This window comes from Amaranthus tricolor, chromosome 1, assembly GCF_026212465.1.
Source record: "Amaranthus tricolor cultivar Red isolate AtriRed21 chromosome 1, ASM2621246v1, whole genome shotgun sequence".
Lineage (NCBI taxonomy): Eukaryota > Viridiplantae > Streptophyta > Magnoliopsida > Caryophyllales > Amaranthaceae > Amaranthus > Amaranthus tricolor.
In genome coordinates this window covers 10,895,746-10,957,946 of record NC_080047.1, presented here as the reverse complement: position 1 = coordinate 10,957,946, position 62,201 = coordinate 10,895,746, and the positions used below count along the sequence as shown (strand labels likewise).

The 62,201-nt window shown below is 34.1% G+C and overlaps 5 protein-coding genes and 1 pseudogene across 12 annotated transcripts; 4 read left to right on the top strand and 2 right to left on the bottom strand.

Annotated features, from left to right (window-relative positions):
* Positions 1-2,245: 2,245 nt before the first annotated feature.
* Positions 2,246-6,675, bottom strand: LOC130821477 (uncharacterized). 2 transcript variants are annotated; one of them, XM_057687270.1, is made up of 7 exons: positions 4,689-4,812; positions 4,104-4,504; positions 3,761-4,018; positions 3,383-3,658; positions 2,846-3,280; positions 2,460-2,744; positions 2,246-2,379 (listed from the first exon to the last, which is right to left on the bottom strand). In XM_057687270.1, exons 2-7 carry the CDS (start codon positions 4,440-4,442, stop codon positions 2,377-2,379), a joined length of 1,596 nt encoding a protein of 531 aa, XP_057543253.1. In that variant the 5' UTR covers positions 4,443-4,504; positions 4,689-4,812; the 3' UTR covers positions 2,246-2,376. The 2 variants fall into 2 exon arrangements, with proteins under 2 accessions (XP_057543253.1, XP_057543249.1); XM_057687266.1 differs by lacking the exons at positions 2,246-2,379; positions 2,460-2,744; positions 2,846-3,280; positions 3,383-3,658; positions 3,761-4,018 and having other exon boundaries at positions 4,378-4,504; positions 4,689-6,675.
* A 7,946-nt stretch (positions 6,676-14,621) lies between these two features.
* LOC130814694 (glutamate receptor 3.2-like) lies at positions 14,622-21,619 on the top strand. 5 transcript variants are annotated; one of them, XM_057680880.1, is made up of 7 exons: positions 14,622-15,006; positions 15,854-16,192; positions 17,032-18,368; positions 18,463-18,740; positions 19,042-19,073; positions 19,181-19,575; positions 20,492-21,619. In XM_057680880.1, exons 2-7 carry the CDS (start codon positions 15,940-15,942, stop codon positions 20,990-20,992), a joined length of 2,796 nt encoding a protein of 931 aa, XP_057536863.1. In that variant the 5' UTR covers positions 14,622-15,006; positions 15,854-15,939; the 3' UTR covers positions 20,993-21,619. The 5 variants fall into 5 exon arrangements, with proteins under 5 accessions (XP_057536863.1, XP_057536854.1, XP_057536846.1 ...); XM_057680871.1 differs by having other exon boundaries at positions 14,622-15,030; XM_057680863.1 differs by lacking the exon at positions 14,622-15,006 and adding an exon at positions 15,034-15,320.
* A 107-nt stretch (positions 21,620-21,726) lies between these two features.
* Positions 21,727-30,886, top strand: LOC130814722 (RING-H2 finger protein ATL80-like). Its single transcript, XM_057680889.1, has 3 exons — positions 21,727-22,338; positions 26,498-26,627; positions 29,277-30,886. The coding sequence occupies exon 3, from the start codon at positions 29,436-29,438 to the stop codon at positions 30,015-30,017; it is 582 nt and encodes a 193-aa protein (XP_057536872.1). The 5' UTR covers positions 21,727-22,338; positions 26,498-26,627; positions 29,277-29,435; the 3' UTR covers positions 30,018-30,886.
* Positions 30,887-32,314: 1,428 nt separating this feature from the next.
* LOC130822454 (monosaccharide-sensing protein 2) lies at positions 32,315-38,388 on the bottom strand. 3 transcript variants are annotated; one of them, XM_057687662.1, is made up of 7 exons: positions 37,985-38,388; positions 37,762-37,876; positions 37,426-37,550; positions 35,656-36,222; positions 34,167-35,107; positions 33,891-34,078; positions 32,315-32,933 (listed from the first exon to the last, which is right to left on the bottom strand). In XM_057687662.1, exons 3-7 carry the CDS (start codon positions 37,502-37,504, stop codon positions 32,492-32,494), a joined length of 2,217 nt encoding a protein of 738 aa, XP_057543645.1. In that variant the 5' UTR covers positions 37,505-37,550; positions 37,762-37,876; positions 37,985-38,388; the 3' UTR covers positions 32,315-32,491. The 3 variants fall into 3 exon arrangements, with proteins under 3 accessions (XP_057543645.1, XP_057543646.1, XP_057543643.1); XM_057687663.1 differs by having other exon boundaries at positions 37,762-37,781; positions 37,985-38,302; XM_057687660.1 differs by lacking the exon at positions 37,762-37,876 and having other exon boundaries at positions 37,985-38,323.
* Positions 38,389-47,181: 8,793 nt separating this feature from the next.
* Positions 47,182-48,549, top strand: LOC130823275 (uncharacterized; annotated as a pseudogene).
* A 2,240-nt stretch (positions 48,550-50,789) lies between these two features.
* On the top strand, positions 50,790-61,381 carry LOC130823265 (mitochondrial phosphate carrier protein 1, mitochondrial-like). The gene is made up of 6 exons (XM_057687890.1): positions 50,790-51,131; positions 51,782-52,131; positions 52,241-52,284; positions 53,380-53,594; positions 53,688-53,812; positions 60,369-61,381. Exons 1-6 carry the CDS (start codon positions 50,976-50,978, stop codon positions 60,421-60,423), a joined length of 945 nt encoding a protein of 314 aa, XP_057543873.1. The 5' UTR covers positions 50,790-50,975; the 3' UTR covers positions 60,424-61,381.
* The last annotated feature ends 820 nt before the right edge of the window (positions 61,382-62,201 follow it).

Sequence of the window (62,201 nt, the reverse complement as noted above, 5' to 3'; positions counted from 1 at the left end):
ATCGCAACTTAACTTCTAATTTCTAGCATATGACTATTATTATCAATTCTAACCATTTCAACACAATAATATATGCCAAATAGTGTTGTGTGCCAAGTTTCGTGCATAACAAACCAAGTTTGAGTACTTTACGCGCGAAATTCACAAAAACGCTTAAAAACGCATAAAATCGCAACTTAACTTCTAATTTCTAGCATATGACTATTATTATCAATTCTAATCATTTCAACACAATAATATATGCCAAATAGTGTTGTGTGCCAAGTTTCGTGCATAACAAACCATGTTTGACCTACTTTACGCGCGAAATTGACAAATAAAAACGCGAAATTGACAGCATCAAACTAGTGACCAGACCACCATGCACGACACGTGGAGACCAAACCTATGCATCCAGGACCTAGGCTAAAGTGGAAATGGAATCTTGGTACTTGGATCTAGCTATCAAGGTCCTAAAACCATTCTAACAATCCTCGTGGACTCCTAGAAGCTGAGCCGAAGGAGGGCTGGTCGACAGTTTGCTAGATCAGAATTTTGTTTAAGTGTTTGTGGTTGTTTCGTGTTCTTTTCATGATCATTTGTAGTTTTTGACTGTGTCATTAATCAAAGCTTACGCACAACATTAATCCTTGCATAACCAAGGCCTTAATCAGCCCCGGTTTCGCATCAAAACCAAGTTTGAGCTACTTTACGCGCGGAATTGACAAAAATGCTTAAAAACGCATAAAATCGCAACTTAACTTCTAATTTCTAGCATATGACTATTATTATCAATTCTAACCATTTCAACACAATAATATATGCCAAATAGTGTTGTGTGCCAAGTTTCGTGCATAACAAACCAAGTTTGAGTACTTTACGCGCGAAATTCACAAAAATGCTTAAAAACGCATAAAATCGCAACTTAACTTCTAATTTCTAGCATATGACTATTATTATCAATTCTAACCATTTCAACACAATAATATATGCCAAATAGTGTTGTGTGCCAAGTTTCGTGCATAACAAACCATGTTTGACCTACTTTACGCGCGAAATTGACAAATAAAAACGCGAAATTGACAGCATCAAACTAGTGACCAGACCACCTTGCACGACACGTGGAGACCAAACCTATGCATCCAGGACCTAGGCTAAAGTGGAAATGGAATCTTGGTACTTGGATCTAGCTATCAAGGTCCTAAAACCATTCTAACAATCCCCGTGGACTCCTAGAAGCTGAGCCGAAGGAGGGCTGGTCGATAGTTTGCTAGATCAGAATTTTGTTTAAGTGTTTGTGGTTGTTTCATGTTCTTTTCATGATCATTTGACCAAACCTATACAAAACCCATAAAATCGAATTTGTGTACCTTTCTTGCTATCCATTTTGGAAATGTGGCTCTGGATGTAGATCCCATTTGTCCACGCACTCTTTTCATTGTGCTGAAACGCATGGGAAAATTAATACCATTTATATATATATATATATATATATATATATATATATATATATATATATATATATATATATATATATATATATATATATATATATATATATATATATATATATATAACACTTAATTAAATCAAATTTGTAAAATAATTAATATTACGTACGCATTCAACAATGCTTTGAATCTTGTGTTGCGAGGTAGGCTGTTAGGTTTTTGTAATGAGTCGAAGACGTGCACGGTGTTCGTTAAAGGACATATGATCAAAAGTATCCAATGCAAACTACAAACGCAAATTTAAAATCAACAAATTAGAGATTAGGTGACTTTAAAAATCAAAAGATAAGTTCAATTTCAAAAATAAAACTTACTCTTCCCAATATGGAGCTAGAATGAATGTGTGTTTACATGCAAGGGAATTAGTCAAAGCAGTCTCAATGTATGCTCTGACGACATCTGGATCATTTCTACATTTACTACCCGAAATCATCTCCGGACAAAACCATCCAATTTTTATTGGAGGTTCGCAAGAATTTACCTCCTCGTAAACCGCACTAAACTCACAAATAAGAGAATTTTGTTAGTAATTCGGTCATTAAAACAATTAAACAACAATGCCTAACTTGTAAGATAATGAACATCACCTCATGTAGACATGGAAAAGAGCTACGTTCAGCATCTCTCCTCTCAAAAATTGCCCGATGTCACTAGGACCAATAATTACATACGGGTCTTCTGAAAAGCAGTATTGCTCCTTCAGCAGGGGCAACATGATTGGGTCCTCCTCACTTATGCGAGATGCACAATAATGCAGCCATTTGCAATCTTGAGAGAGATCTTTTAGCTCCTCATCAGTCAAAATTGGAGTGCTTGGCATCGACTTTGACCCAGTCGACACCTTTGCTGAGGAACCGACCTCTCTACAAGATCCCTTTGGACTCTTTTACTATTTCAATTTATAAAATTAAATTAGTGTGAGCATGCAATTAAAAAAATAAAAATAAATAAGGTACAAATGATTCTTACCATGTTAGTGAATCGGACCCAAGCATATGGCCATGTGACGAAACTACCTAGGGCGTTTGATAGTTTCTCAAGGCTCCATGCTGGCATTGGAATTGGGAGTGAGAAATCTTCAAACCCCTTTACAATAGTCTCCACGGCCACACTGATGTGGCCACTTGTAACAGGCACTGAATGCACTGTTTGGCCCTCTTTATTTGGCTGTGTCATACCATATGCAACCTCAGTTAAGTCGCCATCACTAGCAACACCTAACTGAGGTAGCAAAAGAGAACAAGGAGTCGCCTCCTGAAAATTGTGTCGTTTAGTATAATAAGCATCATAATAAAATTTTAATTACGCGTTGCAATTTAAATTAATAAGTGCTTATATATTTAAAAACTATGTACCTGTAGCACTGGCACCGGAGTTGGCTCCGGATTTTGAGCAACGGGGGTATTAGTAAAGAGCTGGGGTGCTACGGGGGTAATGGACTCGGGTGTTGGCTCGACCAAAGCGTTAGAATCCCCATGTTGACTTCCCTGATCCTCGACAATCAGGTTTGCCAAGTCCACAATGGGTGTACCCATCTTTTGCAACACGGTGGCCAACTTCGCGAGAACGTCCTTCGTAATCTCCGCTCGGAGGGTTGCTGCTTCTTCCCGCAGTGCTGTTCGGGATTGAGTAGCAACACACTCTTTGCCGAATGCCTTCTGTAACCCCACGCGGACGCCTCCTTTTCCGACTACCCGCCCACTGTGGTCTTTCCCTAAGACCATATGCAATGCGTCAACATTGCCTTTTGGGATGAACTCCCCCGTAGGTTCTTTTTCCTTCCAGCCCATCTGTTCAAATAAAAAGTGACATATATAGTAATTAGTATAAGTACATCAAAGCCAAAGAATACAAAACAAATGAAGAATATACTTAATAATTTCAAAACTCACCACAGCATCAGCAACCTTCTTCGTTCCCGGATCATTAATGGTAAATTTACCACTTGCATCTCGGGAATGAAGCCCGCAATACCAATCACGCACCCGATCTCCAGCAAGAGTATGTACGGATGCGGAGGTAGTCGTAGATGAGGGTGTGGATGAACTTTGATTGGGGTATAAACCCGCATCCACCCACTCTTTTCGGACCTCATCGTACGTTTTCTGGCCTAAGCGATGGTAAAACTTCCTTTTGCTTGCAGAATTTGAAGCTTTACCACGCTTTTCCTAATTAATCAATAGAAATCGAATGTCATGTATTAGTTTAATGACTGAATCAAAAGAAGTAAATTCAAATTGGTAAACTATAATATAATATGAAATACTTACAACTTCTATGGGAGTTGTTCTTTTGGCAACAAAGGCCTCCCAATCCCTCTTCGATATGTGACCCCATATTTCGTAGGGCATCTTCGAAGGTGCTTGCTCTCCACCTTCGTTTCCCGTTTTGACCTTTTTGGTCGTACGGGCACGGGTCTTCGTAATCCAGCCAGTTACTAGCTTGGATTTGAAATCTCTGAATCTTTCAGCAACAGCTGAAAGAAATACATTCTTCTTGTCCTCATCGCTCTCGATGTGGAAAAGATTCTACAAAAAAAATTTATATTTGTTACTATCAATTAAATTAATTTTAAAATGAAACTAAATGAGTAAAAATAGTAAAGTTGCTTACCACAGTATCATTCCATAGAGAGTTTTTCAAACCCTCTGGAACCTCGTTCCATGCGTGCAATATGGAAATCTTGCGGATACATAGGCCCACTTGTTTTCCATATTGCCTACGCCATTTTCCGCAGGGTTGACCCAATGCATTGTATTCCAAATGCATTGGTTCCGTGACTTTGAGGTTTTTCGTAGGACCTCGCCCTTTTCTTTTCTTACTGGTAGTGGGAGCATCCATTGGTGGGGCGTCTTCAGTCTCAAAATCATTGTCTAGAGGTGGAGCGTCTTCAGCCATACGCTCGAATCTCACAATTTTGGTCCTCTTCACTGTCGTAACTACGATGCTCATTATCCGAGGTCTCAATCTCGGGGACAATTTCGTCTCTGAATAGATGCATTATATATCAGTACCTGAAAGAGTATGAATAGAAATATATTAGAACATAAGCTAAGTAATATTAAGAATATGACTATGATTTACAATTCTAATCCGTACGTTCAACACAATAATATATAACAAATAAGTGTTCTGTGCAAAGTTTCATGCAAAACAAACCAAGTGCCAAAAAAACTTTTAAAAGCTTTAAATTCATACCTTGTGAATCACTTAATTCAAATGTATTCCTTCCGTGTGATCTACACGCATATAACCAACATCTACATCATCTACATCATCTTGATCCACTGATATTGGATTGATAAAGGGAGGGGAGTCTTCAAAAGCTTCATATTCTTCCTCATCCTCAACATCACCTATACCAAGAATGCTTCTTTTTCCCGGTACAACAATAGACCATTTTTTATCAGACAGGTCTACAATGTAGAATACTTGCTTGGCTTGTGTGGCTAGTATGAATGACTCCTCACTATCACGCAAACGAGCTAAGTCTACAAGAGTGAATCCACAAGGGTCGTCATTTTTTATGCATCGTCGATTATTATCTACCCACTTACATTTGAAAAGACCAATATTGAAAGTAGAGTAGTCAAGCTCCCATATTTCATGTACCCGCCCGTAGTATACCAATTTAGCATCAACCGGCGCTTGATCCTTCGCACTCGCGTAAAATGTAGATGACGCCAAAATAGAAACCCCACTATTCTGTAGATACGATGACTTCTTGTCTTGACCCTCAGTCCAAAATGTGAAGCCATTGACATCGTAACCCTCATATTTGTTGACATCATCACAATGACCAAAAGCTAACCACTTAACAATTTCGGATACACCCTTGAGTTCTTCGCATATTACTCGATTATGAAACCAATTAATAAACGTCTTGTTATGCAACTGCATCAATGCCCTATCCCCTTTAGAAGGATGTTTTGCGCGCAATATATCAAAATGCTCACTCAAAAAAGGATGAACTTCCGGAATATGATGCAACACATACAAGTGTGCTTGTAGAAGGCTTTCTCGAGGAGGTGTGACCGATTTGGAGCCAATTGTTCCTTTTCCCTCAAGCCTTCCTTCATGTCTAGAGGTAGGAAGTCCAATAGGCTTTGCCATGGCCAAATACTCGGCTATAAAGTTACTAATCTCATCGCTCACAGTGCCTTGAATCATACTCCCCTCGGGTTGTGCTGGATTCCTCACCTTGTTTTGTAAAACACCCATGTGTCTTTCAAAAGGATAACACCACCTTAAAAAAACTGGACCCAAAAGTTTGATCTCACGAACGAGATGGACAATAAGATGAACCATTATGTCAAAGAAAGAAGGTGGAAAATACATCTCAAACTTGCATAAAGTTACAATCACGTCGAGTTGAAGTGCATCAAGTTTAAAGGGATCAAGAACTTTACTACAAATTGTGTTGAAGTACGAACATAGCTTGGTAATAGCATATCTCACATGTTTTGGCAGTATTCCACGGATTGCAATTGGTAAGAACACTTGCATCATTACATGGCAATCGTGAGATTTCATGCTTCCCAACTTCAGCTCACCATTTAGGCTAACAAATCTCTTCATGTTGGATGAGTACCCAGACGGAACCTTAATGCCATACAAACACTCACAAAATGTCCGCTTCTCTGCTTTGGACAATGTGTAGCAAGCTGGAGGCAAATAAACTTTGTCATTAAGCATCTTCTTCTTACTGCCACCAACTTCATCATCAGCTCTATTTCTTTTCTTACTCACCTTAACATGTGCCCACAACTCCGGACGAAGACCCTTACATTCAAACCAATCTCGCACGGCCCTAACATCTTTTGTCTTACCCGGAATGTTCATGAGAGTCCCGAGTATGGCATCGCATACATTTTTCTCTATATGCATAACGTCAAGACAATGCCTAACCTGTAGATCTCTCCAATATGGAAGGTTCCAAAAGATTGATTCTTTTTTCCATAATCGGCCTTCACCTCCTTGCACTTGCCCCGTTTTACCAAATACAGTCTCAACTCCCTTAACTTGTTCATAAACCTCATAACCGGTCAACGGTCGACGAGCTACACGGTCCTCAACCTCCCCATTGAACAACTTCTTCTTCTTACGATATTGGTGGTCTCGTGGGAGGAACTTTCGATGGTGCATGAATACGTGTTTGCACTTAGGAATCCACGTGGATTCCATGTCATCGATACATATCGGGCATGCTTTCTTCCCTTTGTTCTTATACCCCGATAAGTTGCCATATGCCGGAAAATCATTAACGGTGCATAAAAGCATTGCACGCAAGGTGAACTCCTCATTAGCATATGCATCAAACACTGAAACGCCTTCATCCCACATCTTTCTCAAATCCTCAACGAGAGGTGCAAGATACACATCTATGTCATTGCCAGGTTGTTTAGGACCCGAGATAAGAAGCGAAAGCATTATGTACTTACGCTTCATACACAACCAAGGTGGCAAATTATAGATCACTAAAAGTACCGGCCAAGTACTATGTTGAGAACTAAGATTGCCGAACGGGTTCATTCCATCCGTACACAGTCCGAGCCTTAAATTACGAACCTCATCCCCAAAAGTCTTATGCAACCTATCAATACTCTTCCACTCCGGAGAATCAGATGGATGTGTGAGCAAGTGACCTTTCTTCACCCTATCTGCATGCCACCTCAAATTTAACGCATCTTTCTTTATAGAAAACAAGCGCTTGAATCTAGGTATTATTGGAAGATACCACAATACCTTAGCCGGGGGCCCTTTAGCATCCCGAGCCCCTTTACGCTTGTAGCGCGATAACCCACACCTAGGACACTCTTCTAAGTTCTCGTTTTCATTCCGATACAACACACAATCATTCGGACACGCATGAATCTTCTGGTACTCTAAGCCGAAAGGACACATGAGCTTTTTGGCATAATATGTCGACTTTGGAAGTTCATTTCCCTCAGGAAGCAACTCACCTAACGCTTCTAATAACATTGTGAAACTAGCGTCACTCCAATTGAACTTTGACTTAATGTTGAAAATTGTCAACACTGCTGTTAGTTTGGTGAACTTTGTACATCCAGGGTACAAAGGCTTTTGAGAAGCCTCTGTCAACAAGTCAAAAACACGAGGACGTTTTCCTAACTCATCCTCGACTCCCTCCATCATCTCATCAACACGATCCACATCCTCATCGACATTCTCTTCATCTGTCTCATACCCATCAACATGATCTACTACATCCTCATTGACATCGGCCACATTATTGACGTCCTCAACAACACTTTTCTCTTTGTAAACTCCCTCCTCACCATGCCAAACCCAAACATGATATTGAGGCCTAAACCCACGTCGAAGTATGTGCTCCCTAAGGATATCAACACTATCTACCTTTGATACATTGCCACAACTGACACATGGTCAATAAAAACCAACTCCCCCCGTCCTAACTTGATGTTCAACCGCAATACTACAAAATTCTAATACGCCATCAATAAATTCCGACGATTCAATGCTTCCATACATCCAAGAACGATCGTTTGTCATCCTAATTAGTGTGATTAATTGATTCAAAACAAAATTAATACACAACTTTTAAACATATATACTTATTTATAATAAACATATTTACTAAATATGCTAATAATTAATTAACAAACCACAAACCACAATATAAATAATAAACAACAAACCACATTCCTAAAAACATATTTACTCTAACTTTTCCAAGTGAAAATCAAGATGGTGAGAAGCTCACTAACTTAACCTTAAACAAATCACAATACATTTCATAGTCTACTTATCATTAACAAAGTTCAAGTTGCACTAATATATCGTTCATTCCCTCGACCCTTTTAATTCTACGATGATCACAAGTGGGTAGTTCTCTAACACAACTATAACCAATTTACAATACATGCCATAGTCTATCTAGTAAGTAGTATCTATCATCTAAACGTAATTCACAATACATGCCATATATATACATATATATATATACATATATATATATATACATATATATATATATATATATATATATATATATATATATATATATCTATATATATATATATATATATATATATATATATATATATCTATATATATATATATCTATATATATATATATATATATATATATATATATATATATATATATAGATATATATATATAGATATATATATATATATAGATATATATATATATATATATATATATATATATATATATATATATATATATATATGTATATATATATATATATATATATATATATATATATCTATATATATATATATATATATATATATATATATATATATATATATATATATATGTATATATATATATATGTATATATATATATATGTATATATATATATATGTATATATATATGTATATATATATATATATGTATATATATATATATATGTATATATATATATATATATATATATATATATATATATATATATATATATATATATATATATATATATATATATATATATTGTTTTCATCAAGATTGGATAAATGATATTTTATATGTAATCCTATCTCTAAAATAAGATGACCATATCATACAGATCATTTAGCCCATATCATACATATCATACTGACCATACCTATCTCTAAACGATATTTTCATTTCTTTGTTTTGATCATGATCTACATTAGAACAAAGCAACAAGAACAGAAGGGTTTTGACATTAAATGCGACCAGCAACAAGAACAAAGCAATGCGACCAGCAACAAGAACAGTAAGCAACAATGAGATATTTCAATGCTTATTGAAATTAAAAAGAGAAATACTACCCTAATTCGTGAGTTTTGAAGATGAACAAGCAAATGCCTTTGGTTTCAAACAACGGTTTTGAAGAATGCGCACACAGTAGAACAAGCAAACGTTTGTTCTGGGTTCGTTTGTGAATGAAAATGAAGATGAACACGTACAGTAAGCAAATGATGAGCAGCAAATACGTTTTTTTCCACTAGTGCTTATTCATAAATTATATAGATTTTTTCTCATTTGGTGAGTCGTTAACCATTAAAATATTAAAATCCCCATAACACAGTAGAAGGTTCAAAACAATGTGGTTTTTTTGGTCTTCAAATTGTCATTTTTGTTCTCTACTGTTTTAATATTTTTATTTTTTTTTGATAAATGTTGTAGATTAGGTAATAAAAATATCACAACAATTTGAGTTTTTAGGCATAAAAGTTGGAGATTTAGGTGCTTTAATGGTTAATAATTTATTAACGAGAAAAATTCAATGTTATTTGTGAATAAGGTTATTGTGCAAACCAATATAAAACTACAGAGCTACCATAAGAATAAAAAAAATGTGTATTATGTAGACATTTTGAAAACTAGAGAATTACCCCAAGGAATAGTTAATGTGAGTTGAATCTATAATGAGATTTGGAATATAAAAAATTTCCAATTTACATCTTAATATCATTAAGTACGGCAGATGAATATAATTTCACGGATTTCGCATAACATTTGCCCTAGTTGGGGCAAGTCTGTGGACGTGTATGAATCTTGTAGATAGTAAGTGAGTATGGCTATGAAAAGCCTAAATTGCTATGGGTAGTAGATATGTAGTGGGTGTGAGGTTTTACCTACCTTGACCCATACACACCTATCCAGTCCACTCGTGTCTTATTTATAATATACTATTTTATAATACTTGTACCTAATATATAATTAATATTTATTTAATTGGCAAAAAATTTAAAATGACTTTTTTTTTTCAAAAATAGTCTAGTTTAAAGTATTTTATATTTTTGAGCTATAAATTTATAAGGAAAATTTATGTACAATAATCCAACCTATTCACAATTTTCCTACAATAATTCTAACTATCGATTAACCATGAGTAATCCCATCTATTGTTTCATTTAACTCGAAATGTTGTCGGATCACCTACTACCGATTTATATTAGCTATAATTTAATTTCTTTTTTTTCTTACCTTTTTACTTAAGTTAATGATTAACATTTACTTCAATCTCCAACACCTTTTCGCTTCTTCTTCCTAACATTCATTCTCTCCGTCCTACCAAACCCACCATTGAAGAGGGCTTCCATTGAAGCTTATTTATACTTTAGCAAGAACACCATGTTTACATCTAGGGGTTTCCCTTGCAATTGAACTCCTACTTGAAGAATAATTGGAATAGGTAATGCTCTTCATGTCAGGAAAAAGAAATCAGATAGAAGAGGATTTAAGGAAAAAGGAAAAAAAATTAAAAGATAAACAATGAACTTACTACTGCAACAATGGAGATATGGAGTATTTAAGGAGGAAGAAGATAGAAGGGAATAACAGTCAAAAATGACCTGCTGCAAACGGTCAAGATAAAGCAAACAACACCACAAGTTAAATGAAACAATAGATAAGATTATTCATGATTAATCGATAATTTGAATTATTGTAAGAAAATCGTAAATAGGTTGGATTATTCTGGATAAATTTTCTAATGAATTATGCATTGTTAAATTTTATTTATCATATTAACATTTCATATTTTAAATAAAATTAGATATGTAGAAATAGATTTATAAAGATTGATGATGGTATAGGTGTATATAACACAAAAAATGATTGCATGAGAGGCGAATTTAATGTGTTTGTAATTGTAATGGTATAACTAGTTGGTCATAGTGGGTGAGAATGAATTTAAATATATATCCAGATAGACAGACGTGGATATAAAAATTCCACTTATTCCTCCTATTGTGGGCCTTGGATAATGGGGCAAGGGTGAAGTATGAAAATTTTATGTGGATATGAGAATGGGGAAGGAGATATTCGCACCCACTCACCCATCTGTTTTTCCATCTCTAAATATCATTTTTCCACTTCCGTTGGTACTAGTCTATACTCCACCATGTTACTAGAGTTGTGCAATCGGATTCGGTAGGGACCCTATTATGAGTCTAGAATCCAACCCGTTTAAAAAGCGCTACACTGAAAATCATTAGATAATTAGCAAATCGACTTGTAAATTAGAAAACTATTTAGTGGGGACGATTATAAAAATTGGCTAATTTAAAAGCAACACATAATTTAAATCCAAAATGTAGTATTGATAAAAATTATTCCAAAACATTATAGAAGTACAAGCTTAAAATGCCAAACCTTTATAACATTTTGATAAATCGTCATGGGCTTATGTGGACAAATCAACGGCCATCAAAGAGCTCGTATGTTCAAGCTCACTTAAGGGAAAGTTGACTACGTACAAACTCAATGATGTTCTTTCCCAATATCATATGGGCAAGAGAATTAGTCCATCAAACTTCTATGCTAGATTACTAGTTAACATTTCACTAAATCACCAATTTGTAATCGCATTTAGACATTTTCTCAACATTTATTCTTCTCATAGAAAAAATAACGAGTTAGATTAGACCGAGTCAAACGCTCGTAACCTGGCTCAATCCATCAAGATTGTTGTAGAACTCAACTCAACAGTACATCTGAGTGCAGGGTCCCTTAATGACTGATTATTTACAAGCCTGTTACTCCTAAAATGAAAGTGTGGTCCTGCTCAACTTTCTTTGGTTTTATTGGATTCCATAAAAGAAGTATAGGAAACCTTGAAAGAATGGAAATAATGTTCCAAACACTTCCAAAAGCAATGGAATACATCTTGTATACGTGGTTTACATTATTTTAATATACATTAATTTTAAAAGATACTTTTAATAATATATTTTTCTACTTGATAAATATAATCATATACAATTATTGAGAAATAGAAATATACGGTATTTTTAAATTGATGCACGCTAAAATAGTATGAATTAAGTCATACAAGAGTTTTATATCTTTTATAAATTATATTTTAACTTAAATAGCAAGTAAAAGTCTTGTACTTTTATAATTTTGTCTAACATTAAAATTGTGTGCATATTTTCATTTAAAGAGTATAATCAAGTGATTTAAATAGAAATAAGAAAATATTATTTTACACATTATTTTCTCATTGTGATTACAAATTGGTTAAAACATAAAAAATGATCTCATACATTAATAAATCGTGACCGGGTAAATTTAGTGACATTAAATTCAAACCATTATCATATAACAGTCCAGTAACATCTATTACTCTCTAATAAAATATAAATATTACTCAATTACATAATTCTCTCATTATATATTAACTTAATTACATTATAAGTTTTACAGAATATTCATTTAATTACACTAACGTTTGTAACGATAATAGCGGAAGAAACGCTTACTGCTTAACTATATTTTGAGGATTACTGTATAACTTACTTTAACATAAATAATCATAATAATAAGTCTAAAATTGATGTTTAGCCCTTTACATTTAAATAAGTTTCCCAAAGATCCATACACTTAACACAATTAATAACACATCTCAAAAAAAAAAAATCACTAATAACAGAACCGTTTTGGACATTTTTTGAGGCTTTGAGCAAAACTAAAATAATACTCCCTCTGTTTTCATATGTTCTTCTCAAATAGAATTCACGAATATTAGTGTCAAACTTTGATTATGATTTCTCATCATTCTATATGAAAAAACATATTCATGTAGAATCTTGATAGATTCGTCTCAATATATACTTTTTAAATATCAATTCTTTTAGAATTTTTGAAAACTCATAATTAAAATTTTATATGGTTAGAACTAGACCTGGGAAAATTTGATCCGACCCGAAAATGAACCCGGGACCCGACCCGACAAAACCCGAACCCGACCGACCCGAAAGCAACTTAATCCGAAACATGACCGACCCGATAATTACCCGACCGAAAATGACCCGACCGGAAACCGACCCGTTTTGACAGATTTAATATCAATTTTTAGAGTAATTTCAATGTTAGAATTCATTTCAAAGTATCTCAACATATTGAGTATATCACTTGAACCCTAAAACTCATCAATAGATCTCAAAAAACACGTATTTAACGTCTTTTTAGCCATTGTAATTATTTTTCTTTAAAAACAGGACGTTATAATCATCTTAATTGAATACATGTATCTTGTTAAATCAGTCAAATGAGTTTTTAATTCTTCTACATTTCAGTAAGCAAATCAATATAATTTATACGAACGTTTCGCGCGTTTGAATGAGCTTTTCAAAAAACGAATGTCGCTACCCTAAATTATAAAACGCGTATCTTATAAGACGAAATAAGTACTTAGTTAGTTGTATATCTTTCCAACATGAAAATTGTGAAGATAATTTTAACGTCATTTTTATCTAACGTTACAATTATAATAAACAAAATAACTTTTATAAAGCGCGTATCTTACAAGTCTTTCAAAATAATTATTAATTCCCCTATTTTTCTTGCACTTAAATGAACCTGACATACCAACTATTTTTTGAAAATCGTACATGTAATTTCTCTAATGATTTTTTTTAGACATTTTAATGATTTTTTTTATGTTGAATTAGTCGATTGGATATTCTAATGTTTTATGGTAACCCGTTGGGTCAATCCGAACCTACCCGAAACCCAGAGTGATCCGACCTGAAACTGACTGATCCGAAACTGACCCGACCCGAAAATGACCCGACCGAAATCGATCCGACCCAAAACCCGACCGACCGACCGTTTTTCCAGGTCTAGTTAGAACACACTAAATTTCTGGTCATTTTGATTTTGTATTTTAAGTCGATATTTCTCTTAAACATCCTAAAATTAAACATTTGATTTTTTTTATAAATTTTATTTAAAATAAAAACAAATATATATTTTTAGCAATTGATAAGAATTTTTTCAAAGTAATCATTGACCACATAAGTCCATCCAAAATCAACTTAAATCGAACAATCGTTTCATAAATAATCTGTCTAAAAGTAATCTAACTAGTAGAGGTGTTCATTCGGGTTAACGAGTAAATTTTAGGTTAGGTGTTTCAGGTGAGTTTAAAAATTAAGTCTTATATCCATAATGATTTTATAAAATTTTAAATTATTTTGAAAGCGAATCAAATCAAATTCATTTACCAAATTACGTAAATATTAAATCATCTGATTTGTTTTGAACACCTCTACTAACTTTAAATTCGCAGCCTAAATGTTTTGACATGTGTATAAGCAAGTGTGATATGAGATGATTACTCAAGTCTCAAGTGGAGTATGTTAGAAAAAGAAAAAGAAAGAAAATGAGTTGAATATTTGGATGATGACTAATGTCATATGTGCTCTCATCTGTCCACATGACTTACAAGTCAGTGAGTCACAATGTATTTTTCATGTTAATACTTCAAGAACAACAAACAAATAAGTAGCTCTCATACTAACTTGGTCTCACCCAATAAATTGATCTTTCAACCCAAAACAATTTGTATCCCCCTCTCATAATCTCTACAAGATTTGAAGCTTATCTTACTCTTTAACCACTATGATTTTGTTAAATGCTGAATTTTTCTCATATTTTTTTAATGGAAAGAAAACAAATCAACTTGCAATCAGAAAGTTGCTATCTTTTTCTGATTTGGAAATTTCCCACTTATGAGAGTTAAATGGTGGGTTCTTGCTTTGCCTCTGTTGTAAGCCTTTCTCTTTGTCTTCTTATTCATATTTTTATTATTATTATATTATTTAATTATTATAACTCCCCTCAAATTTCATAAAATATTAGTAAACCCTTAATTATTTAATGGTATGTTACTATGTTTTTGTCCCAATTTTACCCAACTGTCTCTTCCATTGTTTTTTTACAACAATTAATTATTTAGGCTGTTTTTTTCAATAAATCATGTTCCATGAGTCAATTTCCAATTTTTAATTAATGGGTAGGTAGCAAATTTTGCGGCTGACCAGATATATAATAACCCAGGTGATACAGTATCTTTTTCTGTTAATGAAGTTATAATAGTTCAAGAATTTTTATTTTCTGGGTTTCTTCAAGTTAAAAATTTAGTCGTAATCATAATCTGGATATAATGTGTACGATGATGATGAAGCTTCAACCTTTCATGTCACCTTTATATTTTCTGATTTATTTTATTAAATTTGAACTTAGAATGGTCATTTTCTTGCTTTTCTGGGTTAAGCATATTTAGGTCTAGGAAGTCTAATGTTAGACAATTTTTTATTGTATTTTTGAAATCTATCTTTGTGTAAGTATTCCACTAAGCTTCAAATGGGGTTTTTCTGCTTTAATCATCCATTTTCATGTTCTTGGTTGCCCTAATTTTTTCCTTTCATTAGATTCCTTGTTAAAATTTTTATAAAAAAAATTTTTTATAAAAAAATTACTTTTATACATAGTGTCCTTTGTTGGGGGAGTGAGGGAATCAAGTTCGATGCTTTCTTGGGCATTTCTTAATTTTGTATTCTTATTCTGTTTCTGGATTGTAATGACTGAAGGAAGAAGAAAGCTGATTCCAATGGATGAGTGTAATTTATAACTGAGGCTGATTCCGGTGAAGTTCAGTTTTGTGTCTAATTTCACTATGAAGCTGGTTCATATTGTGCCATGGTTGGGAATTCTTCATATCATGATGCTCTTTGAAGGCACATCTGGGTTGGATAATATAAACCTTGGTGCTATCTTTACTCTTGGCACCATAAATGGCAAGGTTTCGAAGGTTGCGTTGGAAGCTGCTGTCGATGACATAAATTCCGATCCTAGGATACTTAAGGGTTATAACCTGTCTCTCCAAATTCATGATTCCAATTACAATGGATTCCTCAGCATCATGGGAGGTAAAATTCTACAAGAACTTTGAAGTTGTAGTTACATTTTGTTTGGTGTCGTTATCAAATGGTGGAAATGGTGATGAGAATAACTGTAATTTTAGAAGGAAAATCTTTTGATGAGTTTATTGGTTAGTTGGTTATGCTTGTTCTACTTCAATCATCTTATTTTTTCCGCGTAATTTATTCCAATACATTGTCATTTGGTGAGGTTTTATTGGATGGTAATGGAAAATATTGAAAAAAAAATTTGGGGATCGAAGTTTCATCACCATAGGAATGGTATGGTACATTTCATGCTACAAATCATCTCATTATCACTATTTAGTACTAACAACCAAACATCTTGTTATAGTTTAATTTAGTATATAGCCTATGTGTGGCTGTGCCACCTACTATTCTTGCTTAGTTGCTTTGCGCATTTAGAATTTAGGCTTCCCCTTTCCTTGTTCTCTAATTAGCGGAATTTTCAAATTTTGGATGGAAGATGATGTAGTTCTATCTTGGACTCGGATACCGATGTTGGATACTGGTACGTGTTCAAGTGTCAGATACGTCTAAATATTCAATTTTAAGCCTAAAAGAATTGTAAGTGTCATACTAATGTCTGGGGATTAAGGATCGGACGGGTCCGTAAAGCAAAATGGAGAGTCCGAGTAACATAGATGTAGGTACTTGAATTAGGAGGGAATCTACGACATCTTTTGAGGTGAAAATAAGAAAACTAGGATGTGTATGTACCACCCTGGATTTCCATAATGCTTCTACTTCCTCTGTCCCTACTGCTGTGTTGAACAAAATTTAACAATATATAAGGTAATAACTGTTGTACCATTTATTGATCGCAGCATTGCAGTTTATGGAGACAGATACTGTTGCTATTATAGGCCCTCAGACATCCATCATGGCTCATGTACTTTCTCACCTAGCAAATGAACTCCATGTTCCAATGTTGTCATTCACCGCGCTTGATCCTACATTATCACCGATCCAATACCCTTACTTTTTCCAAACAGCCCCTAATGATCAGTTTCAGATGGCTTCCATTGCAGATATGGTAAGCTACTTTCGTTGGACCCAAGTCATAGCTATCTTCACTGATGAGGAACAGAGTCGTAATGGGATCACTGCATTGGGGGACAAGCTAACCGAGAAGCGTGCCAAGATCTCTTACAAGGCTGTGCTTCCCCCTGATATAAGAGGAAATGAGAGTGTAGTGAAACAGGAATTAGAAAAGGTGAAATTGATGGAATCTAGGGTGCTTGTTGTGCATACTTTGTCGACTTATGGGCCAATAATTTTTAAGCTTGCTGAGCAGCTTGGCATGATTGGTGACGGGTATGTTTGGATAGCTACTGCATGGTTGCCCTCCATCTTAGATTTTAACCAAAGTTTAGATACCTATCAAATGACCCAGGGGGTAATCACTCTTCGGCACCATACTCCTGACTCATCAAGAAAAAGGGCATTCATCTCAAGGTGGCCTAAATTGAGCAAAGGCGCATTTGGGTTAAATGTATATGGGTTGTATGCCTATGACACCGCTTGGCTGATCGCTCATGCAATTGATGCATATCTACGTCAAGGCAACAATATTTCCTTTTCAAATGATCCGGTTTTATCTTCTATTGGAGGAGGAAGTATGAATTTAAGTGCTTTGAGCGTCTTTGACGGAGGAACTGAGTTGCTTAAGAGAATACTGGAAACCAATATGACTGGTCTGACGGGCCCAATCTGGTACGATTCAGACAGAAATTTTATAGACCCTTCTTTTGATGTCATCAATATTGTTGGTACCCAAATGAGGCGAATTGGATACTGGTCAAACTACTCTGGCTTATCTGTTATAGAACCAGAGATTCTTCGTAAAAGACCTCAGAATCGTGCAAGTGCAAGCCAGAAGCTAAACAATGTTATATGGCCTGGAGGAACAAAGAACACACCTCGTGGATGGGCATTCCCACGTGATGGAAGAAAATTGAAAATCGGGGTTCCTCATAGGGCGAGCTTTCTTCAATTTGTTTATCAAGACAATCAAACTCATGCTATTCGTGGGTATTGCATTGATGTTTTCGAAGCTGCTGTAAAGTTGCTTCCTTATGCAGTTCCATATGAATTCATATTATTTGGAGACGGGCGTAAAAATCCCAACTATGCGGAACTTGTAAGAAGGATCACTACGGGTGTACGTGTTAACATTTTTATGTCATACTTGATGTTAGTGAATCAGCGAAAGCTTATGATGGTGCAATTTACTGATACTGAATTTGACATTGCAGGAATTCGATGCTGTGGTCGGGGAGATAGCAATTGTGACCAACCGAACGATGATTGTAGACTTCACACAGCCATATGCAGATTCAGGACTAGTAGTAGTTGCCCCTGTTAAAAAGATGAGCTCTAGTGCTTGGGCATTCTTGAGGCCTTTTACACCCCTCATGTGGGCTGTTACAGCTGTATTTTTTCTCATAGTGGGCGCAGTTATTTGGATCCTAGAACATAGATTAAATGACGAATTTCGCGGGCCTCCCAGAAAACAGATTATGACAATTCTATGGTAAGGTTATAATGCACGGATCATATAGAAGATAGGTAGAGCCGTAGAGGCGTTCATTTGGGTCATCGGGTTGATTTCGGGTTAGGTGTTTCGGGTCGGTTTGAAATCGGGTTTTTTGTTCATATCGTTTTTTGCATAATTGTAAATTATTTTTGATGTCGGGTCAAATTGGGTTTGGTTGCAAGATCAGGTTAATTTTGGATCATCGAGTCTGTTTGAACACCACTAGGTACTTGTGACAGTTGCAATATATGCTTTTCTCTTGTGATGGCTCACATGTTCTTTTCTTTCAAAATTTCAGGTTCAGTTTCTCAACCCTATTTTTTGCACATAGTAAGTCCATTTTATAGTCTTTATGTTTTAATTTTTGAGTTTTTACATCAATTTAAGATTTGTTTGTCCTAATTTTATGAATTTTTCTATTTACTTTGAACTTGTAGGAGAAAATACCGTGAGCACTCTTGGTCGGGTGGTTCTCGTCATATGGCTGTTTGTCGTTCTGATCATTCAGTCGAGCTATACAGCTAGTTTGACATCTTTTCTGACTGTCCAACAGCTAACATCTTCAATCAAAGGAATTGACTCTTTGATTACTGGAAATCAGCAAATAGGATTCCAAATAGGCTCATATGCAGAAAACTATCTCAACGAAGAACTTAACATTCCCAAATCAAGGCTCAAGCCTCTTGAATCTGCGGAAGACTATGCCAATGCTCTTAGTACAGGAAGAGTAGCTGCGGTGGTCGATGAACAGCCATATATCGACCTTTTTCTTTCGAACTACTGTCAGTTTGCAATTGCGGGTCAGGAATTCACTAAAAGTGGCTGGGGGTTTGTAAGTATCTCTAACCGGGATGTTTATATAGTTAACTGTTTTTCTTTCATCAATAAGTGCCCCGGAATATCTGTCCTTAATAGTCACTTCAAATTAGCATCAGGCTATGTTCTACTGTATTCTCATTTTGCACCATTCTCTCTTTCCGGTGGCGGAGCAAAAATTGACAAATTTTTTTAATAACCTTGTACAATTTTTAAAATTATGATATTTTCCTTACAATTTTGTCTTTAAACACTTAACATATGCAACATAATTTAATATTGAGGCCCCTAATTTTTTGGTGCCCTGTGCAGTTGAACATGTTGAACATGCTTAGAACCTCTCCAGTCTCTTTCTTTTGTATATCTGGGGCTGTTCATGTAATTAATCGGGATGTTCATGTAGTTAACTTAAACGTAAATTGTACTAATAAGGGTCAATCCGAAACAAACTCTTTGTTAGTGTTATCACTAACTAGGGTATAGTTGCGTTCACCTGACCGCTCCCAATCCCATGAGCCACTTAATGGCATTGGAGTATTGTATTGTTATTGCTGTTAACTACTTAACTGTATGTTGAGGCGGAAAACTTTCATTTAGTGATCACAAGAAAAACATTCTGGCCAATCGGGTTTCTAGGAAAACATAACTAACTGTGAAAGAGTAAATCCAATTGCCTTAAGTGTTTAGGAATTAAGGCAAAGGGCTCCGACCTCCGAGTAGTAAATTGTTTGTTTTAAAGCTTGTTTGCTGGACTTTGATTATAAAATCGGAATACAAAATCACTTGGAAAAAATAAAACTTCGATAAGTTGAGGCTATTTTCTATGAACTCATTTATCTGAAGCGGGTATGTGTTGCGTTTTTCTGTTGCATTTCATATTATTAGCTTTGATTTCAACTATTTAGTTAACGCTGCCACCGTTTGTTCATCAGGCATTTAAGAGAGATTCTCCCTTAGCCCTAGACATGTCAACGGCTCTCCTCCTGCTATCTGAGAATGGCAGCCTACAAAACATAACCGACCATTGGCTCAACAAAAAGAAATCCTGTCGATCAAATCAGTCGGTAAATGACTCCGAACAGCTTAAACTAGACAACTTCATTGGCCTTTTTCTTATATGTGGTGTGGCTTGTCTCCTTGCTCTTATTATATACTTCGGCATGATGCTGTACAAGTTCCACCAACACTTGCCGGAACAGTCAGAACCGTCAAGCCAGAGCAACTCCCGTTCTGTACGCCTTAAGACATTCTTGTCGTTTGCTGATAGGAAAGAAGATTTGTCGCAGAGAAGGCTTAAGAGAAAACGCATGTCTGCGTCGATGCCAGGTTACGGTAGTGATCACATGGTCGAGGTTGAATCTGGTGGGAAATCATCGAAAACTGACGAGTTTATGAGTTATCGAGAGAATAGTCAAGATCATTGGAATCGGTGAGAGCTTCAAAGTGAATTCTTTTTTCGTGTGATTATCGACAAAATCTAGTACTTTGCTTTAGGAAGATAGTATATGTTCAACCATGCAGCTATTTAGGAATTCATGAATGTATACAGAGATTAAGATCTGCAACTGGACTTATGACCATCATGTTTATAAAATGATGGGCAAACCACTTCTTGTGTAAATGGAATTTAGAATGAAGATTAGATGAAGTCCCATTTGGTGAATGATTAGAAGCTACTAGTGACATTATTAACCTAATTTTTGTGGTGATGATAAAATTATTTGAAATAAGAACATTATATCTGGGATATTATAAGATTCGTACTTATTCATGTTTTTGAAGAATCAACTATTCTTTGTTTTTGCTAATGCTTGATTATAAGATATTACGGCCCTTTATTTCATATTAATAATGTGGCTTTTTTTTTCTAGTTAGTTCATTTGCTAAAGACTTGACGATTAACGACACTAATGAAATAAACTAATAAAATCGCAAAATACAAAACAACAGGCAAGCGACGAGTCATCACCAGAAAAGCCAACTCGGCTTTCTCTCAAAGCCGACTCGGCTTTGGGTTCTATCCCAAAAAATCACCGCAGTAACAAGCAATGTCTCGTCATTTATGGGGCGACAAATCGGCGTATTTTGCATTTTTCTTTTAAGGCATATTTTTGGACTTAGATTTATTATATAATGTCTCACCACGATACTTAATATGTACTATATATATAATCTAAGTCTTTATATATTCAAAATATGCGGGTAATTTTTCGTGCCCATAACTGATAAAAAATTCGGTAAATATTAAAGAACACACTTGCGAACGCGAACAGAGCATTACTCGTTAAAACACATACCGATCAAAGATGCTCATTTGAGCGCACCTACCAAAACAAGATGAGAAGTCATTTCAATTTTTATAAACTTCTACTAAGAAAATGAGAGCTGCATTGTCTAAAGAGATTGATATGTCACATCGTGTATGGAATTCGAGACTGGCGGCGTAGTTGGCTGCTGCATTGATAGATGTTGTAGATGGATTAAGGAAGGGAATACCGGGTGATAAAATTGTGGAGCGAACGCCGGCACCGTTGATTCCTGGGACGGGAAGGGTAAAGAAGGCGGCCATTTATGGAGGAGCGTTCGCGACTCCGGGTGTACGGATCATGGGATTGGATCGTGTGCGGTGACAGCAGTATTTGATGGATTGGATAAGGGAAGAGAACGATGGATGCTTTTTGGAATTACTGAAGGCCACTGCTGTTATTCAAAAACTTGATTGAGTGGGTGCCAGAGTTGTTAGCACTGTTCCTGAATGATAGGAAGTATGTCTTTTTAGGTATTTTTTCCTATCCTTGTTTTAAATTAATTTAATAAAATGACAAAAATGTCTTTAGACTTAAAAATTTTAAAATTTCTATAAAACACTTTAAACTCACTCAATAATATTTTTATCACTTCAAAAAACACAAAATCTACACATAAAATTAATCGGAGCTAAAATGCGACTGAACCTAGATGGAGTCGTTAACAAAAACTCGAGGTAATTTCTATTTTAATGTAATTCAAAATTAAAAAAAAAATTATGAGTCGTACAAAAAGTGCGACTGAATCTAGGAGGAGTCGCGCAAAAAGTGCGACTGAACCTAGGAACAGTCGCACAAAAAGTGCGACTAAACCTAGGTCCAGTCGCACTTTTTGTGCGACTCGTAATTTTTTTTTTTTAATTTTGAAATTCCTTTTGTTTATTTAATTTATTTTTTAAGTTATTATTATTTAATAAATGTTGTAATAAATTATTTTATTTTAATATATTATTATATTATGATAATATTATTATAATAATTAATTTTGAATTTAAATAATTTATTTAAATGTTTAATTATTTTTTAATATAATAATAATATATTAATTAAAATTTAGTTGTTAATTATTTATTAATATAATAATTGTTAATAAAATTATAATGAAAAATTTAATAAATAATAATAACTTAAAAAATAATTATAATAAATAAAAAGAATTAATTTTTCAAAAAAAAAAAATTTTTTTAATTTCCAGAACTCCCATTCGCACAAAAAGTGCGACTTGACTTAGGAGGAGTCGCACAAAAAGTGCAACTAGACCTAGGTCGAGTCGCACTTTAGTCGCACTTTTTGTGCGACTCTCCCTAGGTCTGGTCGCACATTTTGTGCGACTGGAGGGGAATTTTTTTTTTTTTTGAAAAATTTCGAATCGATTAATTACTTACCGAATCGTTATCATGCTTGTTTTGGTTCGCCATTGTTATTCGATGTATATTTTTAGCTTGTTTAAGTTAACATAGTGTTTTTAGAGAGTTTTAGAGAGACGTTATATTTTTTGAGTTCGAAAATTATGCAGGAGCAATCTTGGAAATTCATTATATATAGGATGGCGATAAAATAAAAAGGCGGCTATATTTAGTAATACCGATGCTTTTTTGTTTTCAGCTGTGTTTTTTATTAAAGTTTTGTATTTTTGGATCAGTGTTGACATTTGAATTGTGATTTTGTATTTGGTGTAGGAATCAGAAATTTACTTAAATTTATTGGATAAGCTTTATGCTCATCTCCATTACATTGTACCTGAATTTTTTCTCCTGCGGGGAAGATCCGTAGGGTTGTAGTACTGTTAACTTTTAACGTGTCGCAAAATTAAAACCTTTTCGAGACCCAATCATTGACATGAGATGAAACAAATAAATATCGGGATGACAAATTATACTGTTTAGCGTGAATCCACTAGCAAAATATAACCACGAGATAAGAACCGCAAATGAAGTTCCTCTAGTGTAGTCCACCAACAATGTCTTGTGAGACCTCGTATACTAGTACGATATTTAAGAACAATTCTTAAGCTAATTTTGTGTGTATTCAACTCTTGTATTTGACCTCACTTATAATCTGTTAAGACAATATACGTAAATTTTCTTAGTCTTAAATATTGAAAAAATCTAAGAAAAATCACATATACATTTCCATATTAAACCTCACGGTAATACTCCACTTAAAGTGAATGTGTGCATCTATTATCTTATACATTGCATACGATTAGTATACCAAAACCTTAAAGTGGTGTTATTACTATGCAAGGTAACTTAATGTGCTACTAAAGAGAGACCACAGAAAAAGCCTTCAAAAGCACTTAATTTTTCGGTTATAAGAGAATCAATACTCTCTTAATAGCACATATTAAGAACAAAATGTTTAGGGAGTTACACAATTAAATTAACAAATTAATATACCCATTATATTATATTGAGGATTATGACTAATATCTAGTCTTACTAGATGAGTCACATTAACCTAGACTTATATATGTCCAAACACACAAAATGGTCTCACACATTGATAAGTGTGACCCAATAGGTTTAGTAACATCAAGCTCGTACCATTATCAAATAACAGTTCAGTGACGTTTATTGGTCTCTAGTAAAACATAAACGTTACTCAATGTAGACTAAATTAACATCTCGTTGTATACTGACTTAATTACGTTAAACGACTTACAAAATATTCACTTGATTATTGAACATTTCTAACAAGATCTCCCGTTGATTCCCCAAATTTGATTGGAGCGTTTATGGTTAAGTATTTTGAAAGGAGAGGCTATTAACCTCACTCAAGGATCACAAGTTAAGGTTTAAGTGAGAGTTTATGTTGTGTCAATGTATAGGAATCAAATATGCATGTATGTGATGAATGACGATAATGAAGTAATAATCAGGACAGTATTTAAGGTGGTTCACCAATTTTGGGCTACATCCACTATCTAGCGTAGGATTTTATTAATGTGTTTAAAGGAGAAAATACAAACTTGAAGGAATTACAATGGAGATTAGTGTAAGGGAAGAGAGGAGCTAATAGGGAGTAATTTATATAAGCAAGAAGGGTACTCTTAGATGAGACTTTGGTGCACATAATACCCTAGCATACAAGTGTGCGTTTATAGAGAAGCAACAAGTGCAATGGGGGCAGCAGCTTTGTAGATTAAACAGCAGGCAGCAGATGCAAATAAAAGAACAGAAGCTACCAGCTGATCTGTTTTGGCTGCCAGCTGATCTGTTATGCTTCTTCTCTTATTTAAATTTCCTTTTCCATGTATCCCACGGTCTCCTATACCTCTTACCTTAGTCCTAGCCCTTTAATGCTTGCAATCCAAACCTTCACATGTCAAACTTACACTACCAATAGTACAATGTACTATTTGATTCCCATACAAACCAATCACAAATAAGTGATGTGTCCTCTTCTAACTTACACTAACTAAAATGATTAAGACTCTTAATCATTGTCCTAATTACTTGGTGAACATAAGTCACCCATAATCTTTAACATATTTTCCCTGACTTTTCTTGCAAATTGTTATGAATAAGACTTCCTATAATTGTTGTTGGGATTAAGACTTTGGCATTGTTGCTACTGGTGTTACTAAATCAGTCTTGCTTAAGTGTGATGTGAAACATTGAACACCATAAAACCATATTGTAGATGCTCACTTCACTTCACCTTGAATGGTTTCCTTGGCATAGAAATATAATAAAATGAATAAATGAGGTGAAACAAGCCAGCATACATAGGAAATTGAGGGACTTCATTTAATATAGACTTGTAGGGTATTTAAAGCCTGTTTCATTTGAACGTTGACGTATCTTTTGTGTGCCTTATTGTTTATAGGCTATAGCCCATGCTTTATCCATTTTAGTAGCTTGTTTATAGAGATGATGCATATAAGAAAAGATAAGCTGAAGATGACCTTGATAAGAGGAGTGAAAAATAATATGAAAAATTGGTTCTTGAAGGAGAACGACTAGATAGGAATGAAGGGAGGAGGGGAATATATGTAGATGAATAAGATGATCATGGTAATTGGTTTTCTTAGTTGCATATCATTATTTAGATAGGGGTGAATAAAGTATAGTTTTTATTAGTGACCATTTTCCATGTTGATTTGTTTAGATTCGTATAGCTTACCGCATATTGTTGGGATTAGTAGCTTTGTTGTTATGAGATATTGTGTGGATGTGCTGTTTAGTTCTACTGCCCTGGGGATACTTTGAGGGCAAATTGAGAGACTGGGAAGTTAACTTGTTGATAAGAAGACAGTGCACAAATTTGATAAAACCGGCTATGGGTTCTTTAGTATGTCAATATGTGGCACCCTGGTATTTTGTTGATTTTTGTAAACTGAAAAGGATATGTGGTTAGTTTTCTAGTATGTAGGCATGTCTTTTTTTATATGTTGCTTAATGGATCAGTTCCATATATAGTTTCAACATAGCGTACTTGCTTCTTGTTAATTCTTGCATTAGTGTGAAGTGGCTTTCTTTAGTCCGAAAGTTTGTAGAAATCTTGAAGGGATTTTAATGTGAAAAGAATTTCTTGCTTCTCAATAGTTACCGGTGAAGTTTGTATTTCTTGGACTGAGATAACTCAAATATGATTTATAATACAATAATTTTTCTTTTTTCAATACAGATGCATGAGAACCTTTTATAAATTAATGTACCACATCCATCCAGGCAAGTGCAATCCTTTTGATGAAGCCAACACTGTTTGGAGCAGGGAGCAGATTTTTTTTTTATGAGAATGTACTGATGTTCTACTGGTATGTTAAAATGACTTTTTTCTTTCTTTTGTATATACCTTTATTTATTCTGCTTTAACTTATGTGAAAGAGAACTTAAGTCACCTGCTAGAACTGTCACCATGATATTGGTATTCATCAAATCCTTTATTTGTAACTGAGAAGATAATATTCTAAAGAATATCTCCCATACAATGTTACACTTACATTTTGTTTGAATAGAGGAAATTGGATAGAAGGAGGGATTTGGAAGGTAATTCATTTGTTTGGATAGCAATTTGAAGGGGAGGGATTTGGAAGGAAAAGATTTGAAGAGATCAATAAGTCTCTTTATTTTGTTAATAATAAAATCTCTTCTATTGTGGAATTCAGAAAGACATAGAAGGAAAATATTATTTCTCTTTTCCTTTCCTTTCCCTCCTAAACAAGCAACCAAGGGAGACTTCCCCAGTTATTCTCTCCCCTTCCTTTTAGTTTCCTCCCTTCCCCTTCCCTTCCTTTCCTTTTCATCCTAAATTGTTATCCAAATTAAGTGTCAAGCCTCCATATTTGATTTCTAGATGTGCTGTATACTTATATGGTTAAAGTTTGTTTTTATTTTTCCACCTTTACAAATCGTAGGAAGAAAATTTACTAGGAACAATATAGAATGGAAAATATCTTCTAACTCATTGCTTATTACTATGCCAACTGGCTTAGGCTTGGGAAGAATAACCACCATTGCCACCATCACCAGTTCACTATCTGTCAATCTATCACATTCGGCTCCGTTAATGGGGCTTATGCAGCCTTACCACTGACCACTTGAGAGTTAATAGTTGTGAGTATGTTACTCGGATTCTTCATTTTGCTTCACGTACCCGTGTCAGATCTTGATGCTTGGACATTAGTATGGCACTTAGACACTTCATTTTAGGAGTAAAAATTGAATATTTAGATGTATCCGACACTTAGACACGTACTAGTATCCAGCATCAGTTGCTGAGTCCAAGTAACATTTGTGACTAATGGGAGATGTCATTTTCAAAATACTGCTTAAGAATCATTCAATTGAAATAGACATACTGCTGGATGGAACTTAGGTAGATGTTGGAAAAATGGATGGTGTGCAATGGAGAATAAAAACATTGGTTATAAAAATGAATAAGATTCCTTTATATATCACCTTTTCTACTCATGGAGTGTGCCTTCTCTGATTAGATTAGGACAAGCCACTACCAAAAAAGTTCCTTTAAATTATTGACATTTCTGTACATCAACTGTATACTTTTTTGGATATAATTATTGAAGAAGCAAAAAGAAGAAATGTAACTCTGCTTATTAACTTGCTTCAGTCAATTTGTGTGCTTCTGCTGATTATCTGATTTAGGCTCAAGTATGTGTTTCAGTCTAAGATGCTTGCCACCATAGTGTAAAAATGTGGTAATAGTCGTGATCGCGGTAAGGGAACGATCATGCGGGCATTGTAATGCCTAAATATCGATCGAATCATAAGATATTGCTTGATACGACCCAAAACGCAGTTTTTTACGCCTTTACAATTCAGTAAATGTTGGTTCGTTTGTTTTGGAAACCTTTACAATGCACCCGATGCGATGCGATACGTGTTTTTACACTATGCTTGCCCCTGAACAAGTAATCTATTGGTTCCTTTCCTCCTGCTAGTGCCAGATTCATTATTATATTATCAATTACAAATGTTTTAAGATATTATGAATTATTAGTGATAGTGGAAAGAACACATGTTCCACATTCTGTTAACCAGTATCCTTATTTGAGGTTAGTGTTATGGCTTATGGTCCAGTAATTCAATTCACAAGTTAGTGCCCAAAATCTGGTTAAAGAATTGCTTAAGGAGTCATTTTTCTAAATTTTGTCGTTAAGGGACTGTGCAGAATACCTCAAACTAAAAGAGTTGTGCTAGATATGTTCTGTGACACGGAATTTTACAACTTTGTAGTGTCTTTTTCCTGAAATAGAGTTTGCAAGTTACAATTTAATACTTCTAGTATTAACTAGTTAAGCATAAGTGTTCTGCTTTAAATGGGAACATATTGTGACCTGATTCTGAGATTGCTTTGTCTGCCATATATCTAAGATTACCAAGTGTGTTGATTTAGTTTTTTCAGAAAGAAGCTAATCTCTTGACTTATATTCTGCACAGTTGCTTCGTTATCTTGGTGGTGTTTGATTCATGATGTCTCGGAATCACTCTGGCTTGATATAAGAGCGAGTGCCCAAATTGCTTTAGGCATAACATAATAGAAAAATATTCTCGAGAGCTAGCATAATACAAAATCAAGGCCGCGTCTTATTTTATCAGCCGCGTTATAAAGGTTTTCTAATTTAGTGAATTTTTATCACCCGTGTTGTCAAGGTAAAAAAATGCATTTTAAGCCATATAAGGGAAATCTCAAAATTTTGTCAGATATTTGGTGGTACGAAAGCCGCATCACCGTGTCGTTACCACAATTGTTATTGTGACAGCATCTTTTCACTAGATATCAAGTCCTGCCGGAATAAGCTAATGCTAAAGTACTATTTTCACAAAATAATGAAAGTGAAAGGAGTTTCTTTTTGGGAGGGAGTGAGGAAAACAATTGCTGTCTTGTTATTGGCTGACAGAAAATTTTTTATTTATATATTGCTAATCTGGTATTTCTATAAAAGCTATGCAGGTTGGAGTCTTTGGCATCCTTGACAGAAAAACTCTTTGAACACTCCTATACCCTGCCTACACCCCTTACCTGCACACTCCTATACACCCTACAGGCCTACTCCCAGTCCCAAGTAAAGATAAAAAAAAAAACAAATAAAGAAGGGAATATCATGCCTGATAGTCTTAGAATTCTTTCGGCTGTTAACTCATCAGTGACTGCCGATAATGGAGGACTAACATCAACCCAATCAGATTATGTCATCATCCTGGCTGCGCTCTTTTGTGCTCTTATCTGTTCAATCGGTCTCATTATGGCAGCTCGTTGTGTTTGTCTCCACCACCCTCTCAATCTTTTCACGACAGGCTCAGCCCTTCAGACCTCAGCACCCTCTCCACCAGGTCTTAGCAAGAAGACCCTCCAACTACTGCCAACAACCAAGTACATTTTTGAAGCAAGTGGTAGTAACAAACAGACTGAATGTGCCATCTGTTTGACGGATTTTGGTGATGGAGATATGATGAGAATTCTTCCGCGATGTAACCATGCATTTCATGTAACATGCATTGACACTTGGCTTGGCTCCCACTCATCATGTCCATCTTGTAGACAGTTAGTTCTGGTAGTTGGTCAATGTTGTCACTGTGGTGGATTCTCGACTCATCGAGGCTTCCATGGCACTCCTTCTGAGGTACGTGTGAGAGAGATTGATATGATGTGCCGACAAGACAATGTGCGTGCATTTCTACCTTAGAAATATAGCAAGGGACTTTTGTGTTTTCTTATCTTTTTCTCGTTCTGGTTACTATATCCATTATGTTCATTTAGTCATAATATTAAGCTTTTAATAAAAGAATGAATCAGAAGCAGTTTAGTTTTCATACTGGTGTATTTGATTACGACATTCTTATAGAAGTATATTTACGGGTTTTTCGCTCTATATTTGTTACTTTTGCTTTGGACTAGTAAAACAAATTCACTAATAAAATGTTGCTGAGAACTTCATTTATCAGTATATACTGTCTATGAACTTTTGATGCACTCATCTATTGCTGTACGCCTGTACGGCTGTACTTGTCCGGGACCCTTTTATGCTGTTCAGTGTTAGAAAACTAGATTTCAAGAACTATGGTGTTGACACCAATGGTAGACAACTTGCTCGAGTTATCTGCTTTTGAAGAACCTAGTTCCACTCACAAAGGCATATTCCACGGTCTCTGTTCATTCCAGAAGATGACTTGCTCGATTTTTCACAAATCGCAACCGAAGAAACAAGTTCCAGGTACTAAGGCATAATTCATGTCAACTTCTCTGTTCACTTTGGAGTTGTTTGCTGTCTAAGATGTGCCATTACTGAAAGCAGCTTTTTATGTGACTTTTTATTCACTTTAGCTTTTTGTCATTTATTAGTTGCTTTAGACTGAACTTGCTAATTAACAATATATTTGCCCTTGATTAGTTAGGTCACTTTCAGAAGCACCAATCATGTTTCATGATATTTTAAGCCCATGTCATTTGAGCGTAATGCTATGTTGATTCTATTGTTCTTCTATGCACTTCCACTTTTTTGTTTACTTGTTTACTTAATAGTGTATATGACTAAAGAATATATATAGTATATACCAGTTAGTGGGAGCCCCCTTAAGCCCGTATCTTATGCTTTACTTATTTGGTTCAGAGGTCAGACTTATTGCTGGTGGCCGCTTGCTCACTGTAACACTAACAGATGCTGTAGTGGTGGTCCTGAAACTGTTTTGATATCTATTTCAGTAATCCGCAAGTATGGGAAGTATTAAAGAAACAGAGAGCTGTACACGAATAGTGGAAGTCTGGTTGACAGTTCTGTATTGTGGACAAAAAAGTATACCTATCGTCTTCATTCAATTCTGCTTCATCTTTCCTGCTCTTGAAGTTTAATCTTTAGCTAATGTACTTGAAGATGAATTGACATAATGGTTGTTATGACTATGTTATAGCGGTTAGAGTATATAACATATCATGGGGCATCAACCATCAGCTTAAGCTTTTGGGTGAGTTGGTTCCTTGATATGGTATTAAAGCCAACGTGACAAGAGGTCACGAGTTTGAATCTCAACCATCCCTCATTTAAAGTGGAATATTAAGCACCAGGTATGATGAGAGTTTGTGCTGCGTCCACACTTCTAGCCCAAAAGCTCTCGTGTGAGGGGTCTAGGCAAGAACTACTAATTTTATTGGAGCAATATCATGTATTTTTCATTTTAGTCTGGATATTGATAGGAATTTGTAATTCTTATTTTGTTGATCTTACGTGTCTCGGCCAAATATTCAATGAGTTTAAGTTTTTATTTGACTCCACTTGTAGCTAATTTGACTCGCTATTGACCCGACCTAATTTCATTCGAATCCCTTAGGTTAAATGAAAGTACAATTATTGAATGTGTGTTTTTATTTGACTCCATGTGTATAGGATATGACTCACAAGTAACATGATCTCTATCAATTTGATAAGTAACTGACACAAACTAACTTCAATCTAGCTCATAGTTGACTGGAATTCAATCCTTTGTTTAGTTAAAGGCTAATCAAAAATATAACCGACTTATTTGAATCTAGTGAGTGTAAGGTTTGATTAAACCCCACTTGTATTTGGACTTGAGTCCTGGCTCACAATTAATTCGATCTATATATATTTGATAAGCAATTGACTCAACCTAATTTTAATTCAATTCGTAGTTGACTAGAAACCAATCCTTTAATTTATTAGTTGAAGGTTAACCAAAAGTATAAATAGCCTATATAAACTGCGTTGACTTAATTAAATATAAACTCAACCTGAATTGGACTAAAACTAGCCGGATTAGGTATTTACTCGGTGAAGATGCAATGTCGAGAGGACCTTAAGTCAAACCTTTAAGTTGATCCGACCCGGCTGAAAATGAAATAATATCAAAAAAGACCCAATACCTAATCAAATTTACAGCCCTAGCCATGTTCCAAATTGGAGTTTAAACAGATCATGTTTTTTACTGTTTTTTACAGCCCGAGATAATGATGCTGTGACACTGCTTAGTAGAAAGCTTAATCTTCTGAATGGTCAAATACAGAACCATTATGGAAATAATGTCTGGAATTTTACATCAAAATGTTCAGAAAAATTGTAACCAAAGGGGCTACAATAGATACTCTATATACAATAAATGTCCACAAATAGAAGAAGGAAACCACCCTTACCCTATAAAAACCGCATCAGTTTTTGTCATCAGAAGCTTGTCTTGCTCCGAGAGCAAAGAATTCCGTAATCACCTCAAGGGGCATACCTTTAGTCTCCGGAACCTTTAGAAAGATAAAAACCCATGAAATTACACTGATAACGGCATAAAAACCAAACACACCGGAAAGTCCAACAGCTTGGAGCATCACAGGGAGTGTGTCGGTGACTATAATATCACAGATCCAAAAGGTAAGTGCGCAAATGGCAATGCAAACACCACGAATTTTGGTCGGGAATATCTCCGCACACAGAATGTTAGGGATCGGACCAAATCCCATTACAAAGAAGCAGAAGTAGAGAACTACGGAGACGGTAGAAATCACTGCCTGCGCATTCGCATTCATTTTTATGACATTTCCGAGTATTAAAGCAACGAGAGAAATGAATAATACAGGGATAGTTGTCAGCAGCAAAGACCTGCACAGAAGAATAAGCATGTCACACAAAAAAAGAGGCTTTGTTCAAAAATTAAGACGTTAATATGATTTGGAGCTGAGCTAAGCTAGGGCTCAAGCTCCTTTTTATGCTTACTTGAATCAAAATCAGAAAATTTGGAGCAATTATATAGAATTTTAAATAAGGAAAAAATTAATGAACAAAATGACACCGGTTGCACTGGCTCGAAGCTTGGCTTCGGATCAATTCAGATTGATCTTCAGCCAATTTCTACCAAGTCAGTCCTAAGCCCCCCGAGCTGGCTTGGCTTAGAAAGGAAAGGGCAGGAAGAAGCAATTACAATAAGATGAGTGTTGCTTCTAGCGAAGATGACAATAAGATGAGTACATATCTTTGGGCATCCTCAAAACATTTTTTTTGTGAATATAGTCATGGTAGGCCGAGGGAAGGGGAGGGTTAGGTGAGAATCAAACCCAGGACCTTTTCTAGGGATATTGGTACTTGCTTCAGCTGAGACAAGACCTGATTCTCATGGCATCCTCAATACTATGAAAATTGCATTCGCTACCAATCGTTCATGTTTGGACGTTTCTTATCGTCAATCACATGATTCGCTAATCTACTATCGTGAATCAAAAAGTTATGGTCGTTTTGGTGTATATTTGGGACATCTTGAGCGAATAACAATCAAAAGGCGAATTAGTTGGCAAATTATGCTACGGTCATGAGATGGGAGGACCGGGATGTCGCGTGCATGTGCTAGACTAATTTATAACACGGAAAAACCTAAAGTGACAATAGCAAAAACATAGTTTGCCAAATAGGTCAACAGAGGTGACCATGCATTCAATAAGGATCATTGCCAAGTAAATTGAAGAAGCACTATCATCAAACATTCAAAAGAACAAGCCATTCAACAAAGAAGGTGTGTGGTGTTATAGCGAAATAAAGAAATCCTCCAAAAGGAAACGTAGTTACCTCCTTCCAGCAATATCCATAAGCCTCATTGCAACAGCAATAGCAGGAAGCATCAAAAGGGTTGTAAGTGCACTGATGAGCAACGAAGCCGAAGAAGCCCCAATACCTATGTGTGAAAGAAGAACACCAACCCCTGCGTGCTCCAAAATTTGAGGGATGAAATAGAGAACCCCATTTATCCCACAGAACTGCATCAAGTAAGAAAAGCATCATTATGCGATAATCATTTGGCAAAATCATAAATAACAAGCAAACATAAAGTGTAGCTTCTTTTACCTGCTGAAGAATTTGAATTCCGACACCAACAACCAACGCACGCCTAACACCAGGTTCTTTAAGCTCTCTCCAAATAGACTCTTTTGCAGACGCCTGCGAAGGGTGAACCATCGCTGGCCCAATAGGACGCTGGTCCAAGATCTCCATCGAATAAAGGGCAGGTTGACTCACTAGTGCAGCTGCCTTAACATACTCGGTCTCACCGACAACATCCCCACCAGGAAGAGACATTAACGATCCTCGTTTAGATCCAGCATCCCCCTCTTGGTGTAAATAAAGTCTTTTAAAGCCTCCTTCCTTCTTTCCGTCAGGACCTTCTCTCTCACTCCATTTCCAAGCGAGCTGCCAACCACCACCAATACCACTAGCTTCACTTCCTTGTATTAGACCACTCGGCTTCATGCTGAACATGCTACCCGAGGCAGGAGCAACCATGGCTTTATCTATACCTGTGGCCTGACGAGATATAAGTGGACTTCGTAAATTCTCATCATCATCGCCATCGTCCGCATAATCATCATCACCAGCATAATCATCATCATCATCCACATGAACATTTTCCTCGTCCCATTCTTCATTTCTTGGCTCTTTCCCACCCATACTAAACATACTACCAAACGTTGGGAAAATGACACTTCGCATGCTTCCTTGTTCAGGAAGCTTCTCATGTACACTACCAAAAAGTGTGACAAGCGGGTCCATTAAGGGAACACTAGGACTCTGAAGGCTTCCCTGACGAGATGCAAGGCCTAGCATACTCTGGCCAGTGACGGGTCGAGCAACCCAGGAACGGCCTACTTCAGATCCATATAACTTAATCTGATCTTTGACAACCATTGGATCATGATCCTCGGTTAAGCCGGAATCTGGCTCAATTAAGTATTCCTCTATAGATGTGTCCCCTCCAACTCCAAGACCCTCAACAAGCAGAGCCATTTCAGCTGTTCATCCAAAAGAAAATGTAACAAGACATCAGACTGCTTTAGCTTCGCATTTCATGTAAAAAACTATGTTACTCGGACTCTTCATTTTGCTTCACGTACCCGTGTCTGATCTTTGATGCTCGAACATCGGTATGACACTTAGACGCTTCATTTTAGGTATAAAATTGAATATTTAGACGTATCCGACACTTGGACATGTACCAGTATCCAAAATAAGTACTCGAGTCCAGGTAACATAGGTAAAAAATTATAAACTCCAATTAGAGTGATTGTCCAATTTCTTTTGGCATGTCTCAAATTGACTATCATACGTATACGTAATCAGTCTGCTGTTAAGTGTTAAGGGATAACTTTACAAAGCTCTCTATTGATATCTATTCCTACCCCTGCACTGCAAAACGTATGTTTAATCTCTTCAACCAGGACAGCTAACATGAAAAATAGAGAATATATTGGTCTATGTAAATGCCAGAAGTTTTATAAGCGACCCAAATTGATCGTGAAAAGTTTTCAAATGGAATTATAAAAGTAGCAGAAAAACTAACCAGAGACATCTTCCCTGCCCCGCAATCGTTGAAGAACCTTTTTAGCCTCGTTCATTCGTCCTTTACTAACAAGCCACCGAGGAGACTCGGGTAAGAAGAATATAGTTAATCCAAAATAAATTATCGATGGAACCAAAAGAATCCCAAGCATCAATCTCCAACTGGGATTTTCCATTAACGACATCACAAAAACCATACAGTACGCAACAAACATTCCACCAGAACCAGTGAACTGAGGGAGTGTGTTCAACAAACCCCTTATTTCAGTTGGCGCTGTCTCAGATATATAAAGGGGAACCAATGTAACGGCCAAACCACTCCCAAATCCATCTAGCAGCCGACCCAAAAGTAAAACATAAACATTGGGAGACCACAACATTACTAATGCACTAATAAAGAAACAAATAGAAGAGATTATCATCATAGGCCGACGGCCAATATTATCTGAAATTGGCCCAGAGCATGTTGTGATAAGAGTGGCTCCAATAAGTGACATGGCTACAATTAAGCCTTCCATTGTTGGTGCAGTCTCCAAGTCAAATTCTTTCTTAATATATAACACAGCTCCTGGAACACACAAAAACTTCTTAGTAACCCTTGTCTCTAAATCTGTACTGTAACACAGCACAAAATTCGTATTCAACATTGTATATATCGAGTGTATCATGTCCCTTATTTCAATGAGGTTAAAGATTTATAGTTTTTTTGTTTTGGATTATAATAATCTATAGTAAATGGCTTAATTCTTATTTATGATAATGAAAAATTACAGATGATGTTTGTTACAAAGAGTCAATCGGAAACTAACATCTTTGTTATCACTAAGGGCATGCTTGTATTATGGGTAAATATTTAAGGGGAAAATAGAAGTCAAACTATACAAATGAAGGTAAGTAGAGGTGAACTTAAAAAGAGAGATAAATGATAAAGAATAAAATGGTATTAGAAAGACGAACAAAAAGAAAGATGATCAATCTTATTTTGAAGGAGAATGACAGAAAATTCTTCACTCTATCCCACTAGCATAAATATTTACCCAAAATGAGGAGACTAATTCATTTATTTCCTCTCCTTCATCATTTTATAACTATTTTCTTACCTTCAATAGCAACAATGTTCACTTGATTTTCTACTTCAATAATTTTGTTTTCTTAGTTTGACTTTTAAATCCCCATAAATGTTTACTCTCAATACAAGCATGACATAACAAGGATATGGTTGCCTACATCTAACACCCAAAATCCCGCTTATGTGGAAGCCAAATTTATGGCGTTGGGGCCATGGAATGTTTGTGTATTAATGGAGTTTCAAAATTGGCCATCTTAGGCAAAATTTTCATGATTTTCTTCCAAAACAATGCCAAAACAATGCCAAAACAATTCTAAAACAAACAAGTGTACTCAATTGTAACATAGAATTCAAATAACAAAACATCCAACAAATCTGTGGTAAATCAATTAATTAAAAAAAAAAAGGCAAATGAATATTCATTTAATTTTTCTACTCATTCTTCTCAAATCTCACACCTATTCTACACATTTCATCTCTTTCCATGAGTTTTCAGTGTAAATTGACAAAACTAGAACTAAATAAAAAAAATAAATTAAAAAAACCCTTTACACAAATACTCCATTTTTATCAGCTACTTGTCCTTCCAATTCCAGATAGTCAATTTAAGTTGAAAAACAATCTAACAGGTTAATAAAACAATATAAATTGATTAATTAGCAAAAAAATAAATAAATAAAATAAAATTATTTAGCAAATTACCAGCAATAGTAGCATTATCCCATCCTTGAAGTAAATTCCCAACTGTTGCAGCAATTGCAACTAATACAGCTCCACTCATTATTATTTACCCTAATCACTTGATCACCTTTTTTTTCTTAAACAAACTGTAAAAAAAAAAACCCATAATCAAAAAATTAAACTTTAATTAAGATAATTCATCAAGAACATATCAAAACATTTATACACACAAAATCCCAGAAAACTCAAAATTAGATTTAAAAAAAAATTTTTAAAAACAGAGTAGTAAAAATCCACATGCAAAAACAAATTAAAAACAAAAATAATCAAAACCCAGATGAAAAATTGGAAACTTACATGAAATTATTGGAACCCAGCTTCAAGAAAAATCGACGATTTGCAATGAGAAGAAGACAGTATTTTTAGAAAATTGTAACCATTGCCAATGTGCAATTTGGCCAAAAAAGCTTGGCTAGTAAAAAAAAAAGGAAGAATTTTTAACTTATTGAATCAGAATATGAATAAAATAATTGAGCAGGAAAAATTAAGAAAATGAGAGAAAATGATGTCAGCAGCATACCTTTTAGCAACCGACTGAGGCGACTGTATATGACACTTGCCTTCTTCTTCTTCTTCCTTCTTCCCAACTCAGCAACTTTCCTTAATCTCTAAAATAGGAGTGTTTAGAGGTGGTGATTATTATTAAACCCAACAAATTAAGGATTTAAGTAATGATTAACAAAATCTTTATAGAGGTTTTGGTCAAGTAAACTAAAATGTTGATATAATATGATATGATGTAGAAGTATATTATGTGCTTCACTTTAGCGCCATACGCTTATACCATTGATGGGTTCATGAGAATAGTTGATATTGAGTCCATATATGATCATGTTGTAATGATAGGTACTTTGATTGTGCGGAATATTTGTCCTCGCTCAGTTTTACTCGCTATATAAGAATTTTGCATAAAAGTTAAGAAATTGATATTTATGGTAAAAGACCGTTATAATCTCTAAAGAGGTATATAAAGTTGATGAGGAATAATGGGTAAGGAAAAAATGAGCAAAAATAGACATTTTCATAGTTGTTTACCAGAAGTAGCAATGAAGTAAATATTTAAGACGATTAAATAAAAAAATATGACAAGTATTGGTTGTTTTGTCTTTTTGTTGGGTAGAGTATTTGTAAAAGATAAAAATGATATGGGTATAATTTTGTAGATTTTATGTAGTGGATACGAGTATTAATTTGGTCGATACTAATATCTGATGTGCATATTATAATAAGTAATAAGTATCGATATATCTATAATGGTTAAGTTATAAATACAAGAAGTTTCTCGCATAATAATTTCAAAAACTTTTAAAAGTATGTAAAAAAATATATAATAAACTCAAATTGAAAATTAAGAGGTGTAAGTTTTATTTATATTTTCATATTTTTTTTATCTCAATTTTTTATGGGATATCTTAAATTTTAATAGTTACCTTGAAAATTTTGCTCCCACTTGTCATTGTACTATATATGTTTCCCAATTAAATGTGCTATGGAATATTATATAGTCATGCCATGTATATTGTTTATTTATTAAAGATATATCAGACTTTTTGAGTTCAAGTTATTCTATTTTTAAACTTTATCAGTCAATAATCAAAACTTTTTATTTAAATTAATTCCTTCGTAAAAGAAACTCTAAAATAACTTTTAGTCTATTTAAGCTCATATCTTTCATTAATTTGTAATTTGTAACTATTTTTATAGTTTTAATATTTACACTTTTATGTAAATCTTAATTAACATACCATATAGAAAAACCTTAATAATTCAGTTAGGCACTTTTGAAAACATTTAATCAATAAATTATGTTTGGGAACAAATATTTCATTTTAAATTATGGATTTTAATTATGAAATTATAAATAAAAAATTTGAGAATGACAACGTTTGGGTAGTCATTTTCAAATTCTCAACTTTAATTATTTTAAAAACCATGGTGGAATTTGATCCAATTCAAATTTGAAAATTTTTTATTGCCAAACAACAAATTTGAGCCAATTTCAAATTTTCAAATAAAATTATTATTCCCAAACATGACATAACATTAAAAATATTAAAATAATATAATATACAGTATTAATTCACTGACCGCAACCTCTTTCATTAAGGTATGATATGGTTGTTTTATTTTTCTACATATAGTTTTATTTTTCTACATATATCCTAAACATTCAGCAAGATATAATATTAGATATGATGATGATAACCGTTCTCATATATACTTCACTCCATGTTAATAAACATAACAAAGATAAAACAAATAGAAGTATGCCCATCAACATATATATACATGCATATGCATATGCATATGCAATTATGAATGGCCAAATAAAAAGTAATACTCTATGCAAATGCCAGAAATTTTTTATTATTGATAATATATATAGTAGGAGTAATTATTTGCAAAGTAGACAACTTTGTAAAAGGTTGATTATACTTTAGAATAAAATGTCGTTAATTCTTTATTTATTAGAAATACTTCGTATGCTTTTGGATTATTGGTGGAGATGTGACCACCCAACTGAAGACTTTAAAAAGCAAAAGATTCCAATGATTGAATTTGAAATTAGTTTTTATTAGTTATTAGGATTATTTTCTCTCAAAACGTGATATTTTTCATGATTTAATTTAATTTATATGTCTAATTTATTCAAATTAAGTGTCCAACAATGAGTTTTATTCCTTATTGCTTAATTTATAAAGGAGGGTTAATAGTTAAAAAATAATAATAGGTTTATTTTCAATAATAATACCCAATAATTAAATTATTATATACAGTTTTGCATATCAAAAATAATTATACTACAGATTATAACATCATATTTGAATTATCTGTTGTTTATGACAATAGGCTCCTTCCTTGATTATCAAATATGGACAGTAACTTTGAAGATTGTTTGCGACTCTCAAGTCATTAAGAAACTTGAAACAAGATTATATTTATATGCAAATTTTTCTTTTGTGATATTTCTTTTACAACAGAATAAAGTGAAACTTACAAGTTGATACAAACAATTAATCTCTTTTTAAACTTAATACAAAGCATACAAACTAAATAATTATGTGTTTAGAAGAGAATTTAGAGAAATAAGGAATATAATATATTATGCATGCTTTCATCTTATTCTTCCATGTCTGATAATTATAATTAAAATACAAAATCGTACATACAAAGTAATAACATTACTTCGCAAAAACATGCATCCACCAATAAAAAAAACATCAAAACTCAGTATCTCAAAGAATAGCAGAATGATCGAAGGGGCATTTAAAGTGCTCGAAAGAGTGCCCTCTCTAGTTCCTTTCTTGAGCTTGTTTCTTCATTTTGTACTTTGCTTTGTAACTTCAAGCAATTGGACAAGCTTATGTGTTCTACAAAAATAGTGTAAGGACTTGGGAATATTAATATCTTAAGACATTCTAAATCTTTTAATAAAAAAAACTTTTTTTGCGATAAACTTATTTTAGCGACTTTTTTTTTTTTGTATTAGTAATAAACCAATTTTATTTTTGCTATATTAGATTGAAGTGTTTTTTTCAGAATAGTTTAAATGAATAAAAATTTAGTGAAAATAAAGTTGCAAAAATGAGATTATATTGTTTATTATGAATTTATGTTTGATATTTAAGAATAAGAGATAATATAAAAGTTAAAACAAAAAATCTAGATTAGTATGATGATCTAGCATGACTATATTTTTAAAGACAAAAAGAAGTTTGTGGTAGTATGATGACATAAGAAAGAAATAAAATTGGGGGCCATTTGAAAATTGAAATCAACCAAGCCACTCAAGTTTTCTTTTACTTGGAAGTATTTGAATCATCTTGTTTATGGCAAATCTATTGCTATTAATCTAAATTAAACTCTTGTGTTATCAAATTAGGCTACTCACGCAAGCACAAAATATGAGCTTGTCTTTTTTATTCGGATATATATTAGAAATATAACGTAAATATACAATATAAATTACAAGGTATAAATTTCTATTTCGTTGTGTGTAAGTCAATGGACTCCTTGTTATATGATCACGATGTTGTATAAAGTTCTCCATATACCACTAACATATCAATTCTGATACTGATTTCAATTATTTGAAATTAAGAACTATAGTTTTTGGTATTATTAGTAATATAATGAAATACTATACGAATTACACCTGAACAAATTTATATCCTCCATTATGACCGATCTTCTTGTATGTTGTTCACCAAAATAAAGTTTACCTTGAAGATATGTTTGCAATAATGTATGTCACTTGGAAACTTGTTAGTTATTGTAGGGGTATGAAAACTTTTCTATTGCGATATTTCTCCTGTAAAGGTGCTTGAGATTTGAAAATAAAATTCACAATGAAATAAAAACAATAACACTAATCTTCTAGTACAAAATAGAATAGAATGAAACAACTCTGTATTGTGTAGATTATGAAATGAGAAAATACACAATAAGTTTATAACTTTGTGAGTATTTCATGCAAAGAAGAGAAAACGAAAAAAGGGGTATTCTAGACAAGAGAATGATCAGAAACAACATTTATGTTCCAAGTGTTTTCTCTACATGCAACCCTCTCTATTTTATAATAGAGGATGTATAGTTTAATACCATATAATCGAATTCCGATCATTAGGAATGATAAAAATAACCATCCAAACTATCGAAATTGATCAAAAACAAAAACTCAACCAAAAACAAACGAGTCGTCGTTTCTAACGACGAGTCGTTGTCTTAAGCGTTGAGCCGCGATTTCGGCGTTATCAATAAAGTCGAATCGACTTTGTTCTATGCCTCTAAATTGAACACTAGAGAGGAAGCGATGAGCTGGCTCTTATCAAATTTTCGTTTTCTTTACAAATGATTGAGCTAAAATGATATATTGCTATGGATTTTAATCAATTAACTCATCTGACTACTTGAAGATGATGTACACGCAAAACAAATAACACAAAGTTAAAACTATGACACATAATAAAAATCATGTCCATTTCTATTCATAAGTTTATCGTAATTTAAATGATAATTATGACCACTTGAAACGACCATACTTCAAATTTATATAAGAGTAATACATATATCAATAGATATATGAGATCATAAATTTGAACTAAATCGCATAAGACTTCTAAATTTATGAAACTCGAAAGTCGAAATTACAGAACAACAATATGTCAATATACTTACCTTTTCTTATTTTGTTAAGTTCTATCATACAACGTACCAAATTTCTAATATTAATATGTGATATTTATATGATGATACTCGTTTAGATTGTATATATGAAGTTCAAATTTTTCCATTGAATGTAATAATGGATTTACAATACCAAATCTATTTTAATTTAAGCCTATTTTTAGTATGCCTAAGGGAAAATTTTCAAAATTCCCTTTTATTTGGTACTTGAATAGAGTAGGTTTTCCATTTAGTATTTTGGATATAGTTTTACTATGAACTTCTCCATAAATCGTGAAAGTTCTTAAAATATAAAATCAAATTCATTTTACATTGCAAAAATATAGTTTTGATCACGGTCAAAGAATATATTTTGTAGTCTATTTGGGGTTTTATTGTTGTCTCGACCTATCAGTCTCAAATATGATGATATGGCCTTGTTTTTGCAATATACATCTACAAATTCTACCAAAGTCTTTCTTTGCTCTTGATCCATCCCCTGCCATTGCTATATCTCCGACATCTCTCCATAATCCTCTGTCGTTAGTGAGCCACTAAGCCATAACAAACATTGCACACCTGATTTACCTTTTGATGATCACGATATTCAACAATCTGATAAGCCAAGTGGCAAGTACAAATTAGAAAGCCCATCAAATATAATTAAGCAAATATAAAACATCAAGAAATCACGAAACAGTAAGATTGTAAACTAAACACAAGCATTAGAAAGCAAATATATAGTGATGTGAACTAAAGAGTGGAACTAGAAACAAATGAAAAGCAAATAAAAAAAAAGACAAGAATAATCTTTTACAAAATAGGTTGCAATCCCACATCGCTACTTGAAACAAAAACAGGCTCACTACTCTATATAAATGCTTCCCCATATGATAAAACGTGTTACTAACAGCTACTTGGTCAAAATTTTAGTCAAGAGATATGTTAGTAGCAGCGACATATCCCTTGACTTGGTTTGACTTTTGTTGATTTTTTTCTTTGATTTAAACTAACCGTTATAAAATTAAAAAATACTTGTTATGAAGTTGAAAATAGTTGTTGTTATTGTGTTCTATAAATAACTCTATCATCTTCCTACTTCATTGTATCCAAACTCCATCATTCTTGTTCTAGTTAATCGATTTTGAAGGTAACATAAAGTATTATGTTAGTATTATTCTCCATTTATAAATGTTAATATTATTTTTGAATGTTTACTTATGTTACTATATCATATGTGTTCCGTAGATGTCACAGGAGCATTCTATTGAAGAGCTTTGTGATTGTGGTTATGAAGTTGAGATTATTACAAAATGGAGCGACGTCGATCCTAGCCGTGATTTTGTTGCTTGTCCTTTCTACTTGAATGAAGGATTCGAATGCTCGTACTTTAGATGGGTTGCTCCGAAGGGTACCAAATCGCTTGAAAAAGAAAAACAAGAGCTTAAAGATGAGGTATTTAATCTCAAGAGACAAATAGATGATATGGAACATAGGAAAGAAGAGACTGAAAGAATTATGAGAAAGTTAAAGAAGTAATATTAGTTAACGGCGGTGGTTTAACTTAACGAATGAACTATGTAATTTGATATGGATTCTTTGAACATGAATGAAATTGTGTTGAATTTTCAAGAGGCATTTTCCCTATTTGAATATGATTGTCTGTTTGTTTTTGATTAAATTCATACTGCATTCTTGGCGGAATGATTCACCGCTGAAAACTCTAAGTATCTAACATCATTTCATTCATAATAAACATGTGATAATACGATAAAAATATATACATCTACATATATATTACAAATTATACACAAAAGTCCAAATGTTACAAATATTGAATATGTACAGATGTTCAATATATACAAAATGTCACTAATGTTCAATATATACAAACAGTATACTAATGTTAATCCTCCTCCTGTACCCTGTCTAACTGTGACGGTTTACGACTCCTCGTACGATAGTAAGAGGCCGTCGCATGACGCTCAGGTAGGGAAGGTGATTGATACTGTGATGATCCAACACCCTGTGAGGACCCGGCACCATAGTCGGGGCACGTTAAGTCTACCTCCTCAAGATGAACGTCGGCATGATGAGGAGATGACCCCTGCTCGTCCATAGTAGTGTCGGGCACAACGACTTCTAGAATGAAGTGCTAAAACTGTGTCCCTAGGAGTATGCCTTGGGCAATCTCCTGTACAGGCTCCTCTTAGGTGGAGCTGATGAAAGATGTAATGCCCTGTGCCTGCATTAAGACTGAAGTATTAATGAAATGTATAACATGTAAGTTCTATGGATAATAACCAACGTTGAAGAATACTTACAAACTGTGTCATCGTCGATGCTGCGGGAGCGTACTGGGCTGCCGCGATGATACCTCGTGGTGTCATCCATTGACGAGTGATGGAGAGGAACCACGGCATGTAATCCGCCGAAGTAGGTGCGCCTATAGCCTCGATCGGCGCACCTTGGGCCAGGAGCTCCAGCCTGTGATCCCAACGAGCTATATGGCGCCAGTTGATCTCCAACCAGTTCTTGGGCTCCCGATCCTTGCGTGAGCTGTGATGGAGATCCGCCACTGTGTCATAAGGCAGCGGGATGCCCTGTAACATCCCAAATTGGTGCAGTACGCGCTCAAGGAGATGCACTTTGACTATGTCGAAGCATATCAAAGGTACAGAGGCTCTCCACGCCCCTGACAAGATCCCTGAGTGCTGAGGCAATGCACCGTATGCCTCAGCGGGGTAAGGGTCCCATCGAAACTACACGTGAAAATGCAATTAATAAATTACTCAATGTGATAGTTACAAGACTAGTTGTAGTGAAGTTTTTACCTGGTCAGCTCGAAGTAGATCGAATTGATCGCGGTAGAACCCCACGGCCGATCCTGTATGGGTCCTTGTATGTCTATCAAAGGACTACTACGATCTATACGGCACATGTGGGGGTGGAAGAATTGGTGGCGCAAATACACCACGTCCCACACTCCTCATCGGTCGTCCAATGAGAATGTGCTCCCACGCCCAAAGCTATGAATTACAGATATAAGTAAGTAAACGAAACACAAAAACAAATTAAGAAATAAAGCGTTAACATGTAAGTTAGTATTATTTGGAAAATAATCAGGGGCCCAGCGATCTCCTTCACGTTCTTCCGTGAAGCTTCACACAGTCTTCTGTACAGATAAGCCAGGTCTGCGGAACCCCAGCTGTAACCAGAGATGACCTCCCATGACGCATCAAGCAACGTCAAGTACCAAAGCTGTACCATGTTGCCAGTTTTGTCGGTGAACAAGACAGCACCAATCAGATATAAGAGATACGCCTTAGCGTATCTCTCAACGGTAGCCTCATCAGCACCTTCAGGGAGGTGCAACAAGTTTTGCACAAGCCATGTTACGTGCAACTTATGGAATGACATAGTTAAATATTACAAGGAAGCACGGCAAGAGAACCCCAATGAGATACGTGAAAGGTCCCAAAAGTCCATGCAACTACGTTGGGATCACATCAACTCTACGGTTTCGAGATGGGTGGATATTTATAGGTATGAGCTACGCCACAAAAAGAGTGGAGACTCAACTTTAAATGTTGAAAGTCGTGCGTATGTAGCTTTCCAAAAAGCAAATAAAAATAAGCCATTCCAATTGATGCATTGTTTTGAAATTATGAGAACATTTCCTAAATAAAACCTTGAAATATTTCAACTCTCTTCTGAAAGTGAAGGAAGTAACAAAAATGCATGCCCTGATACACCATACGAGGAAGCGATGGGTGCTACACCAACTAGACCTGATGGGATAAAGAAGACAAGCGCAAAGGTAAAGAAGCTGCTACCTCTTTAATGTCATCTGTAAACCATGAATCTTTCAATTCTTCTTTTCTAGAAGTCTCAACCCGTAGGATAGATCTAAGAGAGCGCATGCTTGACGTGATAAAGGAACGAGGCGAAGAAAGAAGAAAGCAGAAGGAGGATGCGACAAAAATGAGGATGTTAAGTGTGTTAATGGCTAAACCTATGCTTGATGATGTTGAAGCGGAGATGTATCGAAAGTTGAGAGAGGAGTTCAACAATAAGTTTCTTCGAGCTTAAAACGACTAATGAGTCAATGTAATATTTCTTTTAATTATGCTAAGTAGTAAGTGTAATATTTCTTTTAATTATGTTAAGTAGTCAGTGTAATATTTCTTTTAATTATGTATGCCATTTAGTAATTTCAATCGTATCTTATCTTCTGAACCCAATATTGTCACTGCAAGAATCTTATCTTCTGAACTGAATAATATCACTAAAAGAATCTTATCTTCCACCTTACCTTATCCCTAGATTTCGAAAAGTGTGCATTTCGAAATCTTATCTTCTACCTTACCTTATCCTTACATTTTGAAAAGTGTAGATTTCAAAATCTTATCTTCAAACATTATATGATTGCATTATTGAAATACATTGCCTATAAATTGTACACTTTTATTCATATACCATCATCATCATAAAACTATTTTACTTCATCAGAAAACTATATTATTAGTAATGGAATTGAACTATAATTCTAGTTCTTCAAGTTCAAGTGAGGATGAAGTCAATGAGTATTTGTTAATGGATTTCATCGAAGAAAATCGTGAAGTGCAAGCAGTGGAGGATGCAATAAGATACTTTGTTAACTCCACTGCAGAAAGAGATAGAAGTCATGGTCTACGTCAGCGAAAAAAGAGAACTTACGTTCTTAGAGATCGGGAATCGGCAAATGAACGTTTAGTTGCTGATTACTTTTGTAACCAACCATTATACGATGAGCGCCAATTTTGGTGTAGGTTTCGCATGAGGAAACACGTATTCATTTGCATTGTGGATACCTTAAGTGTCCATGATCGTTTCTTCCGGCAACATCCAGATGCATGTAAGTGACAAGGTGCTACAGCTTTTTAAAAGTGCACAGCTGCTATAAGAATGTTAGCATATGGATATGCAGCTGATCAAATCGACGAGTATTTAAAACTTGGTGCTACTACATCCAAGGAGTGTCTTGCTCATTTTGTTGATGGTGTGATAGCACTTTCAGCAACTTACCTTCGGAAGCCGACACTTGACGATCTCCAACATCTCCTTAGAGAAGGGGAAGATAGAAGTTTTCCTGGTATGATTGGAAGCATCGACTGCATGCATTGGGAATGGAAATATTGTCCCGCTGGTTGGAAAGGAATGTATCAAGGAAGATCTAGAACGACGACTGTAATTTTGGAAGCCGTTGCTTCAAGGGATTTATGGATTTGGCATGCTTTTTTTGGTACACCTGGTTCTTGCAACGACATCAATGTACTCCAACGCTCTCCTGTTTTTGATACTATTCTTAATGGTCGAGCTTCGCAAGTACAATTCAATGTAAACGGAAATACCTACAATAAAGGGTATTATCTAACTGATGGTATTTATCCCAAATGGGCAACCTTTATTGATGGCATAACTGCTCCTCATACCCATAAACAAAAGTTGTTCACTCAAAACCAAGAAAGTGCACGAAAGGATGTTTAACGCGCCTTTGGTGTACTACAAGCTCGATTTGCAATTATTCGAAAACCAGCTTTGGCATGGAGTGCGACTATGTTATGGAAGATCATGATGGCATGCATCATTATACATAATATGATTGTAGAAGACCAGCGCAACACTTGCACAAATTATAAAGACCCCCAAGAACAACCTGAAAATGTACCGGGATCTTCAAGCGGTAATGCTATAACATTTTCTGTCACGCCAGGGCGATATGACGAATACAACTTTGCGACACTATTAGCTACAAGAGAAGAGATTCGTGATAGACAATCACATTTTTCTTTGAAGAATGATTTGATCGACCACTTGTGGCAAAAGTTCAGAAGCTCGTATTCTGACTAATCCGTATTTTAAAATCTCTACGTAATTCAAGTTCATGGCATGTTTCCTAATTTCGTTTTAAAATTAAAATGGTTTTATCAATTTTTTATATCTTGTTTGATAATATCTTTTAATGTCTTAATTTATTAGTAATTATCGTTACATTTTATTATTGATAACTAATTGATAATGTCAATTTTTCATTTATTGTTTATAATTAGTAATCAATTAATTATCGATATATTTTATAATTGAAAACCCATAGATTAATTAACATCACCAAATTAATATTATAAAATTAATATAATAAATTAAAAAATATGAAAATATTAAAAATTTATATGATGGGGTATGTATAAAGTCGAAAAGAGAAAAAAATAAGAGGATATAAGAGGATATTTAAATGTTGGGAAAATTTAAAGAGGAAAACGATGAAAATAGTAAAACATAATGTGGATGAAGGAGATGATGATGTGTCAAATGGAGAAAGAAAGATAAATATTTAAGAAGATATACCATTGTACATGCTCTTACACCCTAAAATAACAGGAGTCAGGAAACAACTTAGAAGACCTTGGTGCTTAAAACTTACAAATATCAGCTGGTCTTGGACGATATGGCCTCATAATGAGACCGTCAATTTGGGCCGGCCCAATTCACGCGTGTAACAACCTGGGCATTTTTTTTCATTTTCCAGGCATTTTTCAATTTTGATCTTAAAGGTATCAATTTTGACCTTAAATGTATCAATTTTCAAAATTGATAACTTTAAGGTCAAAATTGATAAATGCCCAATAAATTGAAATATTGTTACACGTGCAAATTGGGTCCGCCCAAATTGACAGTCTTATAATGAGACCATCTCGTCCAAGTTTTTGTGTACAAATATATGAAATGAGTCTATTAGGATCATACTGGCCCAACTTCAATACTACTTATTTAGAAAAATTGGAAAAAAATAAGCTTATTATTAAAAAAATCCTAAAATAAGCTTTGAGAAATTTTAATTCTCAAAATAAGCATCTTCGTATTCGATCCCAAGGTCAGGTATGTTCATTGTTACTAATAACGAATAAAAAAACTGATTAAATAAAGTCAAAGTTTTTTGTTCGTTGTTAACAACGAATAAAAGGGAAACAATGTCATAGCGTTGGAAGGAAAAAAAATTAAACAACGAACAAACTTGTTTTACTTTTTTTGTTTAACGCTATGACATTGTCTACTTTTGTTCGCTGTTAGTAACAACAAACAAAAAATTATGTCCTTTTTTGACCGTTTTTTTGTTCGCTGTTAGTAACAATGGAGATATCTGACCTCAGCTTTGGCATAAAGATGTTTATTTTTAAAACTAAAACTTTTCAAAGCTTAATTTTAGAATTTTTTTATAATAACTTTTATTTTTTCAATTTTTCACTTATTTATTATAATTTATAACAATAAAAAACTTCTGACATGTTAACAAATCCAACACAAAAGTAATGAGACAATTTCACTATGAGACCATCTATATTAGAATGTCTTAATATATACGTACAATCTTAAAGTAATCACTTATAATCTTAAAGAAATCAACCGCAAATCCACAATCTTAAAATGACTAATTATAGTATTAAAGTAATCGAACTTATCACGTTTTATGGATTGAAAGTAATCACTTGTAACCTTAATGATCACTTACAGTATTAAAATGATTACTTTTTCAGTCTTAAAGTGATTACTTAGTATATTAAAGTGATTATTCACAATCTTAAAGTGATCAATTTTTATAATCTTATAATTATAATAATCACTTTATACTTGGTCACTTACAATTTTAACCTTGAAGTAATCATTCACAATCTTAAAATGATCAATTAAAGAAATAAGTTGATTGTACAAGTCCGTATCATGGTGAGATGATCTCATGTAAGACTCATTGTAAATCCAAATATATTAGTTTTTACAAATTCTGATTTAAGACGGTTTTACCGTGAGACAATTTTTAAATTGGGCTAAATAGACAAGTAAATTAATTAAATCCACTTTTGTACTTAAAATACTCACTTTTAGATGCTTAATCTTTAACACATAATTTGGATATAAATTTGACATTTTGAATATTAAAAGTGCTCACTTTGATTGTTAAAAAGAGCCACTTTACATGTAAAAATATACTCACTTGTTTCATAATAACTTAATTTATCATAATAACTTAACATTTGACCTCATTCCAAATTCCACCTAAAAAGTTTGTAGAACTATTCTAAATAAAAGACTAAAACCTTATGTTTTAGAACTTGTAACGTGGAAGAAACACAAGCAACGAAATTTTCACAACATTGGCCTACTCGCATTTATATACCCCATTCTCCAACGTTCTTTCATTCAAAATCTATGACGTACACCTAAAAACGAACTTTTCCCTTTTTGCCTATTTGGGTTTTTTCCTCCCAAGAATTTGGGTTTTGTTTTTGGTCAAAAGAAACAAAATCAACATGAAAATTATAGAAAGAATGAGAGGTGTTAATGGTAGATTTTGTGAGGAATTTACACCTGGGTATTATGGCCTTTGCACTCTTGGCGGAATGCTTAGTGCTGGAACTACGCATTTACTTATTACTCCTCTTGATGTTCTCAAAGTTAATATGCAGGTAATTGTTTGTTTCTTTTTGTTTTTTCCTTATACCCTACTTAAATCCTTTGCAAGATTGCTGTATTGCACCTTTTTTTCTTTCTTTTTTGATTCTTTATTTGGGTTTTCTCAATAATTTTATGGGTATTTTTTTCTTTTATTTGTGCAAGGTTTGAATCTTTATGTGTCGGGTTCTTGGTTTGATCCTTGTTTTGGTTGTTATGTAATTATACATTTTAGTTTCGTATAGCTAAATCAGATTGTAAAATAGGGATGTTCTTTATTGAACCTAATCTTTGATTATTTAGCAATTATATATGTTTTTTTTGGTAGCTTCATTCATTGTCAACATCCACTTGCTCATTAACCAACATTTGGTTCAAATTGGTAATTGAGGTCGGGTTACTTTTCTCTATGCATTAGCTTCACTTGTTCATTTACAGGGTAGGCCGAGGGAAGGGGAGAGCTAGGTGATAATCAAACCCAAGATCTTTGATGGGGAGACAAGATATAAATCTTAGCTTTACTTATTATGACTGCTTGTAAATATAATTGTTCATTGTATTTGTCAACATTTAATTTACCCATAATCCAAAATTGTTCTAATAGGTAATAAGTGTGGGTTATCTTTATTGTTATTATTCAATTTCTCCTTGTTTGAATTAGTAGGTGAATCCCATCAAATATGCAAGCATTTCATCTGGTTTCTCCACAATATGGAGTGAACATGGTGCGTCTGGCCTTTGGAGAGGCTGGTCAGGGAAGTTCTTTGGATATGGGATTCAGGGTGGTTGCAAGTTTGGTTTATACGAGTACTTTAAGAAACAATACTCTGATATGTTGGTAGGGCACAGCAAGAGCATGATATTCTTTCTGAGTAGTGCATCTGCTCAAGTATTTGCCGATGTAGCTCTATGCCCTTTCGAATCTATTAAAGTCCGCGTGCAAACTCAATCGGACTTTGGCAAGGGTTTAGTTGATGGATTTCCTAAAGTGTACAGAGCTGAAGGCTTCTCTGGGTATTTTTCACAAAACTTAATAATAGCTTTATTACAATACCCGAGGTTTGTGTTCTTGTACTCTCTCTGTTCGCTTTATGTTTGCTGATACTTGGTTTCTGTAATGCAGATTTTACAAGGGCCTTGTTCCACTTTGGGGACGTAATCTTCCATGTAATAATGCTTAACTTGCATCCCTGAAATAATCATTTACATACTTTCTTGTTTGTCAATGTTGCAGTTCTTTATCCATTTGGTGAGTCATATGCCGTTGTTGGGTATCTGTAACTTCCTTAACGTTGAAGTTTGTGATCTGTTTACATGGTTGCATACTAAGCTAAAAATTCATTTTGGACAACAATGAACATGTTTTGAATGGGCTATCAAACACATTATTCTTGTATGGCTGATCAAATACTGATTTTCCTCTTAATTTGTATTTCTTCTCTTTATTAAACATTATTCTCTATACATGGTAAAATTGACGCTTTCAACATATTAAGCTCATCACCAATCATGTATTTATCATAATGGAATGTCAATGTTGCATTTTACTTTTGAGTTGTGCTCTGTGAATTGTAGTAGTGCATTCACCTCTTTATAAAGCAACAATAGAACTATCTCAGCATTCAAGTTGTGCCCAATATAGATTTTAGAATCAGACCATTTTTATAGACATTACCTTTTAAGATTTTATAAGTAGAGCCGCTAGAATGAGGGAAACGGATAGTTTATTTTCGCCTTGGTACTTCCTTATCAATGATAGAAATAATAAATTTGTAGTAGTTGATGGGTTATGTGTGAATGTATGAAACTTGGAGCTTAGAACAATATTTTCAGATACATAAATTCGAATTTGCTCTCTACTCCAAAAAATATTTTCCAATGAAACTCGCAAAGTCGCAATACCTCATTAAAGAGTTTGGTCTGATTCTGTAAAGTCAAGTTGGGTGAACTAGTAGGAGCTTGGATCCTTGCTTTTCTTTTCTTGTCAGATCTTAATCTTTGTCTTTTGTAGAAATATTGGAGAATAACTAATGTTGTTGTCTTAGCTCTTACACAATAGTTGTGCTTTCGTGATTTGTAAAAATAAAAAATTCTAAAAGTTAAATGTAAACGATCTTGATTTTGAAGATTGTTTGTAAACGATATGGTGCGTTCCTAATCACTATTTTTTTTCCTTTTTTGAATTGTTTGTTATCAAGTTTCCTTATATTTTCCTGAATTAGAGGGAGTGATTGATATGAGTACATGTTGCTTCCTTCTCAGTTTCCATGGTAATGTTTTCAACATTTGAGCATTCAGTCGATTTCATATATCGTGATATCATTCAGCAAAGCAAGGAAGACTGCACGAGGCTCCAACAGCTAGGAGTGACATGCTTGGCAGGATACGCTGCTGGAGCTGTTGGCACGTTGGTATCAAATCCCGCTGATGTTATTATGTCCTCACTTTTCAACAAAAAGGTTGACTCTGTGATTCAGGTGTGGATGACCGGGAATTCTCTTTTATGATGCCAATTTCATAAACATCCAAATAATTACTTTCACTGAAAAGTTTCAATTGCTATCTCTCAGGTTATGAAGAAAATAGGGTTCATCAATCTCTTCACCAGGAGTTTACCTGTTCGAATTGCATTGGTGGGGCCCGTTGTGACTACGCAGTGGTTTCTATATGATACCATTAAAGTTCTAAGCGGACTGTAAGTTCAACCCCTTCTATTTTTTTTTTTTTTTGTAATGTTTATCTCCAAAGGTATGTCAGTAGCATCAATTAAAGTTATGCACGAAATCAAGTTGGAAGCTTTGAATGTTTGTTGATGATTGTGTTGAAGACTCCCTTCTGAGTCTGGATGGTATTTTTTTTTTGACCGGGGTAAGGCTGGAGAATCTGGTACAAACAAGGAGGAAGGGGAAACTGTACGTGGTGAGAATCGAATCCTTGTTACAAGGTTGAAACGGAAAGCCTTCAACCACAAGACCCAACTGATTATAGTCACCTTAAAGCCTGTATGGTGTTTTTGATAAAGCATGATCATATTGCTGATGTGACATTATCTCTCTTACTAATGGGACTAATTGCCTTTGTGATTTTTATGTACTCATTTATTTATTTTTTGGATTATTTGGCCTAATATTGCTCTCCATGTCAATCACCATAATCTATGGTTGTTTGATGGTTGCTAAATTTTTTAGAAACCTTTCATCCTAAATTGCCTGGTCTCACAAATGCCTTACTAGCATTTCATTAACGTGGAATAAAAATGTGAGAAGCAATAGAGTTGAATAAAGTTGTTGGATTAAGTAATAGAGTTGAATAAAAATCTTCTATGCATGTAAGAAAAAGGAATTACTCAAAGGCTAGTTCATTAACAATCAACAATTTGCAAAATCTGCAATAGGGGTAATTGATTTACAAAGGGGCAATTATGTAATTACCTTGTTAGTGCCTTAGTGGTAACTTGCGGAATAAGTTAGTTTTAAGTGCTACTTTTCTTAGGGGCATTAGAGGCTCATTATCATCATTAAAATTGTTAAGTAATTGGTGGGTGAGTTTATACTCATTTTAGGAGACTTCAATCTTCTCGAAGTGCTTGATTTATCTTTCTTTTACCATTTCTAGGTCTGTAATCTTTCTTTGTTGATCAATATTGTAATATAATTTTACTTTTTGTCCTTATAATATTTCATTCCCAAATTTACTGTTTAATTCAAGTAGCTAGATCTTAGCAAAATCACTCTCAATAATTACTAAAACTCCATTATAATATTTCATTCCCAAATTTACGGTTTAATTCAAGGAGTATGTTTCCGTCAACTGTTTGATTACTAAAACGTGGATTAGAAGTTTAATGATGCAAGAGAAAAACTGAATTAGGACGGCCAACTATGTCGTTGAGATGCACAGTCAGCTTTTTTGTTTGGAAGTGTTATTGGGGATATTTCACGGTTGCATAATTGATTGAATAGATTATAATACAAACTCAATTAAAATTTTGAATTGTTATCTTTCCTAAATTACTTTATTATCATCTTTACTTTCTTCGCAATGCCCTAAATATAGTCACACTCATCTTATTGCTGCTTAAGTTTTCTTCTTAAAATTAATTTTACAAGGAATCTCAAACACTTAACAGTTTTCTCAACTTTCATTTCAAACATAAGTATTGTCAAGTACAAAAGGAGAAAGGAGGAAATCTGATGCCACTGGTGGATTCTTGTTATTGTCGTTTCTGAAGTTTATGATTTGGTAGGAAATGAATGGACTGATGTTGAAAATATTGCTTTAGTTTCCAAATAATCAATAGCATTGAATAGAAATGTTCTATTCAATAAAGAGGATATATTTTCATAATTCGTACTTTTGTTTGTCTCATGTCTCCTATACAATAATTTGTGATTAAAATTGTCTTTTTAATGTGAATATTAATTTTAATTTTGACCTTATCATTACAAAAGAAGTGTCAAAAAGAAAAAAACCATTATCAAAAAAAGATTTTAATGGAGGTGTTTTGAGCATATATGAAAATCTTACAAAACTAGAATGTTTGCTAGTTGCGGCTGATGTAGCTTTAGAAAAATTTAAAGGTGAACAATACTTGCATTCACTTTCGGTTTCTCTAGTTCGAAAGATAGAGCAATTACAAGGTGAAAAATCAAAATTAGTCGTTAAAAAGATGATAACAAAGTCCGAATTGGATCATGAACAAGCTCGTCTAGCCATGGCCATCAGCTAATGTTTGAGAAATTAAGATCTTAAGAAGTTGGCCCATATATACATTTAATATGTTAAAGTGATCACTTGTACTTATTTCTTAAACATTGGCTGATGGGCATGACTAGACGAGCTTGTTCATGATCCAAGACGGACATTGTTATCGTCTTTTTAATAACTAATTTTGGTTTTTCACCTTGTAATTGCTCTATCTTTCGAATGAGAGCAACCAAAATCGAATGCAAGTATTGTTCACCTTTATATTTTTCTAAATCTACATCAGCCACAACTAGTAAAAATTCTAGTTTTGTTAGATTTTCATATATGCTGAAATCACCTCCATTAAAATCTTCGTTTGATAATGGTTTTTGTCTTTTTGACATTTAGTCTGTAATAATCAAGTCAAAATTAACATTAATATTTACATTAAAAGGACAATCATTAATTACAAATTATTGTATAGGAGACATGAGACAAACAAAAGTACAAATTTTGAAAATATACTCTTTCTTAGATTGAACATTTCTATTCAATGCTATTAATTATTTAAAGGGTTAAAAATTAAAAAAGATATTTAATTAGTAGGAATTTGAAATGTGAGACGAGAAAGAGTTTGTTTAGAGGAAGAAGATGAAGTTAATTCGTTAATGGAGGATGAATTAGGATTTTGTGTTTTCATGTTTACAGTAATAGCTGGGAGTGATTTTGCAAATTGTTGATTGTTAATAAACTAGCCTTTGAGTAGTTCTTTTTTATTACATACATAGAAGATTGTTAATGAACATCTTTGATTACTAAAACGTGGAAGTGATTAGAAGTTTAATGATGCAAGAGAAATACTAAATTAGGACCGCCAACTAAGCCGTTGAGATGCACTTTCAGCTTTTTTGTTTGAAATTGTTATTGGGGATATTTCACGGTTGCACAATTGATTAAATAGATTATAATAAAAACTCAATTAAAATTTTGAAATGTTCTTATCTTTCCTAAATTACTTTACTTTCATCTTTCCTTTCTTCGCAATGCCTTAAATATAGTCATACTCATCATACTGCTGCTGAAGTTTTCTTCTTAAAATTACTTTGATAAGCCTCTACCTCTGTGCTATTTTGTTTGTAGAATCTCAAACACTAAAAAGCTTTCTCAACATTCATTTCAAACATAAGTGTTGTTTAGTACAAAAGGAGAAAGGAGGAAATCAAATGCCATTAGTGGATTCTTGTTGTTATTGTTGTTTCTGAAGTTTATGATTTGGTTGGAAATGAATGGACCGATGTTGAAAATACTGCTTTAGTTTCCAAATAGATGTTCTGGTTCCAGCTATTTTCCATTTGTTGCTGTCGAAATTTGATAAAAATATGTGTCGTGCCTTTTCTCATTTATATTGACAAATATATACAAGAATACATGGGCCTGATCAAAGGGCCCACTTAGCTATTTAAAATAATAAATAAATTATTTTTTAATAATATATATATTCTATCACACATTTGGAGTCGAAACAAGTGGCTTGAAAAATGTTGAGAGCTTGAGGCTATCCCTAAAATCCTCAAAGAGAACGCAAGGGCGTCCTTTAGTAAAAAATATTAGCAACCTGTTATCTTGAAGGAACATATAGAACACGAACTTAACCACTTTTAACTTTTTCATGAACGAAGTGAATATCAAGCTCTATATGTTGTTTGCGTTGATGTTAAATAAAATTACCAGACAATGTCCCCTTTAGTGAGAGGGAAACCTAACTTGAGTAACAAGTTGCGTATCCAACATGATTTAGAGACAACGTTAACTACACCTCTGTATTAATCTCTAGACTTTGATAAAGTAGGTTGTCTTTTGGAAGATCAGGAGATAAGATTATCACCAAATATACACAATACTCCGGAGTAGAACGACGAGTGTCAGTACATCCTCCCCAATCTGCGTCAGTGCAAAACCAAAGTCAATAGTTCATTGAATATATTGAAGAGTTCAATGTAAGATTGCCATATGTTCTGACTTTTGGATCATGCATAAATAAACAAACCTGCTGGACAATATATGAAATGTGAGGTCTAGTATATGTCAAGCATCGAAGAGCGCCAGCTAAACGACGATAAAGAAGGGGATCCTCATAAGGATCACCTGCAGTAGGACTCAGTTTTCTATGATAGCCACCGATGTAGAATATGGGTTGCAATTAGACATGCCTGCCGCTACAGAATCTTAGTTGCATACTTATGAGAAAGAAAAGACCAAAAGAATGACGAGTAACAACAATCCCCAAAAAATAATTTATTGGCCCTAGATCTTTCCTGGCAAATTCAGAACTTAGCTTAACCATGATATATTGGTATAAAGAATAAGAAGACTGTAAGAATAAGGTCAGCGACATAAAGAAGATAAACAATATGATTGTCATGCTAGTAAATGAAAGGAGGACTATAAAGTATGAGTAAAACCAATAATAGCCACATAATCTGCAGACCGTTAATACTAAACCTGAGGTGCTTGCTCCAGTCCATAAAGAGATTTCCTCAGCAAATAAACATGATTTTGTTTATCTGGGTCTCGAAAACCCATTAGATAATGCATATAGACTATTTCATTCTAGTTCCCATTGTGAATAACATCTAACTGGTGAATAGACTAAGACTTGAATAAAGCAATGCACAAGACAAGATGAATAGCAATTGGTTTGACCACTTGACTAAAGGTTTCATCACAATCAACACCTTGTTTTTACCTTTCAAAAATACCATTAGAATGTGTTTATGTCAAAGTATCAAAGAACGAGTAATATTAACACTATCAAGACGAGGAACAATTTACTAAGTATTGTTTTCTATCAAAGCATCAAATTTATCTTGCATGACTTGTTTTCAGTTCAGACCAGACACAAGGAATATTTGGGAATAGGAGATATAGGATTAGTGACAATAGTGAGCTTGGTAAGAGTATTTTCGGGTTAGGTTTTTTAATATCTTGTTGATTTCTAGTAATTGTACACATTTGGAATGCTAATATAGATGGAGGAGATGGGTTGTTAATGTGTGAGGACTGTGGGTTGAGACTAAGCAAACCAAATCTGAGGTGTGGAGGTCGATAGGTAATGGGCTTATATGGTGAAGAGTTGATCCATTTGATTAACAGAAGAATTGGGCGTTTGAGATCTTAAGGTGGGACTATAGCTACTGAATAGGATATTAGGACTTGAGTATGAATTTGAGTCGAAATAGGAGAGGAAGACAAATTTGGCCAAGAGGCATCATCAGATAAATTGTGATGAAGATGAACGTTGTATGCATGAAGTAGGTGAAGAAGAATAAGTTTTAGAAAAAGGAAAAGTAGACTCATCATTACAGACATGGTGAACAATTATTATTTGACGATTTGAAATGTTATTACATTTGTACCTTCTATGATTATGTGGGTAACCTAAAAATAAGCAAGGAGTGGAACGATGTTTAAGTTTATGAATTTTTTGTGATGGCAAAAGAGAAAAGCATATACATTCAAAAATCCAGTGAGAATATAGAGGCACTCTTTGATAGAGAATATGAGTTGTGTAGTTTCCAAGAGTCTCAGAAGGTATGATTTTTAAAAGGTATGTAGTAGTTTGAAATGTGTGAGGTCAGAAAGAATGAGGCATAGAGGCATGACAAACCATGGTGCGAATCATATTATTTATAGTTTGAATCTTGTGCTCATCTTTGCCATTTTGAGGAGATGTTCGGGTACAAGAGAAACAAAAACATATGCCATGATCAACACAAAATTTATGTATTGACTTATGAAATTGACCCCGAGATCACATTGAAAAACTCAAGCTAATGGTTAAGGCCCTAAGATATATAGTATACTTTTAACAAAATCAGCATGCTGCCGTATAATAGTGATAGCTTGTATTTTCCCTTGTGCAAGCATTTTTGCTTCTAAATCATCCATGTTTGCCAAGTCCAAGTCTTCTACTTCACACTTGCAAATGCAATGCATCTATTATCTTGTCTAAAGCAGGCTCGGCAAGAAGTGCCCTTACAACAACTATTCTTCATGTTTGACAGCTACTAATATAGCCTATATTGTTGGTTGTGTGTCCTTCACATATAAACTTTATTATTGCATTACTTTATTTATTCTGATCTATGTTACTCGGACTCTTCATTTTGCTTCACATACCCGTGTCTGATCCTTGATGCTTGGACATTGGTATGGCACTTAGACACTTTATTTTAGATGTAAAATTGAATATTTGGACGAATCCAACACTTGGAACAACACCTATATCTGACATCAGTATCCGAGTCTAAGTAACATAGATTCTGGTAATTAACTCCAAAATTCAAAGATTTTTAATATTCCATGGAATCTTTGTGAATCAAATTTGCAGTTTCTTCTCCATTGTCTTGTATGCGATTTCTGTTTCTCAGTGAGATTGCAACGCTTGCTTTTCATTATTCAATTTAGTAAAGTTCGATTCTGAGGATTCTCAACTTGATATATGATCTGCATTGTTCTCTTTTACTGAATCACTAACTTATTATGACCTCAAATCTTTTCTGAAGGCCTACAAGTGGAGGACTTCCCAAGCAAGTTCAAGACTCGATTTCTGCGGGTTAATCTCAGCAGGCTTCTTGCAAAGTTTTAGCATAGCATACTCAGACAGTTCCTTCATTAGTTTCTTCGGTCCATACGAAACAGAAGAGAGTACTGTACAGGTTACATAAAGCTGTTCTTCAATTTTTAGGTATCAACTTCTTAGTACTCATCATTGATAGAAATCGCGGTGCAAGTTACACTGCTACATTCATTTATGTATCTAGGTGGGTGCACACCCTTTTAGTAACAAAAACTAATTTGTATTCATATTGTATCTACACTTAGAATATGTCACCTCTCTGTCTCTTTGAATTTGCTACTGTATATCTAAAAGGCGCTTACTTCAGTTCAGGGGCGAATCCAACAGAATACCGCGCTCACTTTATGTGTAACTCTTATCTCTTGATATTGTTATTATTTAAGTAGTATATATAAATTTCAATTCACAACTTGGAAAATTAATCTGGCAATATGAAAACTCGTCGAAATGGATTATAGAATTAAAAACATTGTATTTGTCATGATAAGTTGGATCTGCCATTGCTTCAATATGCAGCAATTTCTAAGAGACACTGTTGAACACAGGTACTATTGTTTGAGTACAAATATTGGGCATACATGTACCCAATTACCAGATCTGCAGGCACAAAATTTGTGGTTGGTGTAGCAGGTCAAGTTGCTAGTGGGACCATGTTGTTTAAAAGTCATTTTTGTAAAGCTTGGAATCTTGGGAGGAAGGAACAACATCAAAATTTAAATAAATAAGTAAAAATATATAAAAAATTCACATTATAGTTAACTTTTTAAATTATTTTTTAAGATGTAGTTTTTTTTCAGATCCGAGGTTTAGCATATTCGCACTTAGTAATAGTTAATATTTAATAAATGCCACGGGTTTAAAAAAAGGCTAAGGGTATATTCACTGTTACAACAGGGAAGAAAGTTAAAACTTGAGCCTATTCACTTTACTAACAGAGAACAAAGACTAAAGGTCAAAAACAGACTCTTTGATTTTTTTTTTTGACCTTCAGTCTTTGTTACTAATAGCGAACAAATCCAAATTGGCTATTATGTGATTTTTTTTTGCTTATTTGTTTTAAATTTTTGAAAGAACATAATCATTTGGATTTCATGTGCTCGTTTTTGCGATACATTGAATTCTTTATAGTTTGGTAGACAGCTTTTTTTTGTTGTTTTTAGCTGTTGATTTTGGTTCATTGGTTTTTCTTTACAAAAATGGAACACAAAATAATGACTATGATAGTGAGGTATAGAAGATTTTAAATACTTGGTGTGTATCCAATACTTGTTATGGATTTTGTTTTATCAATAAAATATGTATATTGCAAAATGAACAATAACATTCTATAAAATTTTCTGACCAAGTTTCTGGCGATAATTATACTCCATTCTCGAACTCCTATGAGATTAATGTATTGAAAAATCTAAAATAAATAATAAAAAATAAGAATAAATATGTAAATTGAAAATGATCAATTGTTTAATTGTTTTGGAGTGGAAAAGTAGAAATGATAAAAAGATAATGAAAGGTCAAATTGGGTAATTGAGTAGGCAATCACTTGAGTACTCCACCAAGTGGATAGTCTATTTGCAAATGGCAATCATATCAAGATCAACCCCTTTTAAACTTTTTGCACCCTTTGAAGTTTGAACTAATCTTTAACTGCCCGAATCTCTATAGGTGGTTTGGGCTATCAAAAATTGATTGTAAGTTTTTAATTTCTCCGTTTTAAGTTTTTTGAACGTGATTTGAATAAATATTTGTCATCTCCTTATCA

Excerpts from the sequence above, each read along its gene's own strand:
- LOC130821477 (XM_057687266.1), bottom strand. The coding sequence starts at position 6,674 with ATGGAATCCACGTGGATTCCTAAGTGCAAACACGTATTCATGCACCAT.
- LOC130814694 (XM_057680880.1), top strand. The coding sequence starts at position 15,940 with ATGAAGCTGGTTCATATTGTGCCATGGTTGGGAATTCTTCATATCATG. Across the intron at positions 18,369-18,462 it reads TAAGAAGGATCACTACGGGT|GAATTCGATGCTGTGGTCGG; the intron begins GTACGTGTTAAC and ends TTGACATTGCAG. Across the intron at positions 19,074-19,180 it reads AACCCTATTTTTTGCACATA|GAGAAAATACCGTGAGCACT; the intron begins GTAAGTCCATTT and ends TTGAACTTGTAG.
- LOC130814722 (XM_057680889.1), top strand. The coding sequence starts at position 29,436 with ATGCCTGATAGTCTTAGAATTCTTTCGGCTGTTAACTCATCAGTGACT.
- LOC130822454 (XM_057687662.1), bottom strand. The coding sequence starts at position 37,504 with ATGAGTGGAGCTGTATTAGTTGCAATTGCTGCAACAGTTGGGAATTTA. Across the intron at positions 34,079-34,166 it reads GAATTCAAATTCTTCAGCAG|TTCTGTGGGATAAATGGGGT; the intron begins GTAAAAGAAGCT and ends TACTTGATGCAG. Across the intron at positions 32,934-33,890 it reads ATGGATATTGCTGGAAGGAG|GTCTTTGCTGCTGACAACTA; the intron begins GTAACTACGTTT and ends TCTTCTGTGCAG.
- LOC130823265 (XM_057687890.1), top strand. The coding sequence starts at position 50,976 with ATGAAAATTATAGAAAGAATGAGAGGTGTTAATGGTAGATTTTGTGAG. Across the intron at positions 51,132-51,781 it reads TTCTCAAAGTTAATATGCAG|GTGAATCCCATCAAATATGC; the intron begins GTAATTGTTTGT and ends TTGAATTAGTAG. Across the intron at positions 52,132-52,240 it reads AGAGCTGAAGGCTTCTCTGG|ATTTTACAAGGGCCTTGTTC; the intron begins GTATTTTTCACA and ends TCTGTAATGCAG.